General features: G+C 43.1%; 2 long non-coding RNA genes across 2 annotated transcripts; one reads left to right on the forward strand and one right to left on the reverse strand.

The window, feature by feature from the left end:
* Window positions 1–13,327: 13,327 nt before the first annotated feature.
* LOC144326152 (uncharacterized) lies at window positions 13,328–38,305 on the reverse strand. Its single transcript, XR_013391310.1, has 4 exons — window positions 38,024–38,305; window positions 26,133–26,266; window positions 20,126–21,522; window positions 13,328–19,162 (listed from the first exon to the last, which is right to left on the reverse strand). It is a non-coding gene; the product is annotated as an uncharacterized LOC144326152 (long non-coding RNA).
* Window positions 37,669–46,874, forward strand: LOC144326151 (uncharacterized). Its single transcript, XR_013391309.1, has 3 exons — window positions 37,669–37,969; window positions 42,035–42,203; window positions 45,960–46,874. It is a non-coding gene; the product is annotated as an uncharacterized LOC144326151 (long non-coding RNA).
* Window positions 46,875–72,089: the final 25,215 nt, after the last annotated feature.

The following is a 72,089-nucleotide window of genomic DNA, read 5'->3' on the forward strand; positions in this document are numbered from 1 at the left end:
ATATAAATGTGAACCTCCTGCTGCATTGAAGAATTTTGCCTGTTCTGATTGCTTGCTCCTGGGTGGAGATATTTTCTTAATGGGTCATCTGAACATGGGTTCAGAGACTAAGGTGTGCAGGTGGCCCAAAAAACTGTTTTGCAGTTTGTATTTGGCCAGGCAGAGAGAGCAGGGAGTTTGTTAGTAAAATATTTAAATACTGGCTTCTGGGGCCAACATGCTCAATGAGGCAGTTAACAAAACAGGATACTGAGAACAACAGGAGAGCCTTATATATAAAACAGCCAACCAAAACTAATGGCACGATCTTACACAGACTTATCTTGGAATGAGCGACACAAAATGCAGTGGTGCTTACTTCTGAGTAACTAAGCAAGGGGTTGCAATGGAATTAATAAAACAGCAGCAGTACAGAAATCCAAACAAGAGACTAGGAAATAAATGTAGCTGAAGAAACTCAGCCAAACAACAGCCAAATCCCTGCAGAACTCAGCAAAATACAGTAGCCAGGAGGAAGAAAGTCCCCAAAGGTCTTTGAAACACTTCACTGAAATGCCAGAAAAGGAGAGGAACACCAAACTTCTATGGGAGGAAGGTTGGGATCAGGAGTCCCAAAAGAATTTTTTGACCTCCAAGACCACAAACTTTAATCAGTGCCATTCTAAAATTATAATAATTGTCATCATTATCATCCTTCCATGGGTTGCCAGCTGTGATTTCAAGAGGACAAAATGGTTTTGTGCCCCCAACAAAGCGCCCCAATATACTGACTGGTCCCATGGGGATTATAACCATAATGAAACCGTAGTAAAACTTCCTACCAAGTACCTGTACATTTCTACACCACACGGTGGAGCTGGGCGACATCAGTTTTTCAACATTGTGGTGTATCGCCAGACAAACATCGCTGTTTGGTGATATACCATGATGTTGAAAAAACAATATCCATTGGCCTCTGCCAGTGAGACACCAGGTGGAATTGTCCCAGCTCTCACCTCGAGACCTGAGGCATTTTCACCCAGACTCACAGGCTGGGACAACGCAGCTTGTTTGTGCCACTCAGCTGGGGTGAGGGAAGGTCCCCGCCCCCGCGCTGAGACAGCCCTGGTGCTCTCGTGTGAGTAGGTGGAGCATCGGGGCTCCTTTAACTGCTCACTGTGGGGAGCGGCAACCACACTCTCCTTGCCTGAGCAGTTTCACAGAGCATCCATCCCCTTGCCAGCTTGCGGGAGCCAGTGCTGGGCTGGGGGCTCCTTTAACTGCTAGACTGAGGCAAGGGCAGCTGCACAATCCTCGGTCAAGCAATTCAAAGATGCAGAGGGAGGAACAAGCTATATTGGCGCCTCGCTGATACAGCTTGTTTCTCCCTCTCCGTCGTACGAGGGCAGAGTGGGATGGCAGTTTCACTCAGTGATATATCACTGGTGAAACTGCCATTGCTCCTAAATTCCTCTGATAGTAGCGCCCACTGGAGGAAGGAACTCTTGACTCCCTCCAGCAGATGCTGCTAGCAGAGGGACTCAGGAACGGTGGCGGTTTCACCAGCGATATGCCGCTGAGTGAAACCGACATCGCTGTCTGCTCCTCATACCGGTCCTGGGCAATGTATTGCCCAGGCATACTACACAGTGAGGCCAAGGCTGCAAGTTTATGTAAACTTAATGTTAAGTCCTATCAACGTGCCTGCACAAAGGCTAACCCTGGATCTCAGATCACCTTTTCCTTGAGTCATCAGCTATGATGAAGTGACCGTGTGACCAACTAAATCTGGGCCATAAACATGGCATGTTATTTGCAAGTTGGCTTGATATTTCAGCTTATCAAATATTCATGGAGAACAATAGAAGAAACTGTTCAAAAGAGAAAGGTATTAGGTTTACAAAAGAATTTTGCAAACAGTTTTGAACTAAAACACCAAACTCATTCAAGAAAGGTAAAGCAGACTTTCAGCTCATATTTAACTCTATCCAGTTTGACTCTATCTCTCTCTATAGTATGACTCTATATCTCTATAGTATGAGATATCAACAAGGAAGGCTACACAACGCTTTGCTTTACTTTACTTTACTTTTACTCCTCCTCTCTCTCCACACAAAGGCAGGTCTGCCCTCTGGGGAGGAAAAAGAGGTGTCAACAATATGGTGATATTGGCAAGCTCAGAAGCCCTGCCTCACTTCTCTTCCTGAACTACAGGCCACAACTGTTTCCTGGGCCTCTAGTTTTTACAAGTAATCAGTTAATCAACAAGTTATAATGCTAACAGGACAGCGATGGTAGACAGTGCTAATGGTACTGTTTTAAACAATTGATAATGTACTATGCAAAACAAAATTGAATCAGAGCAGATATAGGAGTTTTGTAATAGTTCATTGGGCTTCCTTTTAAGACTACAGCTAGTGTAGAATGTGGCCGCTAGGAACAAGAATGTGTGCTAAACAAAATCACACCTGTGCTTATTATGTTTTCACACAAGCACTGCCCTTTGCAGGATCGGTTGTTTGTCCTGCCTACAACAGGATCTACCTTCTCGAAACAGGCTCGACTTGTATGTTGCAAATAAAATATTTTCGTTGTTGTTGTTGTTGCTGCTGTTCTTTTCAGTGCATTATCTCACTATGAGGAAACAAACAATGTAAATTAACCAGCCTCAGATCTTCCTACCACCCAGAAAAGTGTAATGAGTCAACTCCCTTTGAACTAATATGTCCAGGCCATAAGGGGCAGTTTAAACCCACCCAGCCCAACCTAGTGATTTATTATGGACTAAGAACATGCATCAGTAATCAATGTGCAATCCAATTTCCATATGTGTAGGTGGGTGGGGTTGCTAACTTCAGCAGCAACACCAGTTAATTTATTTAATAGAACGCCCACAGGAACTTAAGTGACACCTACACAGACATTCAATACGTCTCTGATCCTTACCAGCATAATGCGGGATCCCTAATTATGAGGACACCTAAAATTATATTAAAGCTTGAGTAATTATGATATTCTGACTATGCTAACTGCAAGATGCACAGATGGTTCAAGGAACGATATATGGGCTCATGCAGGGCATGCTGAGATAACAAGATGAATGTCTTAGATGGATTAAAACAAATCTTTGTGCTGCCATACATGTGATTTTTGTCTCATCCATAATGATGGAAGACCCCTGATGCTCAAAAACAAATTTTGGCCCATTCAACGGCTGTGTTTGAAATATGTAGCCTAGCCCAATTAGATGTGAGAAAACAGCCCACAGAGCTGCCTGTGAAATATCGAAGGAGAACATTTCAGTATTTACTTTTGGATGTGGTAGTGCGGAGTTAGCAGGCAGGACAAGATTCTCAGCATCCATGACGTATATTAGAAGCCTTCCCATTTCCCCAGGAAATTGATCCCTTGATCTCCCTCCCTCCCCCCCCCTCACACACACAATTATTTTTTAAAATCAGCTGGCTGAAGACCAACAAAAAGGCTTCCTCAAATTGGTTCACGTAATTATTGTTGTTATTATTATTATTATTATTATTTTCAATTTATATCAAAGGATGCTGGTGTACAACATAAAAAAGCAAAACATAAAAATGCAAAATAACAGACAGAATAATAAATCGTAATAAGAACCCCACCCACCCCCTCCCAGCTTTAACAGACCATATACTAGTAAATGGCCTGGGCAAAGAGGAATGTTTTGCCTGGCACCTAAAGAATACTCAGTGTCAATGATGGCAAGACTCTCTATGGAGAACATTCCACAGCCAGGAGGTTAGAAGCTAAGGCTACTGCTTTAACAGTTGCACTCCATAATCAGAAATAGAGATGGAGGGTGCAATTCAATTCAGAGCATATTTAAAGGTGAACTTAAGCAAACTCACTCTTCTTGAAACAATAGAAGCACCAAAACGGATCCGTTCAAATTCATGCTTTTCATAATTTAGCAATCCGCCAGCCAAGCGATGCCCAAGTGATGCCTGCAAAAATGCACATATTAGGGTAAAGTCTGCATGTATATGCTTAGATTAGTGAAAATAACATACAAAGATGCTTTCAGGAGATAACATGGGAAATTGCTTGCAAAAATGTTTATATTTGTGAAAACTGCATGCAAAGATGTCTTTGTTTGGAGTAAGTCACACCAGAATACAGTGGTACCTCGGGTTAAGAACTTAATTCATTCTGGAGGTCCAATCTTAACCTGAAACTGTTCTTAAGCTGAGGTACCACTTTAGCTAATGGGGCCTCCCACTGCCACCGCGCTGCTGGAGCACAATTTCTGTTCTCATCCTGAAGCAAAGTTCTTAACCTGAGGTACTATTTCTGGGCTAGCGGAGTCTGTAACCTGAAGCGTCTGTAACCCGAGTTATCACTGTACAAACGTTGGTTGTTGAAAGTAATCCATTCTGGAAGACTGTTCAGCTTCCGAAACGTTCGACAACCGAGGTGTGGCTTCCAGTTGGTTGCAACAGCTTCCTGCACTCAAGCAGAAGCTGTGTTGGACATTTGACTTCTGAAAAATGTTTGAAAACTGGAGCATTTACTTCTGGGTTTTCGGCATTCGGGAGCCAAAATGTTCCAAAACAAAGCCACTGGGCAACCGAGGTTTGACTGTACTGAAAAAAAACACAGGGTTTTATTTTTATTTTTTTTAAATATTTTTTATTGCTTTGTTTTCCAGGGTCAAAGTACAACATCGATACATCGTCAATAACACAACAAAAGCTTTTTTTTTTTTTTTAACAAAGTAAATAAACAAGAAAAGAAAATTCACTTTTTCAAACCTTTTTTCAACATCAACTGGACTTCCCCACATCCTCCATCCCTGCATTCTTTACAATAAAATCAACAGCAAATTAAAACCTTGTTTCATGTGTTTTTGTATTTTCATCTAATTATTTACTCTAAAAGTTAAACTTTTCTCAGACGTAACTTAGTTTCAATCATTTCCGAATCTCAATACTGAAGCATGTTTTTCTCAAAGCTTAGCAAATTCTCAACATTCATATAACTTAAAATGTTTTTGTAAATAGTCCTTAAATTTTTTCCAGTCCTCTTCCACTGCCTCTTCTCCCAGGTCTCGGATTCTGCCGGTCATTTCAGCTAGTTCCATGTAGTCCATCAGTTGCGTATGCCATTCTTCCAGTGTGGGTAACTCCTGTGCCTTCCAGTATTTGGCTATAAGAATTCTTGCTGCTGTAGTTGCATATAAAAAGAAAGTTCTATCCTTCTTTAGCACTCTCTGGCCCACAATGCCCAGGAGGAAGGCTTCTGGTTTCTTATGAAAGGTATACTTAAATACCTTTTTCAACTCGTTATAAATCATTTCCCAAAAAGCCTTCACCCTCGGGCATGTCCACCAGAGGTGAAAGAATGTTCCTTCAGCCTCCTTACATTTCCAACATTTATTATCAGACAAATGATATATCTTTGCAAGTTTGACTGGGGTCATGTACCACCTGTACATCATTTTCATAATATTTTCTTTTAAGGCACTACATGCCGTAAATTTCATGCCGGTGGTCCATAACCTTTCCCAGTCTTCAAACATAATGTTGTGTCCAATATCTTGTGCCCATTTTATCATGGCTGATTTGACTGTCTCATCTTGGGTATTCCATTTAAGCAACAAGTTATACATTCTTGAAAGCACTTTCGTCTTAGGTTCAAGTAGTTCTGACTCTAATTTTGATTTTTCCACCTGGAAACCAATTTTTTTGTCCTTTTTAAAAATCTCTAAAATTTGGGCGTAATGAAACCAGTCTCGCACCTTTCCTTTCAATTTTTCAAAGCTCTGCAACCCTGAAAAAAAACAACACACAGGGTTTTAAAAAAATTGTAAATTGCTGCAGAAATGTGAATAATTGAATTTAAGAGTGGGGAAAGGAGGGGAAAAGGAGACCTCCAGAACGAAAGGGGAAAAGGAGACTGAAAAGCAACAGATTCATCCATTCCTAAGCAGGATTGACATTTTGCAACATCACAAAATGTGCTCATTTACAACTTACCCTCTTCCATGTACCTACACTCAGCACTTTTCTTCTGGGAAAATTTCACCATGAAGTTATTACAATAAGTGCCACACTTTTCATTAGAAAAAAGCACTGCCCATACTAAATGGAGAGGATGAAGACGGACCCCATTTTCCTAGTTTTCTACTGTCTTTTGAAGCATCTGGGCCTTATTCTACTCCTTCTGTGAGTTAAGTTTGCGCCTGTTTGCTGCTTACATCCGTAGCTGGCAGGATGAGTTAAACAGTGGGATATCGGGGTGCCTCTTCTATTGCAAGAGGGGCAAGAGTAGAACTGCTGCAAATCACTTGGGATGTGGTACACACAGGTGTGTTGCCAAGTTTTGTACCACCACATTGCACCCAATGATTTCAAAAGCGCTAGGCTTAATTGCTCTTCACATTTCACATTTCACAACTGCACCCCTTTGAAAAAGCGTCCTTCATGTTTTCTATATTCTTTCGCAGAACTGAGACTGTCTTTTATTTGTTGTGGAATCAGTTGCTGCAGATTCTGCTTCTGAAGGCAAGGTTTGGATTTCAGGCATTGAAAGGAGTTTATATTCTCCACAAGAAAATGAAGCAATATAGTATAGAAAAGGTCAATGAGCACAATATTTCTGTCTTCTGGTCTGAAACATTTAAGGGTCTCTGTAAAAGAAAATATAGATGACAAAGCGGAGCCTTTTATCTATCAACACTGTGCATAAGGCATTGGGGAATTCTAGCATATCTTTGGGTTTTGCAAGAATGAACTGAAAAAGGGTTTGACATTTGTGGATCCTCTGTTGAAAATAACTGGATGCTGTAAATGTCTTTGAGAGCTAAGCTGAAACTCAGGTATCCTGATATTTTTCTTGATTAAGCTAGGCCTAACTTGTTTAAAATCACGAACAGAAAATATCGTTCTTAGATGTCCAGATAAACGTAAGTGTTTAAAAAATATATATCTGCTGGTTTGAAATCAGGGATAGGTTATTCCCAGTTGGTTCAAGCTTCACAAAACTCCAGGAAACTGGGAGGTAAAGCTAATACACAACACACATTGCTTAATGTAGTATCGCAGCCTTACTGCATTGCATTAGTGATGTTGCCTCAGTGAGGGGCAGGGTGCGTGCAGGGTTGCAAGTGACTCTCTGAATAGTTGCAGGGTTTGTTCATACAACACAGTTTCTCAGGTTTCCAGATGTGGCCATAGGCCCCAAGAAGGTCAAATCACTTTATTGCAATGTCATATTCCATAACTAAAGGAATGAACATTGCGCATAGCACCCAGCAGGTGGCTCCTTCTGCAAACATTGAAGTCCCAGCAAATTTTCACATCCAAAATTGAAATGTGCACACACCATAGTTATTTTACCAGTGAAAGCTGCCATAGGGTGTGATGGGGTGGGAAAGCCTTAATAACTTTTGAAGCACTGTTCAGAACTTCACCAAGCCAATGAGCCATGTTTTTTCCTTGACAAGTCTGAATAATGTGCATCAGTAGTTTCCTCCCAAAATCGGAAAGTAATATATGATATGCCTGTATTTTAAAAAACACATTAAAAGGTTTCAATGGGCCAATTTTCAGCACTATTTAACTTGCTGTGCCTGTGGCAATTTTTACTGGAAATTTGAAATTCGGCACATTTTTATCCTTATCAGGAAGACAGTATATGCCAGGATTTTAGTTATTAGCTCTAACTAGAGGGACACCGTTGCGCCCCTTTAAAAACAATTTTAAACAAGTTAAGTATTAGTGTAGATAACCCAGTTAGAACACCTAAGTACTGCCATTAATATGCCATTTATTCACAGCAGTCTTTGAGATGTCTACTAGGACTTGAGAAGATCGGGACAATGGCCCACGTAGTCCAACATTCTGTTATCAGAGTGGCCACTCAGATGCCTATGGGAAACTTGCAAGCAGTTGCAGATCTTAACATGTAAATGAGAGGTGTTGGAGATCAGAAGCTTTATGGTCCTAGGGCCTGGGTGCAAGGGCTAAAATGTGGTACTTGGTAGAAGGAACATAAAACAATCCTCTGTATAACTCCATCGGATCTTTTAAAATGTACTACTCCTTAGAGGGGATGCGGGTGGCGCTGTGGGTAAAAGCCTCAGCGCCTAGGACTTGCCGATCGAAAGGTCGGCGGTTCGAATCCCCGTGGCGGGGTGCGCTCCCGTTGCTCGGTCCCAGCGCCTGCCAACCTAGCAGTTCGAAAGCACCCCCGGGTGCAAGTAGATAAATAGCGGGAAGGTAAACGCGGGTTTCCGTGTGCAGCTCTGGCTCACCAGAGCAGCAATGTCCCGCTGGCCACGTGACCCGGAAGTGTCTCCGGACAGCGCTGGCCCCTGGCCTCTTGAGTGAGATGGGCGCACAACCCTAGAGTCTGTCAAGACTGGCCCGTACGGGCAGGGGTACCTTTACCTTTTTACTCCTTAGAGAGGAGCAGCAAAAAGCACTGGAAAGTCAAGCTTTTTATTTTGTTAACACCCCTCCCCCCAGAAAAAAAACACTGTGACTGGAGTGTCCTGGTAACATCCTAAGTCACCAAAGATATCTCAACCCACCCTGTCCCCACCCTGCTGTTTCCTTAGAAGGTAAGCATGGAGACATAGTTTTGCTTTTAGCAGTCACAATGCCCTCAGTGACTTATTTATTTTTAAATGTCCATGATGAATGACTTTCAAAGCGCGTTTTTCATTCCCCTCCCCCATTGACTTTGCAGCCAGCCCTTTGATCCTCAGTTTTCAGATGTTTCAGAAGTTGAACGGTCTTGCGGAATGGATTACGTTCGAAAACCGAGCTTCCACTGCAACTGATGATGTACCTAGTAAGCAACTACTATTATTTTTTGAAATCAGGTTTCATTGTAAATGTTTTACAATGACCCAAGTGGTATGTTTCTATTGTGTATTGCAATAATTGCCTTGAATTGTAATGCTGCTTTTGGAATACAGTCATACCTCGGGTTACAGATGCTTCAGGTTGCACGTTTTCGGGTTGCGCACTGCGCCGAACCCGGAAGTACTGGAACAGGTTACTTCCGGGTTTCGGCGCTCACGCTTGTGCAAAAGCACTAATTTGCACTTTGAGCATGCACAGAAGCACCGAATCGCAATCCGCACGTGCACAGACACGGCGCTGCGGGTTGCGAACGTGCCTCGCAACCCGAGCATCCACTGTACTACTGCTCCCTCCAGCCTTCTCATATATTTCCTTTCTTTGATTTTCCAGTCTTGCTTTGATCTTTGATCTTTTTCTTCATTGTTGTTGCTATTGCATTTTGTGTATTCAAAATGAAAATGAAAAAACCAATAATTTGCAACATCTTAAATGATTCATCCCTACCTTTAACCTCCATTTAATTACATGAAGGTTATGCGTCCAAATGGTATTAACTTGGTGTCCATGCAAACAAACATCTATATTCATTATTCCTTTTTTTTAAAAAAAGGCCTGGATTATTCTCCACTTGGAAATCATTTGCACTGGAATTCCTATATACATTTCTGAAGCTGGGCTTGGGGACTTCTGGGGCTTAGTACCAGTTAAAATGTTTCAGTTTCCGCTGACCTGAACAGGAAAGGTAATGAAGCAAATGCTGGGAGCATTTGGAAATTTCCACGTCCTTTTCCTTTGATATGAAAGTTTAAGTGAGTTCTCTTGATCCATTTCTACTCTAATGAGCTTAGGACGGAGCATTTCAAATAACTCCAAACTAAACAAGGTAACAAAATCAATAGACTTTTCAAGGATTCGCATCTCCAAAGCATTTATTAAAGAAATATAGGCTCAAATTCCAAGGCGTCTCATTTGAAGTTAATGAGACTACTCTGGAGTTAGTATCTCCAAGACTCCAGATCAGTGGGAGTTTTGCTATTGATGTTTGGAAGAGATAGGTAATAAGCCCCAGGTATTTTGTAAGAAGAAAACAAAACTGGCTACTTCTTTTTTCCCCCCTCTAATGAGTAACAGTTCAAAGAAATTGAGATATCCAATGACTGATTCATAAATGCATGTTGATCCCTTTCGGAATGCAACAAACACATATGGAATTCTATATGTGTGAATTGGGGTCAGACTAGACATGAGATGGGATACCCCCATTGAATTTATTGATCTGTTTCTTTTTTGCTTAGAGCAGTTGTGGGAGCTAGAGGCCAAAACATTTGGAAAATAAGCCCCTGGCCACAGTGCTATTTCCCTGATTGAAAGTGCTCTTCTCCAAAAAGATGGTTTTGTTTTGTTGTTGTTTTTAAAAAGGAAGAACAGACAAGTGCCCCCTCTCCTAGGAATGTATTGTTATGAATCTTGGAGTCAAGACACCCTAAATTCCAGATTAAGCTAGTGGTAGAATTTAATTTTGGTTTGGAGTATTAAAGCCAGGAATTTAAAGCCAGACTCATGTGTATTTAGGATAGACCCAAGTGTGTATTTGAGCTGTGCTAGACCCTGCTAATCCTTTAATTAAGCCAAGTGTCACAGCTAATTAAGTCAGGACTGGCCTGCTGCATGAGGTGTTAGCCTGGGGTAATGGGTTGTTAGCAGTATCATAGGATCATAGAGTTGAACTATCTGGTAATCAAAGAAACTCGCCATGGAGGGCAAAGAAGTTGGGTCCCAATAGCTTAGATAAGGGGAGGAGAGCAGAAGCTCAGTGCAGAGTGTTAGGAGTGAAGCAATAGAGTTAGGAAGCAGTGGGCTAGAGAGGGAAAGGCAAAGAGCAACATTTGAGAACAATGGTTGGGGTCTGCTTAAGTCTTAAGTCTGCCGTGGTTCTGAAAGAATGGGGTATCAATGCTGTGGACCCCTCCTCAGATTCTATATATGTGTAAATAAACCATATATCATAAGGACACCACAGTTTCCGCTTTGCCCCCTCTTCCCAAAGAAATATAGGCCCTGGTGGGTAAAGCACTCCTGGAACTACTGGAACCTCACACTGCTGTGGAGATGGGGACAGCATGTGACAGTACCAACAACTTTGGGCTGGAGTGATTTAACTCAGCAAAATAGTACATTGAAAGGGCCAGCCATGTCAAAACCTTGATCAAAATTGGACCAAATCTTACCTAAGTGATAGGATGGGAACTTGTATGAGCCTCTCTGAAAGTAACTACAAGTAGATCACATCTTAATTAACTTAGGTGATTAAATTCTACAGGGTTGCACAGAACCTCCCCCCCCCAAAAAAAAAAAAACCTAAAGAGTGAGAGAGTGGGGACAATACACCTGGAATGACCACCTGAGATCTTGCAAGATTTCTTGGGAGCCCTCATGTGACCTTCCCAGAGCCTAGTAAACAAGGTGCAGGCTTTTAAAAGCTGTTCGCCTTGTGTGCAGGGACATGACCCACTCAGTGCCAGCTCTGGATAGGTAGAGATGGCCATGCAATGCTGCTCTGGGGGCATTCCAGCTTTGCACAATTTTGCTTATACATGCAGTATCTAGTAAGGTAATCCCCACCACACACACGCAGAAGGTGAGATATACCTGTATTTTCTTCCACAATCCGGGAAGCAGTTTATTCATTCATAAGAACTGCACAGTGTATTTGTTTATTTAAAGATTTCCAACATGCCTTTCAAAGTGCACTGGCCTCACATGACAACACAACACAACAAATCAACTCCACCATCATTCAAGTAGCAGATTATTTTTTTAAAAAAAAATCAATTAATTAATTGACAGCTTGCCACTAAGCCCCCTAAAGTGATTTACACAGTGCCATAAAAATATAGAGAGAACAATTGCATATATATAAAACAGTTTTTAAAATCCATATATAAAAACAATTTAAAACAGAAATAGAGCCAGCAACGTAAATACAGTGGTACCTCAGGTTACATATGCTTCAGGTTACAGACTCCGCTAACCCAGAAATATTACCTTGGGTTAAGAACTTTGCTTCAGGATGAGAACAGAAATCGTGCTCCGGCGGCACAGCAGCAGCAGGAGGCCCCATTAGCTAAAGTGGTGCTTCAGGTTAAGAACAGTTTCAGGTTAAGTACAGACCTCCAGAACGAATTAAGTACTTAACCTGAGGTACCACTGTATATAAAATCAGTTCAAGTCCAATTCAGATATTAACTAGGATAAACACATTACAGCAGGGCAGAGCACATTAAAGCCTAGCAAGTTATTAATCCAATGCAGACTGGAATACAAATATCTTACAGGTCCTCTTAAAGACCAGCAATGAAGAGGTCATGTTTCCCTACGATGGGAGTTTCCTGAGGTTTGCCTTTCCTGCAAGTGATGATTGCATGCAGGGACGGTGTGGGGATTTTACCTATGGGGATTCCATTGCTACACACTCGCATGCCTCTTGGGGGAATGTGCAGATTGTGATTCAGTCCACCAACTCTCTTCATGCTTTACAACATGTTCCAATGTTGATCTTGGTTGAAATGTGTACTAAGATGTGTTTAAAAACTTGCATATTGAGAGAAAAATGTATCACAGGGATATAATTCCCAAAGTGGTTTAACAGGGAACTCTGGGAACTTTCCAGGGTGAATATGTGTCTCCTAACAACTCTCAGCACCCTTAGCAAACTATACTTCCCAGGGTTCTTTGTTAGAAACCATGACTGTTCAATGATGCTGCTTTAGTGCAGACAGAACCACAGTTGCTGGAGAAGATAAGCAGGAAGGTACTAACATGCTCATGTCCTGTTCGTGGGCTTCCCTGTGATATATGGTTGGCCACAATGGAAACAGAAATGTTTTCTGTCTGAATCAGCAAGGCTCTCCTTATGCTTTATTGTGGGGAAGGGCTCGCTAGACATTTAGAAAGCTAACATATTCAACCTAGTATGTTGGGAAGAAATCTATTTCTTGTTATCTCCATTCACTTGAAAGATGGGTTAGTATTTTGAATTTGGATGTGCAGTGAATGAGTGCAGTGTTGGTTCTGCAGATAACTGTCCAGGCCCGCAGTATGGATTTGATTCTTACACCCTGGTCACAGGAGATTTTCTAAGCTGGAATTGAGTGCCCAGCAACCTTTGCAAATAAAGCTACACTGGCCCATTACAGCCAATGGCAGGGGCGGCTCATCCCATTTCACTGCCTGAAGCAAAATGGGAAGGTGCCCCGCTGCCACCATTCCATCCCTGCAGAAGCATCACTTACCGGGATCATGTAGCAGCCACTTCTTCCAGCAAGATATCACTGCAGGATTCCGCCACTTCATGGGGGGGCTGGCCCCGGCAAATGGGGTGCTGCCCCCCAACTCAGCCAGGCTTCACATGCACACCTTCTTCCTTATAGCTAGACAAGCCTGTGGGCATCCTCTTGCTTATTCTCAGTGTTGCCTTTCTACACCTCAGAAAGTGGGGGCAGGGACAACACTATAATGAGTGGGTTCTACCTGCTGTTTTGGACCTCTGGCTCCTCCTTCTATTGGGCTCCTTGCCTTCCAACCCAGCATTCCCAAAGAGCATGAACTGCCATTCTACAACATTGCAGATTCAACAACAAGAAGATATACTCCTTTCTAGGGGAATTCAGCAACCTTGCAAAAGACATAATCTGGGTTTCTCCCACACCCTCGAATGAAGCTCAAACTAGGCATTACAGTAAATATATGTCCCTCTTTCAAAATGGGCACCATGTCTCTTCCCCTTCCCCACTATAATGGCTAATGGGACTTGCCTTATGCCCTGATTTTCCATATTAGATGCCAACAGTGGTGGTGGTGAGAAATAAAGAACATCATGGATGAATTATTGGCCAGGGTTGGCTCACCTATGAGCCCAAGTGAGGTGACCACCTCAAGCAGCAGGATCCACCAGGACAGCAGATCCCAATGTCAATCTTCTCCCCTTGTTCTTGATGTAGATCTTCCCTGACTCCTTCTTCCCTAGTGGGGGTGCAATTTTGGGGGTCCACCTCAGGTGCTGAAATGTCTTGGACTGGCCTTGTTATTGGCCAGACTTAATTAATGCTATGCAGTTATTGTAATATCTCTTATGCCCCCATCCCCAAGAACTTTGGAGGGTGGCAACATGAGAACAGGCCTTTTCTGTGGTGGCTCCCCATCTGAGGGCCACATGCCAGCAGTGAGCGTGACCAAAAGTAATAAGGAGCAAAGGAGCAATAAATGTGAATTTTACCATGGCCTCTTGAGAATTCCAGGGGCCAAGTAGAGTGAACTGGAGGGCCACATTTGGCCCCTGGACTTGAAGTTCCCACCCCTGTTGTAGCCCCTCTCAATTAGAACTTCCAGAAAGTGCTCATGTTCCTCCTCCTCCCCCAGTAAAATGATTTTAAACACCACACCATGCTTTGCCAGTATAGTTCTTTTAAAAGGTCTTTTAAAAGGTCTATTTCCTGGCATTTATTCACACCACACATTCACTTCAGCTCAGGGGTATTTTATCCAGATGATAAATAAGACAAAGTACTGGGAGGGGGGGTGGAAAGAAAATTCTAAATATCCCTCTTCCTTTTCAGACTAGGCGATGAGTGATTAAATGGCTAAGCATGGAATGTAATTATTGACAAACTGATAAAAGAAAGCAGAGACTGGCTTATTTGCTTTGATTTTTCCCACATCATAAAGAACTGGCAGTTACATTTAATTTGGCAGACGTTTACCTGACTATTATGGATGGAGGGAATCAAACAGGAATTCCGAGAGTTAGCAGAAGCAGACTAATCATGCACATTTGGATTGGCTATTTGTAGCAATAAAGTTAAGTAGTTTAGCTCTGTGTCCCTTACATGCTGCAACTCCTACGCAAAATAATTGAGAAACGATCGTGCAGCTGAGATATCTGCACAGTTAACTTTCAGGGGGTGTTCTACCAGCAGAGGAAGGTTTCCTGCATGAAGCCAGACCATGGAGACCAGCATAGTTTCCCCTTTTTAAAGGGAAATTCCCTTATTCTGAATAGGACTCCTCGCAAGAAAAGGGAAAAGTTGACAGCTATGGAGACTAGGTTCAAATCTCCTCTCAGCCATGAAGCTCACTGGGGTGACCATACAATAGCGATCTCTCAGCCTAACCCACCATGTAGGATAGATAGCTGTGTGGATAAACTGAAGGAGTAGAGTACCATGTATGACACCTCAAGAATATAAGAAGAGCCTTGCTGGATCATGTCAATGGCCCATCTAGTCCAACACGCTGTTCTCACAGGGGGCAGCCAGTATGTCCATAACAAGCCCGGAAAAAAGTCCTGAGTGCAATGGCACCCTCCCCACATGTGGTTCCAAGCAACTGCTATTCAATAGCGGAAGTAGAACACAGCCATCATGACTGGTAGCTGTTGATAGCCTTATTCTCCATGAATCTTGAGCTCCTGTGAAGAAATTTGGGATATAAATAACCAATAAATAATTGTAACTATTGCCTGTTTGATATTATTCGTTGTTGCACTGATAGCCCTCCAAGGGTTTTTCTGTTTGTTATTGTTTCATAAGTGTAGAGGTTGCTGTTGTGCTAAATTCCACGGTCACATCCTAAACCAGCTGGATTGAGATGACTGTTTTACAATATGTCTGCAGACAGTTCCTTTGGTAATTACAGGAACACCGAGCCATGTTGTCAATTGAGATGGCCAGCTGTGTTTACTTCCAGGCTGGGAGGAAGAATGGCCAATAGTTGAGACCATGCTGATCTTTCTCACGCTGAGAATTGCTGAGAGTGAGAGGGGTAACCTTCTATTTGTCTTTCATTCTCTGGCCAGCAATTGTAACCAAGTGATCCTACTTTACCTTTCATTTCTGAGACCATCGTTCCACAGAACAATAGGGAATGAATTCCAACAATAGTGATTGTGGGCTCATCCTTTTGTGCCATGTTTCTAGGCGCAGGTCTGGAATTTCCAGGTCTGTGTCTGGGTGGTGTTTGTGTTGTTGTTTTTCATTCTGCTGTTTTCCCTGGGAAATCAGAACAAACAGCAATCATGTTTTTCATGGCTTACCATTTGCTCCAATTCAGTGATAGAATGTGGGTTTTCCCAGGCAAAACAAAAACCGCTCAGACACGAACCTGGAAATCCCATACCTGTGCCTAGAAAGTGCAGCACAAAAGGAAGTGTTGTCGAGCCCTGAATTTCATGCTGAAGACTTATTTGTCAAGAGGTGACCTGTAAATCACTGAACACTTGGACAAACACACTTTCTGATGCTGCACTCGATTCAAATGTTTACACCTCCTTCTGTTCAGAGCAGGGGTAGCCTTGTGCATGGCTTATAGTTAGGAGTGACTGGAGCTGTAGTCTAATAACATATGGAGGACACTGCAATGGCTACCTCTGGTGCAGAATATTTCTAGGGAAATTAAAACTGACCCAACGTGTTTCAGTAACCACAGCAATCCACCTCAACAAGCATGTTGACTTGAGCTGCTTGTATGAGCAGCGTAACACTGAAGTGAAAAAGGGAGCAATCCTGCAGACAAAGAGCTGGTGTAGAACAAACAAGTGCAGGTTCAAGCTGGTGTAAAATTACACCAGATCCAAAAGTGGTTCAGCAGTAGGGCTGCTGCTGCTGCTGCTGCTTTGTCTAAGGGCTCATCCTGTATCAGGAAGTTTTAAATGTTTGACATTTTGTTATGTTTTGATATGTGCTGGAAACCACCCAGAGTGGCGAGGGAAACCCAGGCACATGAGCAGGGTATAAATAATAAAACTATTGTTACAAATTATTATATCTGCCCTGTGACTTGTAGGCAGGGGTCCATGATTTGCAAACACTGGTCTGAGTGTTTTTGCATTCTGTTTCATTTTTGACCTGCCACTTTCCCAGGGAAAACTCGCTGTTTACCACTGAATCAGAATGAGCAGTGATCTGTGGAAAGCCCTATTGCCATTTGTTCCGATTATGTGGTAACAGGACCTCCCCCACACAAAAGAAAACCTGGTCGGACATGTGCCTACAAATTGTGGCACAGATGGAAGTCTAGATAAGCCCTAAATTTTGCAGAGAGAAAACATCTTAGAAAATGGTATTCTGTGCTGGGTTTCCAGGTTACATAAGAAGAGTTTGGATTTGATATCCTGCTTTATTACTACCCAAAGGAGTCTCAAAGTGGCTAACATTCTCCTTTCCCTTCCTCCCCCACAACAAACACTTTGTTAAGTCTCTCAGCCCCGCTCACCTCAAAGAAGTGTGACTAGCCCAAGGTCACCCAGCAGCTGCATGTGGAGGAGTGGGGAAGCGAACTCGGTTCACCAGATTACGAGTCTGCCGCTCTTAACCGCTACACCACACTGGCTCTCATAACCTGAGCTTAATATGCAACCTAAGTCAACCCTCTCTGTTCCTGCCCATGCAAGCCCCCTTTTCGGAGACTTACATCAGTCTTGGCTCAGCTAACTTCAGAAAGAGTGAGAGTTATCGCGGGGCGCAGGCAGAGGATGGGGCGGTGCCGGAAGGAGGAGTTTGAGAAAGAGAGTTTTTCTTTGGGCAGGTGATGGGTTGCATAATGCAAGAGGGGGGATTTGCAGTGTACGGGTCTTCTAGAGTAGAGTCTCGGGTTTTGCGCTGGCAGGGGGGCAGGGGGGTCAGAACTGGAGAGTGAGAGAAGGGGTTTGCACAGTCCTGGTGGAGAGTGGGGCAAATAGAGGTGAGTGGGTTGGAGACAGAGACTTAGAGTCAGAGAGTGAGAGAGATGGAGTTTGCATGGGCAAAGTTGGGTGGGTCTTAGTGCTTTCACTGTCATTTTCGTTAAATATACCAGTGTAAACCCTGTGTGCCTTTGTAATGGATTGCTTTGATGTCATTTCTGCACCAAGGAAGTTAATTTCAGCCCCCCAGTTCCTCCCTTGACTTGTCCCATATTTTGTCCAACCTGTCCCTACCCTACCAAAGGCAGCAAAGGGGAAGGGGCAAATGCATGGCTTCCCGCAACAAACTTAAAATAAGATTCAACAACTGGATCAACAGTTGTTTCCAAAATTCATCGATGGTCAAATTATGAGGGCCATTTCATCCATTATTCTCTGGAGGGAGGAAGCTTGTGTTCTGTGAAATGGGAAACTGCAACGTTCAGACTTCTTCCTTTTATTTTTAAAATTCAGGTAGCTGGGGGAGGTAATTTATATCCTAAGTACATGCAAATCTATTCTCAGTATCCATTGGAAAAGCTCTGGCCAGTGTGAACTGTAGAAGGCTTAGTTAAGACAAACTTTGAGAACCCCATTACTAAAATAGACTTTGAGAATTAAAAAAAAAAAAGCCCTGTCCTTAAGAAAAGGCTTGCATCGTTGCATAAAAACTCAGAAGCATCAAATATGCATTCTTCAGCAGGTGTTGTATTGTGTGTTTGTGTGTGTGTGTGGTGGAGGAAAGCCTTTACAATGGCCACTATTTTAATTAAGATCTGCTTATGCTACGTGAGTCTATAGATTATATTTCTAAAGCGCTTACGCTCCAGCTGTGTTCTTCTTTTCTCAACCCTATTATTACATATTATTTTCTCCTTTAAGCTGCTATTACCATTTTAAGAAGTTTTCATCATTTTCTCCCAATTCCAAGACAAAAATCAGATTATGTCTGGCACTAAGGGGAAGTAAGGGGGGGTTGCCTTCTCCCCACCCCACCCGGCGCTAACCTTGAAGGAAAGCAAAGGAAAGCTGGTTTTGTCTGTAAATAAATAAATAACTTTGCTGGTTAAGGATAGGGAAAAACCTGTAATGAAGGATACCTGTTTTTCAGATTGTCCATTATTCTGGAAAGTGTGGATTAGATAAGATCACGTTTAAAAGCAAAGTTAATTTAATTCCTCTCCCATCTCCATCATTAGGGAGAGTAAGGCTGCCTCTATCAGATGAAGATGACCAGCATGATAAGTCAACAAATTCATCTAATGTATTATGGGGAGGGGGGATTATTGCCTGTGGGAGGGCAAGGTGCTTGTAGGATTGGACATGGTGGTCAACAAATGTTTGAACCTTGACTCAGAGAGGTGGGGGCACCACTTGCAGCATGTCAGTCAAACAGCAACATGACTTGGGACAACACTACTTCCAGTTTGTACTGCCTGGTGCACTTGAGACTGTCTAATACTGTCAGGCCCCCTGTCTTCTATTCCGCTAGTCCCAATGGGCTCCAGTCACCACTGTTCTCCTTGAATCTCCTAATCATGCTGTCCTTCTGTCCTTGGGCATGATGAAGAATGCTGCCACTTCACCAGCTTGAATCTGTGGGTACCATCTTGTCTTCTCCCTTTGGCAGTAAAAACAGTTTGGGTTGTCCATATGGGTTAGGGGTTTTTTAAAAAAATAAAACAAAACCTCCCAGATGTTTTAAATTTCTGTATAAACAAAAACAGCAGCAATGCATAGTTTAAAATATATTGTGTCGTGGCTTGTGTCTCTGGAAACAGAATATAATAATTTAACTAAACTATCGTAAGTGCCTTCAACTTTCAATATCTTAAGTAATTGCTGCACACCACCAGCTAACAAGATAACAGTGAATATTCTAGAAGCTTCCACACAGGGACAGACAGTGTCAAAAAAGCCGGTAGTTTAGAATTCAGTCCACTCAATCTCCTCAGCTACAAACCTTCCCATTATTTAGAACTTCTGTTGCTGCTGCTCTAGCTATCGATCTCTTCTGCATTTGCTGAAGTAAGATCAGATTTACCTCAGTGGAAAAATCTGCCTGCTGCAGAAATATAAGATTTTATTTTTATTTTCAAGAACTGCATCTGAGCCCAAGAAGGTCTCTCTTTTTGGAGGGGAAAGAAGTTTATTCGTCTGAAATCTTACATCCCATATGATATTAGCATCATAAGGGTGGCCATTGAGATGATTAAATTGACTGAAACACATTTTTAAAAAGTGCTGGCAGCTGATCTAATCTGAGCACTGTATGCCATTTAAAAAATTTCCATTGTAATAATTGGCTTTATTAATTCATTGTTAATCATAAATGTTTTTAAGCGATGGCACTTAATCTCACTTGAGGGTGCCTTTCCTGTGGCAACACCGCCATCTATGGGTAGATTTTGTTTTAGTGTCTCTGGGATTCTATATCATTTTAATTTCATACTGGGAGAAAAGGGATACTATTTTTTTGTAGCTGAAGAAATGCTGTGGCAACGTAGAATTGGTTTGTGGTAAGTGAACAACTGGTTGCTTTTCTAAATACAAGAAGTTTGGTATTATGGGTTGGGCGACTTACATGCTGATCAGCCCTTGTGCTTTCCTTCAGAGGACTATAGTGGAAGCTTTGTCCTGGCAGAAAGACTGACCTCCATTATGGGTGGAATGAGTCCTCCTTCTATACCTAAATAACAACAAAATGGAAGGCCAACTGGGAAGGCAGGGCATGCAGCATGAATAACCCTGTCAGTATAGGGGCATTTCTTTGCTCTTGTATTTATTGCAGGAAATTTTTGTCCGTTGCTTTGAGCACCTCTTAGGGTTACGAAGCAGGATATAAACATTCTAAATAAATAATTGATGTTGAACACAAACTATGGGACTCACTCTCCATGAGGCAATGATGGCCACCAAGCTGGATGGCTTAAAAGAGGATTGGACAGATTCACGGAGGAGAGAACTATCAGTGTCTACTACAGGGGTTGGCAAACTACGGCCCACGGGCTGGATCCAGCCCAATTCCCCTCTGGATTCTGCCCGCAAACGCTTCTGAATTGGCGCAATCACCATGTGTTTTTTTCCAAGTTTTTGGGGGGCGCCATTTTTTTGTGATCTTCCCCCTGGACTACATCTCCCAGCATGCTATGAGGTTGCTCAGACTTCCATGATGCTGGCCAATCCGAAGCCTTGGCAACCTCAGGCCTCCCCTCCATTGGCAGGTTTAACACGAGCCGGCGGCCAATGGCTACCCTTCCCGAGACTCACTGCTCCAACTGGGATGAGGCGCAGGGCAGGGCGCCTTGTTCATGTCTAGCTCCGAGAAGGGAGGAGGACAAGTGAAGGGGTGGGAAGAAGTAGGAGCAGAAAGCCTGCGAGGAGGTAGGAGGAGGACTCTTCTGTGCTGCTCGGCGGTGGCACATTAGCAGCATGATCATGGACAACCCAGGGTAGGGTCCCTTCCCAGCAGGAAGGTGAGTGGAGGTATCTCAGCCACTCTGTCTCCGAAGGAAGGAGGGATGGAGGGAGGGAAGGCATATGGGCACACGCGGTCCGGCCCACCACAAGTTCTGAGGGACAGTGAAGTGGCTCCCCGCATAAAAAGTTTGCTGACCCCTGGTCTACTAGCCATGATAGCTGTGCTCTGGCTCCATAGTCAGAGGCAGTAATGCTTCTGGATAATCGATGCTGGAAACCATGGAGTGGGGAGGATGGTCTTGTGTTTGGGTCCTGCTCGAAGGTTTCCTGCGCACATTTGGCCAGCCTCTGTGAGAACAGGATGCTGGACTAGAGGAATCCTTGGCCTGATCCAGCAGGCTCTTCTCATGTTCTTTAGGCAATGTATACAGATTTCAAAATGTGGCAAGTCAGCCCTCATATGTTCAGGAGTCAACCTGCTACTTCCACTGATTAGGGTCTTGGTCATCTGCCCCAAAGTCCTTGAATAGTGGCACCACTGATTTCAAATTCAACAGACCCCTGATAATGGAAGGGGAAGTATCACAAAGTATGTTATCCAAGAAAAATGCTATACAGTAGAAGCCACTGAACAACACATATCTAGAATATGAATACAGTGGTACCTCGGGTTAAGAACTTAATTCGTTTCGGAGGTCCGTTCTTAACCTGAAACTGTTCTTAACCTGAAGCAGCACTTTAGCGAATGGGGCCTCCCGCTGCCACCAGAGCACGATTTCTGTTCTCATCCTGAAGCAAAGTTCTTAACCCGAGGTACTATTTCTGGGTTAGCGGAGTCGGTAACCTGAAGCGTATGTAACCTGAAGTGTATGTAACCTGAAGCGTATGTAACCCGAGGTACCACTGTACCAACAGTTCCTGTTTAGTTCTTTGTCTTCTTTATTGTGTGTATGGTTGCTAATCCTAATTTATCCCATTGCTTACTTTGTCCATGATGGTCTCATTTTCCCCCATTTGTGAGCCTTTTCTCCTCTCTTAAATTTATCACTGGGTTCCATGAGAGCATATATAGTGCCTCCCTCCCAAAGAATAAGATCAACATATTAAATCTCCTGAATTATCTTTTAACATTTCGAGGGGTGTTTTAATGTCTTCAGGCCTGGAGTACACTGTGGGGTTTTTAGACCCTGACAATATATGTTGCTTAAAAATAAATAAATCTGAAGCTGTAAGCACATTTTTCATTTGTTTCTGAAAGAAATGGATCTGTGAACCCAGCTGGTTCTTATAATTCATCTTGACTTGCTGCAAGATTTTGCAATATGCCAGCTGACAATTGATTTTGATAATCTATTCTCTTCTAAAGCTACAATGATGCACAAATGCGAGTGTTTCCCTGCTTAAGCATAACATGCAATGTTGCTTTGAGAATTTACCCCTGCTGCTCTGGACCTAGGGCTGAGATAGTACAGTGGTACCTCGGGTTACAGACGCTTCAGGTTACAGACGCTTCAGGTTACAGACTCCGCTAACCCAGAAATAGTACCTCGGGTTAAGAACTTTGCTTCAGGATGAGAACACAAATCATGCGGCGGTGGCACGGCGGCAGCAAGAGGCCCCACTAGCTAAAGTGGTACCTCAGGTTAAGAACAATTTCAGGTTAAGAACAGACCTCCAGAACAAATTAAGTTCTTAACCCGAGGTACCACTATACAATGATCTGAAAGACTGGACTAAGACAGAAAATGACAGAGGTATGGTGGGATTGGTGCTCATGGTGAGTTCCATTGATGATGATAGTGATTAATACCTGTTGGGCTCTTCGGCATTCAGATTGTGTTACAGTGGTACCCCGCAAGATGAACGCCTCGGAAGACGAAAAACTCGCTAGACGAAGGAGTTTTTCATTTTCTTAGCCGCTTCGCAAGACTCATTTCCCTATGGGCTTGCTTCGCAAAACGAAGCTTGCCCCGCAAGCTCCGGGGATAGCGGGGAAGCGCAGCGCGTCTTCCCCGCTGTCCCCGGACCTCTTTTGAAGCAAGGGGCGGTGGGGAGAAGATCGCGTGCGCCTTCCCCTCTCTCCCCGGACCCCTTTTGAACCAAGGGGCGGCAACGGAGAGAAGTGATTCTCCCCGCTGCCCCTTCCCTTGCTTTAAAACAGGTCCGGGGACAGTCCTCAGAGATTGTGGGGCAGGCAACGGGGAGAAGCAATCTTCTCCCCGCCGCCCCTTGCTTTAAAACAGGTCCGGGGACAGAGGGGAAGGCGCGCAGCGCTTCCCCTCTGTCCCCAGACGGTCTCCATAGGAACGCATTGATTGATTTTCAATGCATTCCTATGGGAAACCGTGCTGCGCAAGACGAAAAACTCGCAAGAAGAAAAAACTTGCGGAACGAATTAATTTCGTCTTGCGAGGCACCACTGTATAATTAACAGGACTGCAGTTAATGGGGAGGGGAAGCTTAACCTCTTTCTCTTCTGCTTGAGTTCTGATGAAAATGCCTCTTCTGAAGCTGCTGTTTGCATTGGGAGAAAATCCCCTGTAAGGGGGGGGGGGGGGAGACCCTCTCTTGTGTCAACTGTAAAGGTTACATGCATGTGGCATCACTGCTAAATCAGTTCCTCTTTGTCCCATCTACAGATTATCTAAGGAACCAAAGAAGCATCAATGAGGGAAAGCTGTCTATCTGATTTCCAAGTCTGATATTGTTCATTTGTTTTGATTGATTGATTTTTGCCATCAAGAAAAGCCGCTATGCATTTGAGTCAGCTGTAATTAAGAAGCATGCATTCTTAATGAATCCGTTAATGACAGCTGTTTCAGAAATCAATGCTCACTCCTAAAGGATGTGTTCCATTTTTCATTCAATGCAGATAAAATGTGTGTTCATCAGATAGTCTCCTGAGGAATTTTTTTTTTTTACCGGGTGTGCTCTGTTAGCTTTATCATAAATCTTTCAGTTGTAAAATACCATTATCACATTTACTGTTTTTGTCACCTTTGAAGTGAACAAGATGACGCAGTGTTGGCAGATGCAGGCATGCAAGTCTTTCAGAAAGCTCAGTACTGTATATTGTCAACCCAGGTTTTGGAGAGGCCTGTTTCCTCTGAGGTGTGAGATCTAGGACATGTAATGATTTGGGAGGCACTTCTATAAGCTACACATATGAGTTACTATATCACAGGTGTGGAGAATGTTTGGTCCTTCAGATGCTGGTGAACTACAACTCCCATCAACCGCAGCAAACGTGGTCATGTATTGTAATTCAACAACATCTGAAGGGCCAAAAGTTCTGAGTTGATGGTAGGGCAGTGGTTGTGCTATCCCTCAAACTATTTTTATGGTATGTTTGTGAATCACCTTGAGTCTCATGTAAGAAGTGGTTAATAAATTATTGTTTACAATAATATAGACATTTCTTCATTGCTTCCTACAAAAAAAATGTTTCAAAGTGACTTACAAATATATAAAGTACCAAACAGCTTGTCATTCATTTAAACCATTTAAAACCAATCGCATAGAAAAAAACATGAAACACAACAAATATTCTCTAAGGTGTTCATCTAACAACGAGAATAAAAATGACAAATCTTTCCTCGCCTCACTAAAGATGAGCACCTGCAAAAGGGCTCTATTACTGTGGTTTTGCCCACCTAGCCACTAATGGCCTAAGAAAAAGAGATCAATGGTCCTTAATGATGCACATCCCAACTGGTCACACTACGCTTTTATACAGCTAGATTGAGGTGAAAGACTTGCTGCACAATCGTAGTGGGCAATGAAGCTGACAATGAGCCTGGCAAAACAAGAAGCAGTGACCCAGTTGCTTGAGTGATGCAGCTTCTCTTCCCTCTCTGCCTTGGTGAAAGCAATGGTAGAGCTGTGTTTGATTTCAGCCATGTTGTCATGGAGCCAAATCTGATTGGCTCCGTGACAGTGCCTGTGACGTCATCAAGTTTATAAAGTGAATGCCTAAGGAGTCTTTTGAAGGGGGAAAAACCTCACTGAAGCAGCATTAAATTATGGAATCTAATGGTGGGTGAACTAACTACAGAAAAGAGTGCAAATAAGGATTTTTGACAGGTCCTTTCTTACGCCCTCCTCCCACACACACACACACACACAGAGGAAGAAATTATTTGCACTGAAAATCAAAGTTCACCAAAACTGTAGCATAGCATGAATTTTTGCTACACTTGATAGGGAGAACTAGATAATGTTTCAGGTACCAGATCTATTAAAGCAATAGAAATCTATATATGTGTGAGTGGCTTGAGTCACTACCAAATATCACCCAAAGCAAAATACATTGTAAATGAATGTTGATGGTTCAACTGATGCAAAATGTGAAGAGAATGCAAGTAAAGGCAACAAGAATTTCTATTTAGTTAGCTTAAAGTGACAGGTGGATGGAGAGTGTTTCTGTCCTTACTCTACATTTATATAAACATGGGTGCAAGGTGGCTTACAATAAGTTGAGAAAAATAATTGCCAGTAAGCAGCAAGAGGACAGACTGAAACAATAATAAAGCAGCAGCACATAATAAACCATAAAAGTACATAAAAGCCATTGTCGTTAATTAAAAGCTCATGCAAAAAGTCACACTTAGCCTAGACCCTAAATGAAAATGGAACTACCACCAGGTCATACTCAGACTGGTCCCATTAACATTAATGGACTTAATAATTACTTACGTAAGTCCACTGATTTAAAATTAGTCTAGTCTGTGAAAACCTAGCCATGGTTACTTAGAACTACAGTTTTGTTGTTGTTTAGTCGATTAGTCGTGTCCGACTCTTCGTGACCCCATGGACCAGAGCACGCCAGGCACTCCTGTCCTCCACTACCTCCCGCAGTTTGGTCAATCTCATGCTGGTAACCTCGAAACTACGGTAAGTCCTACTAAATTCAATTGGGCTTACTCCCAAATCACTGGAAATCTTGGTTGGCAACAATGCAACATCTCATGGATCACATATCTCAAACCTGGAATTTCACCATGGCAATGGGCCTTTCCCCAATAGCCACTCAGGGAAATAAGACTCATTAGGTCTTACTTGTGTGATTGGCAGACCATAAACCTGATGGTTTTGTGGGAGGATCGTGTGAAAAATCCATCCAAATGGAAAACAAGCACTTCAAGCAACCATACAAACTCCCCCTATGATACCTGCTTAACCCAGAAGCAACAGAACAGAGATTGGGAGTCTTCTCCAGATGTTGCAGGATTCCAGTGTCCATTATCTCTGACCATTGGTCATGCTAGATGTGACTGATGGGAGCTGGAGTCCAACAGCTTCACCCCTACAATAAAGAATGTGTACACAGCTGCTATATCTACAGCACTCAGGATTTTATTCACCCTGTCATTTATAAATAAGCTTAAAGACTTTATCATGGGAAAATGCAGGAGTGGAACATGTTTCTCTTTTTCTTAGCAAATATTCCAGTGACTGAAAAGCATGAGCTACATAATACATTACTCTGAGTCAAATGTTGTCTACAGAATGATCTTTGAAACTGTGTGATTTTTATATGCAGCTGTAAATTTAGTTGTTACCACTCTGGTATTAAGTAATAAGAAAGTTTATTGTTACACCACTGTAAATTACTGTAATGGATGACTTCTAAGATAAATACAGTAATTTCAGTATTCTTACCAAAGTAGTATTTACCACAGTTGTACTCAAAAGACTGTAATTTTAGCATAGTCATTTTTACCTAGTTTGTCTTTAACTTGGAAATTAATATAAATTCGGAGATGGTTCACATAATCCAGACATCTATGTGCAAACCCTCCTATTCATACTTTGGTATAGTGGCCTTGCAAAAAGTAGACTGATTAAACTGGTGTGTTGTGCCTGCATGCCTATGATTCCTGTAATTATGGTCAATTTAAATGGTTGCCTTTGCAGCCACAATAGACTTCTCTGCCTGAAAACATGTAGGAGGGTAGAGTATGGATGTAGAACCTTTGGGCTTTTCAGAGGTTGTTGGATTCCAGATTCCATAATCCCTGACCATTGGTTGTGCTGGCTGGGGGTGAGGGGTGTTGCAGCCCATCAACTGGGAGGTGGGGGGGGGACAGGTTCCCCATCTCTGTTTTATAGAAATGCAAAGTGGTACCAAAGCAGGTCAAATTATCTCCCTCGACCAGAAGCAGAAATGTAAAAACAAAGCAATTTTCAATGTGTTTGTTTTAAGACAATGTTCACCTCCTACATGCCATCCAACCATAACATGAGATATTGTGGATAAACCATTCACGATGTGTCATGTGATTGTGACAGTCCATGGCAGGTGGTGAGGAACCTGTGATTCTCCAGATGTTTAAGTTCTACTCCCATCCACCTCAGCCAGCAGAGCCAATGGTCAGAGTTCTAGTCCAACAATGTCTAGAAGTCTGCAGGTTTACCCAGTCCTGGGATGTCAGGGCCCATTCACTTTTGCAGGCATTGGCTCAAGGGGTCCTGACATTCATGTAAAAATCAGCTGATTGCATTAAAACACACACACACAACAATCCACATTGCAGTCCTCCAGTTTCTAGCCCTCAATGTTCATTTTCTTACTCATTCCCTTTATGCCAACTATGCATCATTTCTCAGTGCAGATGTCTCTGCGAGCGCCCATAAAAGGCAGAAATTTCACCACCTCTGTCCTCCTTGGGTGCAAAATTAGAATCGCAGCACTGTTGAAACAGTGCCCTCCCTCCCCAGTCTCAGGATTCCTGCAATGGCCGTGGAAACTACACTGTGTCAATATTCTACTGCTCACACCTTCTGCAGTAAGCAGTGAAAATGCCTCTGGACATTCTGTGCCATCACTGCAGCTCAGAGGACAACTTAGTGAGAAAGGTGGCACAGGGGTCAAGTGACAGACAGCTTCTTTGCCTCTTATAGGTATATGTAGATGCAAAACAACACTGTATAACATGTGCATGCCTTTTATGAAGACGGAAGTTGTTGTTTTTTAATAGAAACTGATGCATTTCTGTCATGGAAAAAAATGGGCTAATGATCTTCAGGATATCCAACACCCCTCTTTCTTCCTGTGATGGGCAATTTGAAAGAAAGAAAGAAAGAAAGAAAGAAAGAAAGAAAGAAAGAAAGAAAGAAAGAAGGAAGGAAGGAAGGAAGGAAGGAAGGAAGGAAGGAAGGAAGGAAGGAAGGAAGGAAGGAAGGAAACAAAGACACTATCATTGACAGCCACAATTATCAGCATTGCACATTAAGAGTTGTGTGGTATCTGAGTTGTACACTATGTGCCAGAATGCGGGAGTTTGATAACTGAGCCTGTCAGGAACATACTGAAGGTCAGCAGATCTGTGCCTAAGACTGAGAGTTAATAGTAAACATTTTATTGTATGATTCAGCAACACTCCTCAAGTAATCTTGTCATTCATCATTGTTAGAACAACTGCAAGGCATAAATGTGATTAATTTGTTTCTACTCTTTGGAAGATTTCAAGGCATATATCATTCTTGCCAATCAGACAACTCACTTAAAGAACCAGGCAGAAAGCAGAAACATCTGTTTGTTCAATGGCAATGCATATCTTTGTGTGTTTGCTTCAATGCAGAATTCCCAGTGTAATCCTGGTATTGTGTTTTTTTAATAATGAAAGGGGCAGCTCTCTGTGTGCCTAGGGATGTATGCACATAGCTGTGTTCTCCACTGAAGCGAACAGGGGAAACAACACATGCATGGATGCATGTGCTAAACTTAGTACACACAGAGTTCAAGACTGGGGTGTATGCATACAATGACTTTTTGTTTAGCTTCCTCTCTCTGAGGTTATTTTTTAGCAAGCCCATGCATGTAAAAAAGCAACATCCTATCAGTGGCATTTACATGTTTCTGATAGCCCCAATTTAATCCCTTTCCTTTGCATATCAGTCTTGCAGTGGTTTCTATATGGTCGAAACTGGAATCAAAATACGAATCTATATGCATGAGAAAAACACTAAATTCATGATCGCTCTTGCAAAAAATGTTTGTGTGTACATGTGTGTCCTGAAAAATAAAAATCCTAGTAATTGTTCCCACAACATTCCTGAAGATCCTTCTGAAGATGCCTTATACTCCATTAGATTATTGATCTATAGCTCAGTGTTGTCAACTGAGCTATAATCCTTCTCCCTAGTTGGCACTGTCAGGCTAGCTCTTCTGGTCAGAATGTGATGCTATTTTCACCACCAAGTCTATGGGTTTCATGCTCGTGCTGGTCTCACAATGTTTACAGACTCCTAAAGGTTTTCCATCCTTTGCAATCAATCGACAGCATTGTATGTTAAAACGAACAGGTCACATGTGATGGGGAAGACTTCTGACAAGGCTGTCAGGCTGGGTTGGCAAACAATCTGACCAGCTGATACAAGGCAGCTTCCAACGTACTATTTTATTTTATGTTAATTATGTATTTATTTAATGTTGTATATATATATCTCCAATTTCCTCCAATAATTTCAAGGTGGCGTGCATGATTCTCCTAAGTTTATTCTCACAAGAGCCCTGTGAGGTGGATTAGGCTGAGAGTCATTCAGCGAGCTTCATGGCTGAGTGGGAATCTGAACCCTGGTGTTGCAGGTCCTAGTCCAGCACTCTAATCATCACCCCACACTGGCCTTCTCTTTAGTGTCATTAAAGAAAAAAACATCCTTCAACCAACCCATAACCTTGATGTGCTTCAGTACAGCACAAATGGCATCATATACTTCACAAGCCTTCATAAACTGCATTAGATGAATCATACCAATATTAGGAGATGGGACAAGGACTGGCAATGAGTACCAAGGACAGTAAGTACTTGTGTCATCTTGCTGTCATCCAGATGTTGTTGGATTACAGCTCTTATCATCCCTGACTACTGGTCATGCTGCCTTGGACTGATGGGAACTATTGTTTGAAGGAACTGGAAAAAAACAAAGTGGGAGGATGCTGAGACAAGATATCACTAAGGAGGAATGAGGAGAACCAGAGAGGCATACTTAGGTGGTTCAGAAAACAATTGACTGAAAAAGAAGGACTAAAAGAGGAGATGAAGGCAGCCAGATTAGCTGAGAGAGGGGAGATGTTTCAGGGTCAAGGAGCAAAACCACAGGGGAGGGGGGGTATAAGGAGGAAGTGACTGAATGAGACCACAGTCTTTGTTAAGCTTAAACATGAACTGCAAATCAGATACAGCGAGTCTGTGTTCTGTCTGCAGAACACAGACTTAAGTGGCTGTGTGATTAGACTCACAATAGCAAATGTTACTTCATTGATTGCACAATTTAATTCCAGCAGGGTGGGTAAGTTAGTATGTAGTAGCGAAGAGAGGAAAGTGTTGTGACATCTGCAATTGGTCTATAGCCTGCATTTAGTCCAAACAGCACACTTAGGTGCCTTTCCTGCAACTGTGGGCAGATTTCCAGCTACTGAGATCTTATTTATTTATTTGTTTCTTAATAGATCCCCTGACTTCACCAGCTGGAGCCAGGGGCAATAAAGTGTCTTAGGAGTGAAGCCAGATGCAAAATGGTATGTCAGGGGGTGGAGCCAATTACTAACTGTACTCCATGAGTCTGAATAGCCTGGGATAAAACAATCAACATCTGATTTAATAATGATCAGGGTTTCTAACATTTTCGGGAACAAAACTGAAAATGGGGTGGGGGGGTGGAGTTAATTCATCATGGTCCATCTACCTAATCTGCAGTTTCTGAAACAACGTATGACTCAAAAACACAGCCATCCATTTTTGCAGTGCAATTCTTTAGTCAAGCAATGTGCATATACTCAGGTAAAGCGTGCATAAAAATAACATGTGCTAGTGAAAATAACATACAAAAATGCATTATGTCTTTGCAGACATGTACGTGACATGAAATTACATACTAAATGTGTATCTTTAGAGAAATTCACCCTAAACAGCTGTTGAATTTTCATGAGGACTTTTTTTAAAAGTGATGTAGAAATGTGGAGAACTGAATTCAAAGGCTGGAAAAATGAGAAACCCAAAATTGCTCTTCCCTGTTTCACAATCATTTCCCACAAAAATTTGCTCCTTCCCCCCACCACACCCTCACAAGCTTTCACCATTTTATCAGCCTGACTTTGCAGGGGGTGGGCAAATACCTTTGTTGTTGTCATTGATGTACAACTGAGTAAATCCTTTTCAATCTCCTGAAAAGGACACAATCTGCCTCCCCTTGTCTGCTGGCTGTCATGTGATGGCCTTAGCTAATATCTCGCCACATCCTGGAGAGATAAGGAGAGCGCTGAGGAAAAACAATGAAAAATTATGGTAGATCGGGAAATGGTTGGTTCATGTGGTGGCTGGTGGCCCATTGGTAATGGTAGGATGGAAAGCAGGGAAAGGGCAATATTAGGAGGCACCAGAGGCAGGTAAAGCCACCCTCGAATGAACTGAGAAGGCAGGCAGGCAGATGGGAGCTGACTTATGGCCTATTGAGGCTGGTAGAGCAGTGCCCCATTTCCCCCAATGGACCGAAAGCATCCATTGAGTATTTCCATGTGTGTGGCCAGCTTCCCTTTCCATTTCCTCCAAATGAATGGGGAAGCTCACCATGTTTTCAGGAATCCTGAGACAATACTGTGGAAGGAAAGCCAACCACGCCATGATGGATCTATGTATGAGCTGACGGGTAAAGGGCAGGATGGAAAAGAAAAGTGTTTCTCTTTGTGTTGTTCAGTTCCTTTTTTTCTTTTTTTTCTTTTTCAGCTGGTCAATGTTAGATTTTCTTCCATAATGCAATAGTGGACAAACAAAGCTAAAACAACTCTGTATTTAGCTCCTCCCTTTAAAGCCTTCCTTATCTGAGGGCATGGGGCAGTAGCCACCCATGTGTGTGTTTTGCCAAGAACAGTCATTTGAATTTTTCCGTGTGTGAAAAAAGATAGACAGTTGCATGCTGGGGGAGGATGGGGATTGTATCCATTTTAAGCAAAGTCCCAGCAAAGATCTCCATATGACATTTCCACATGCAGCTGATAGACAGGTCTTGTCACACCAGCTATCGCAGTATCTCTACGTGTTGTCAGGCACCCTTCCTGGTTAATTTGAGGCTTTCCTCCCATTCTCAGCTGTTGCTCCCAGTTTGGCTTGCTGTGTAAAATTACAATTTGTCTATGTTGCAACAACAAAAATAACAACCAAAGAGAACAGCAAAAATCTATGGCAATCAGACATCCAAATTATAATTATTAAGTTTGTAGCATTTCCTCTGTCCTTTTTGACAACCTGGGTTGGGGAGAGGATAAAAAGTTTGGGCGCTCTTCAGAATTCTTGGATCTCAAAAGCAGGAAAGTCATAACAGGGATATAACCAATGTATTCTGTCACTGAAGAAACTCACAGAGACATGCAAACACCTTGGAGGGAGTAGCCAATTCACCTGGCTTCAAGGTCATCAGTTGCCTGTGATAAATCTAATAGGGCATTTATACACCTAAGTGATGTAGTCTAATGTCCTGGGGTGGTCCTGGGGAGACTGGCAAGCCCTCCACATAGGTGAGCTTAGGCATTTAACCAAGTTGCTAGGCAAAACTGTGAGCTGGGAACTTAAGGTTCCTAAATCAGAGATTTAGGAATGCAGATAAGAACAAAGAAATGTGGCATTTTGGTACCTAAAGGATCACCTCCAGCCATATGTGTCCTCCCATGCATTCCATTCAGCGGAAGCCATGCTCTGTGTGCCCCTGCCAAATTATGTGTGGCAGATGTGTACAAGAAGCAGGGTCTTCTCAGTAGTGGCACCAACCATCTTGAATGCTATCCTTAAAGAGGCTCCAACACTCCGTGTTTCTAGGCATTTTCCACCCCTGTCCTAAAGGTTATCAAGTACCTATCAGGTGACATTCAAAGACAGATGAGTAACAAATCATGCAGTCCTGGTCCTCACTACAGATTCACTCACCAGCACATTTTGTATTTTTTGATTCTGTCTGTAATAATAAATAAATTAGGATATATGTTGCTTAGCTACACATTGCTTGGTTTCCGCACCTTTCCCCTCTTGGTTAGAACTCAGTGAAATCAAAGGAAGCATTTCTGTTGTCATGATTAGAATGTGTAAGAACAGGACACATTGTTGTAAATAGGGAGGCAATAAATCTAGAATTTGTGCTCAAAGTGGGGTTGGGAAGGGTGGTGCACTCACTGGTTGAGCATGTGTTTTCCCAGGTTCGATTCCCAGCATCTCCAGGTCTGGCTGGAAATGTCGCCTGTCTTAAACCCTGGAGATCTGCTTGTAGTTATTATAGACAGTACAGAGCAGGGTGGGTCAATAGTATAAGGCAGCTTCCTGAGTTCCTATGATCAATGTCAATAAGGTTAGACGGAAACAGCTTGAACAGGTTCAGCAACGAGTTATAACATTAGAAGTAAATAATAGGCTTGAAGACTGTGGTGAAGCTGCATGTTTATTAGCAGTTAAAAGGGCTGTAGGTTAGGGGTTGAGCATCTGCATTGTATACAGGTCTCAGGAGCAATCCCTGACATCTCCAGAAAGGGCTAGGAATGTCCTTTTCCTGAAAACCTTGGACAGCCACTGCCAATCAGTGTAGACATTGCTGAGCTTGATGGACCAATGGTCTGATTTTGTATAAGGCAGATTTCAATATGAGGTGTTGTCCCACTTCTTTTCAGGGGGACATTCTCTACTCAAGTCTAACCATCCCCCCTTCCATTTTTCTTCTCACTTTAAAAACTATTCCATTTTTCCCTCTCACACACATGTTGGGTCCTGACTAGAATCCAAAACTGTCCAAAAGGTAATTTCACAATTAAGCTTCAGGGAAGATTAAATACTAGAGCCGCATTAGGAGCTGACAATTTAGCAATCAGTTTTGATACACCAAATTCATGATCTGAATCTAAAGTTTCCATTTTAATTCTTTGTACTGGCTTCAGGTCATGAATTCTGTATATCAGATCTGCAGCCAGATTGTCAGCTCTTGTCCTAAACGGTGCATGGATAAACATTGCCTGTCGAAAGAAAGAAAGAAAGAAAGAAAGAAAGAAAGAAAGAAAGAAAGAAAGAAAGACAGACAGACATTCAGATTTCACTCTTTCTATGGGAGCAAAAAATGAAAAAACCTTTCAGCAATGGTGCATGGATAAACATTGCCTGTCTGAACTGAAAGAAAGAAAGAAAGAAAGAAAGAAAGAAAGAAAGAAAGAAAGAAAGACATTCAGATTTCACTCTTTCTATGGGAGCAAAAAATGAAAAAACCTTTCAGCAATTTCTTGCTGAAGAATAAAATCAAATTTGAATCTAATGAGTCCAGGTATACTTATGAGTCAATGATAAGGTAGTCTTAGGTGTAAAACATTCAGAAACATTCAACAAATATATATCCAGACCTTTGTAGCCCAACCAGCAATTTAAGAAAAAAGAAGAGTCCTGCTGGAATAAAACAAGCATGCGCCTCCTCAGACTTCACAAGTTCTGCTTCTGAATTTTTGGCACCAAAGGTTCTCCAACTCAGCTGATTCCAACACCTGCAGGACCAATAACCTCCTGAGTAAAATTATAGCTAGAAACCCTGTTTAAGTCCTCCATTAGGTCCAATTGCAGGTTCCCATGCCTCTTGCTCTCAGATACATGAATCAAGTCTGACTCCTGCTCAGTTTCACTTGGAGCTCTCCCTAGCCATGTTAATTTGCCTGTACTCTCGTCGCCCTTTCCCAATCTATCTATCATTTCTGCTTGGGGGGGGCACCATAGGCCTCTCTCTTCCTCAACATTGTTTTCAGAGGCTGTAGTAGCTATCCACAGATCTCCACTCTCACTTTAATTGGAGTATCTCCCAATTGTGAGGTCCTTGGACCAGCAGCATCAGAAACACTCTCATGAACATGTTTCATGTTCCTTCTTTTCCTTCTTTTCTGTGTCCTCCAATGCACAGAGGAGGTGCCAGTGTGGCAGATCTTCTTCCTAACCTCTAACAGCTACACCTCCGCCACCCACCAAGCCATTAGCACTCAAAGCTCTAATTGAGATAACTTTTTTTCTCAAGGTCATCATTACATGTTCAGTCATGTTGAGTAAAAAGCTGTAAAAAGAAGAAGAAGAACGAACGAACGAATGCACCTGGCTGCTTCCGTAATGGTTTGTGTATCAGAAAATGGGAAGCGTCAGGCAGATTGGTTACAGATTATTTCGCAGGATTAGTTACACCTTCTGGAGATGCTTTTCTCGGGACAATATACTCTGGGTTCTGAATCATCCACCATAAACTACTAATTTTGCATCAGGCACAAGCCCATCAATTTGAGTCTAATTATATTCTTCCGTGTGAGATATAAAATACCTCAGGGTTTTCTATAATAAGCCTCATTAATGTGGATGAGAAATAATTCTGAAATTCCTTCTGCCAGGGCTAATGTTAATACTGATTCTAATTGTTCTTAAAGGGCATTAAAGTGCAGATTTATATATATATATATTAAAAGAAACAACTTTAAACTAATCATTTAACAAAGCCATTCTTATAACCCCATAGTTTAGAATAGTGGGTCTTAATTTCCTGGATACTTTGCATCATTAGCTGTCATGTGTGTCTGGAGACTGAAGGAAATAATAGGTATTCAAGGGAATATTCCAAAGTCAAGAGTGGGTGGATAAAATGCTAGAACTCTTCTGGTAAGAGTCAAAAGTATCTCATTTGTTCCAGGTAAGAGAAAGGTGCATTTATGTTTGAGTTTGTGTGTTTGTGTAAGGCAAAGATATGTCTTGTGCAATGCCACATTCTCAAATAGTGACAAATCCCTATTCTACAGGAGTACATAGTAGGCAGTGTTCAGGGTAGCTGTTTGATCAGCCTTCCTGGTGATTATATAAGGTTTACTGTTGATACTGTTGCATTTTTGAAAATCCCTTGAATGCATTGTTAACAATATCCCCAGTTGTATCAACCCTGGCTGCTGTCCAATGTACAGGTAAGCCGGTTTGAGGGCCATTGAAACCAATATGACTTGGCAGCATTGCTGCCCTGGATTATAGCCACTGTGAACAGATGTAGTAATCAGAATTATGACAAGATTGTTCTATGATGCTGAAAGGCACTGGGGTAGAAATTTGATGACAGAAACATGAAGAACACACTTCTTTTTTTAAAAAAAAAGATACAAAATGGCTGCACCATGTTTACATTGAGAAAAGAAAAATTAAGTGTACATTACCACCTGCTGGTTGTCTGCTGGTATTGTTTGTATATCAGACTTTTGAGTTGTCATGAAATAATGTAAAACTATCCCCCCCCCACACACACACACACTTTAAAAAAATGTGGGGGGGGGGATAGTTTTACATTATTTCATGACAACTCAAAAGTCTGATATACAAACAATACCAGCAGACAACCAGCAAATGTTTGGCACAACCCTCCGATTGCATGGTTCACGCATCATATGAATTGGCTGTATGTTTTGATTTATTTTCAGAGCAAGCTTCAGAATAGGAATCCAGTGGAATATACATCACCTTAAATTAAGCTGGCTAAATTACCCTTATTCCAAACTCTGTTCAGGAATGGAGCTACTGCCAGCTGAGCCCAGCTTGAATGAAGACAAACCTTTAAAATAGAGTTTGACTTAAGACCAGCATACATTTTCCCAGGTTGCCAGGTCACATGACTGAGCAGAAAGACATTTGGAATAAGTGTCTCTCCTTGTTCCATCCTGACCACATCACATGCCCTGAACACCCCATAAATTGTGCCAGCTTAAGTTCTACCAGCTGAATCTGGCTGAGGTGGGGTAACGGACTTGTGCCTGCATATCTCCAGCTCAGCTAGGTTGAAAGAGTTTCACCAGTGTAGTCCTGGCATAACACCAGCTCAGCAAGGATGGCCCAAGACCCACATATTCCAAACTTACTTATCCTAACAGATCTTGGATTTGCACTGTTAGTTCTGTTTTTAAAATACTTTGAAGAAGTTCACACTCCAGAACAGAGAACTTCCTGTTGGCTTCAGTGCTCTCACAAAGTCCCAGCTCCTGCTCCATTTCTGAAGTGAATGAGAAGCTCCCTTAGCTTGGGAGAACTAGATCAGACCCAAAGGTCTTTTATTATTATTATTATTACCCTTTTTGACAAGTAATACACATTCCTAGACGTACAACTTGACAAACACCATGGATTCATTGCATGGTCACAGCAAACCACAGTGACCCACAACTCGTCAGGTTGCCATTGGCTTAAGGGTACTGCTATCATTCCTAAAAGTGACAGGTTGCATTTGTCACCAAGCGTGCTGCACAGCAAAAGAAATATGTTATGGAGGGGGGAACTTCTATGTCAGAGAAAGGAAACAGAGCTTCATGTTAAGCTACGTGTTGAACTGACATCTCCCCTTCCATTTCTTTTTTCATATCCTGCTATGTAAAAGACCAGCTCATCCAAAGACATGTACATGTAACACTAAAATGTACTCTTGAAAACCACACTAAGTAATGCAAACATGACAATTCATCAGCCAGTAGAGGTTAGAGTGTAAGACTTGAGCCTGGGAGACCAGGATTTAAATCCTTCCTCAGGATGACCGTGGTCCAGCTATGATCAGTATAACGTACCTTGCAGGGTTCCTTTGGAAATAAAATGAGGAAGGGGGAAGCCGTGTGCCAGGGATCTGTTTGCAGGGGAGGGGGAGAGACAGGAACGTACAGAGAGCCGCCTCCTCTGTTGAGCAGCTGCACTTCGTCAAGAGTCTGGGGAGGGGCAGTTTTCAGGAGACACAGAAGACGAGAGAGAGCGGAGCCAAAAGACTGCTACCAGGGAAGGGAATGAGCAGCTTCCATCGCATAGTTTTCCACGTAAGGAAAAAAGACGGAGAGGGGGTCTTCCCAGTTTACTTTGCTGGAGGGGAAATAGGAAGAAGGCACTTCCGGATTCTGCTAGCGATTGAGGCAGACATGGTTTTGAAACTTCTGCACTGTACATAAGTTTTGCACTCAAAACCTGAAAAGACAGGCTGGAGTCCTTCACAAGCATCCACACAGGTAGGATTGAAATGTAGTAAATAAAATAATGTGATAAATAAACAAAACACAAACCTTTCCACAAGGGGAATGTTGTGGTAGGAGGCCCTATGGCAAAGAGTCTGGCCTTGCCATAGCAGATTCTGTTCCCCTCTTCGCCTGCCTCCCTTACTCTTCTCAAATCCTTAGTCCTACAATGGGTGGTGAAGGGAAGTTTGCTTCACTATTTTGGGCAGTTTGGAGGGTGGGCAAAGCTCATTGGTGCTCCCCTACCACCTCATTGCTGCTGACTGCCATTGTTAGCTGCCCATAAGGCCCACAGAACTGTCTGCCCTCATCAAATTTGCAAATTTGCGGAGCTTGGAAGGTGTTAAAAGGAAGAGGCATATACATGTATAGTACCAGACTTTCCATACAGAGATAATAATAATAATAATAATAATAATAATAATAATAATAATAATAATAATAATAACAACAACAACAACAACAACAACAACAACACACCAACAACAACTCCATTCAGGTTCATGTAAAGTCTTGCATATGGGTTCAGCAATGCAGGAGGGAATAATGTGGGTAGCTGTTTGGAATTTACCCTTGAGTGCCCAAATAGCACAATATGTTTCTGAAATATTGAACTCCCTGTGTGTTTGAGCTGCTGTGTGCAGAGGGGCGGGGGTATGATTTTTACAGCAGAGCAGGGTAGCTATGAAAAATTCATAGAGAAGAGCATAACTGTGAGGAAACTGCTTTAGAGTTAGATAAATATGTACAGTTCCATCTTACAGTTTAGGGTATAAGGCTTGAAGAGTCCAGTGTGAATGTGTCAGTGTGGCGTTAAGGGTCGTGAGGTAGGAAACTACTGGGGATGAGAAGGCTGAAGTACGCTCTGGCAATAATGGAAACAAAAATCCCTTACCTACAAAACATCTCATCCACAAATATCGATGTCAAATAGACACCCAGATATTCTCTGAATATTTCCCAAGAAATCAGTATTTGACAGCCTGTGGTAATTGCTGTCGTTTTTTGTGTTGTTGTTTTGACAACTGACCATTTTTTAGACTTAGATGTACAGCAGCATTTAGTGTGGTGATACAAGGACTGGCATGCAGTGGTATATGGTATTAAGTGGCATTCAATGGCATTCCTATTTGGTTGCATTCAATCATGACACACCATGGTATTTTAGACTGCAAAGTCCTTGAAACAGAGGCCTGTCCTCTTTCCATTTTGTAAAGGCACAGTGATGGCATTTCTTCACAACAGCTTCAGTAAACAGCTTACAGAGTTTCATATTTGATACCTAGAAAAATCAAAACAGCCAACAAGTGTAAAGCATTGGAATTAAAATGCCATCCACAAAATTAACATCCTGAATTTTATATTGTTCTGTTTCCAACCTTGGTTTTTTTTTAATTTAGAAAACAAATGATGCAATATTTCAGTTTTCTTGCAGAATTCTGTTTCCACTCTAATTAATGAGTTTATGAATGGAGCAACCAACATGGTGAGCACAGTATCCCAAATGCAGCCAGCTACAGCCTTCCTGACTTTAAACTCCAGATTCAGGAAAGGCAGTTTTGCAGATGTCCTTTTGGAGTATAAAAGCTCCACTCGTAGCACTCTCAATGAACTCCATCTCTTTACCAGACACCTGTAGGGAGCTGAGAATAATTAAATGAGATCATTTTCCCTTTCCCTTTTAAATGAAGTAGACCTGGTTGACTGTACTGCTTATTGAAGAGGGAGTTTCCCTAAAGCCTTCAGGTTGTTTTTGTTTGGAAAGAGCAAAGAAGCAAGCATACTGTGAGGACATGATATCACTGTTGGGGGTACAGTACCAATTTCAAGGGAGGAAGAGCTACTGTTTTCTGCATTCGGTCGTAAAAATGCCATTAAGTTAACAAAATGAAACAAAAAAGGCATATTACTTTTGGAAAGCCTTGGAACAGCAAGATGTGACTTGTAATTCAGGTATGTTATGACACCTCCAGCCTCATAGATTTCAGACCTGAACGGAAAGGATTTTAAATTCAGATCGCCTAACCTTGATGGTCTACAGTAGCAAATATATCCATCTATAGACAGATCTTTCTTTCTCCTCCCCCACCCCAGGTTGTAGAAGCAAACTGTTTTCATTAGCTGTGTCTTTTTCTTAGCAGGCCATCCCCTCAAAAACTTTTAACTGGATGTGTCAAACAAATATAGCAGGAAGGAGTGGCTTCATGCATGACTTATGTAAGCTCATTTGACAGTTTGTGAGCAAGGGTAACCAACATGGTGCCCTGTAAATAATGTTGTACTCCAGCTTCCATGATCCCTAACATTTGACTACACTGGCTGGGGTTGATGGGAGTTAGAGTTCAACAACAGTTGGAAGGCATGCAAGTTTGAATTGGTGTGAACTGGAAATTTAAAGTAAATAAGGAGGGGCATAGAAACAGACATTGGCCAGGAATGATGGAAGTTGGCATACCATAACATGTGGAGTACACCAGGTTGGCTACCCCTTTTGTAGAGAAACCCTTCCATATTAGCACTCTTCAGGCTTTCTGCTTGTGTGCCACAGTATGTAGAGGGCAGAATGTGTGTGTACCAGCTGATGGACACTGGGCACTCCTGCGGACAAACACTGGCACCTTTGGTCTGACGTAAGATGAGCACCCCACCCCATAATCACCTTTGACTGGACTTAACTGTCCAGGGGTCCTTTACCTTTACATTGAATGAGGAGATCTGAAAGGGGACATCTAAGCGCATTCAGATGAACACACTTGCAAGGCTCCCCATTCCCGATTGTGGGGAGACTTCTAAGATCATACAGACCCTCCTGGTAAAGATATGAAGTTCAGAAATGGATAGGGTAAGGCAGCATGCACAAGCACATTTGAGCAGGGTTCACTTGTAGCTCCCTGCTCATGTTTTGCCCATGTGCTTAGGCCAAATGCCTGAAGGGGTCTATTGCTTTCTTGGCATGACTGGGAAACCTGCTTTTGCTGATGTCACAGGAAAAATCTCTGTGGTTTATGTGTGGATCACATTTGGCCCATGTGTGGTCTAAGTATGGAATGGGAGTCTGCAATATCCTATGATCCTTGGGACACCTTTCCAAGTCCCTATGGAGAGAGGAAGATTGCAATACCCCATGATGCCTTGGAAATCTTTCCAATGCACATATGTAGAGTGGGAGTCCACAATATACTGTGATCCCTGAAACACTCATTCCAGGACCATCAGATTGAGCCCTAAGAACTCAGGTAAAACAATCCGTATGATGTTTACCCTGTAAGCACTGACTGAATAGCTGAATGACATAAAGTAAGAATGTTTTAATAGGAATAAATTCATCTTCAGCATTGCATGTGCCATTAGCACATTGGTTTTGCAATGAGCTGACCTGACAATGGAACTGTTAACCTAATTAGCACCATTGGAAGAGTCGCAGGGAAAATATGGAAGGCAAAAATAGATCCCCCCCCTTTCCTGTGCTTTCATTTCATGGGTGAATGAATTTCACTGGTACACCCCCAAGGCAGGTTGACATTTGTGACCGGAAATGAAACTATTGATCATTGAATTAAAGTTTATATAAGGTCCAAATATCTTAAGTCAAGCTGGGAAGCCAATATTATGAATTCAAGTCAAGCATGTCATTTGTAAATGCCACTGAATATTTACTTCTTGAATAAATCATCATTTAAAAGAAGAAGGAAAAGAAACAAAAGCTTTTTCAGGTCATTCTTCCATTATACAAAGAAAGATTGTCATTGTTCGACAGGCTGTTGGTTCATATAGCTCATTATTGTGTACATTGATTGGCAGCGGCTGTTCGGGTTTTCAGACAGGAGTCTGAAAATCTCCCTACCTAGAGATTTCGGGGATTGAACCTAGGACCTTCCAAGCACAGGGAAGTCCAAGCTCTGTCACTGAGCTTTCTCCATAGATGATGATGATGATGATGATGATGATTATAGATGCTGTACATTTTTTGCTGAGAGGAGAGAAAAAAGAGTGTGCACAACATAAATTAGAATCAAACTGCACATGATTTTAACTACATGATTTTGCCCTTGCATGCAGGGATTTTCTGTTTTCCAATCAAATTGCTGACCCACCAGTTCAGATCTCGATCCTACTATGGAGGTGTATAGAGAACCTCTAGCCCTTCTTCTTCCTCTCTTCCCACCACCAGAAGTCTAGCTCACTACCACCAGCTCACTGCCATCACCACCTGTAATCTGCATTGCAGGTAGGAAGTCCACTTAAAATGAATAGGACCATTTTTGCCATGAAAATTGCAGGCATGAGGCAGGAGAGATGATGATGATATGAAATAATAATAATAATAATAATAATAATAATAATAATAATAATAATACCCCACCCACTCTGGGCAGCTTCCAACAAAAGATTAAAAATACCTTAAAACATCAGCTATTAAAAAATTCCCTAAACAGGTGTCTTCTAAACGTCAGATAGTTGTTTATTTCTTTGACATCTGATGGGAAGGCCACTACCGAGAAGGCCCTCTGCCTGGTTACCTGTAACCTCACTTCTTGCAATAAGGGAACCGCCAGAAGGCCCTCGGTGCTGGACCTCAATGTCCAGGCTGAATGATTGGGGTGGAGACGCTCCTTCGGGTATACTGGGCCAAGGCCGTTTAGGGCTTTAAAGGTCAGCACCAACACGTTGAATTGTGCTCGGAAACATACTGGGAGCCAATGTAGCTCTTTCAAGACTGGTGTTATGTGGTCTCAGTGGCCGCTCCCAGTCACCAGTTTAGCTGCCACATTCCGGATTAGTTGTAGTTTCCAGGTCACTTTCAAAGGTAGCACCACGTAGAGCGTGTTGCAGTAGTCCAAGATAACTAGAACATGCACCACTCTGGCGAGACAGTCCGTGGGCAGGTAGGGTCTCAGCCTGCATACCAGATGGAGTTGGTAGACAGCTGCCCTGGACACAGAATTGACCTGCGCCTCCATGGACAGCTGTGAGTCCAAAATGACTCCCAGGCTGCACAGCTGCTCCTTCAGGGGCACAGTTGCCCCATTCAGGACCAAGGAGTCCCCCACACCCACCTGTCTCCTGTCCCTCCAAAACAGTACTTCTATCTTGTCAGGATTCAGCCTCAATCCATTAGCCGCCATCCATCCTCCAACTGCCTCCAGGCACTCACACAGGACATTCACCACCTTCGCTGGTTCCGATTTGAAAGAAAGGTAGAGCTGGGTATCATCCGCATGCCTTTTCTGCATGCCTGCACACAGAGCACATGCTGTGTTTTTACTCTGCTACAAGTCCAGCAAGCTGAGTCACAGTGAAAGCGCACCAGACTGCCTCATTACCCCACAGGTTATGGCTTGTTAGCATAACCCCACAGAACAGCCAGCCCAAACCCCCTGATGATCTCTCCCAGTGGCTTCATGTAGATGTTGAAAAGCATGGGGGAGAGGACAGAACCCTGAGGCACCCCACAAGTGAGGGCCCAGGGGTCTGAACACTCATCCCTCACCACCACTTTCTGGACATGGCCCAGGAGGAAGAAGTGGAACCACCGTATAACAGTGCCCCCAGCTCCCAGCTCCTCTAGATGGTCCAGAAGGATGTTATGGTCAATGGTATCAAAGGCCGCTGAGAGATCCAGCAGATCTGGATTGGGAATACTGCATTGTCTAACAAGTGTATAAAACTCCTACCATCCCATTATAGTGTCACAATCTGAAATGAACCCCCTGCATGAACATGTACATTGGCCTTCAGTGGGAAGGGATGGGGCAGGGAATGTACCAGGAAACATATATGTTTAGATTGGATCCAAAGGTTCCTTCCTCCAAAGGTTCCAGCTGGGTGAAGCTGGGGCTGACGAGAGTGTAGTCCAACAATTTCTGGAGGGCAGCATGTCTGTATTTGAGGACATTCTCATCTGCACAGAAGTTAACAATTTACCCAAATTTCAGCTACTCTGCATTTACAGTATTATTTCCACATATGAAAAGCAGGTGTAGATAGATGATAGATAGATGATAGATAGATAGATAGATAGATAGATGATAGATAGATAGATAGATGATAGATAGATGATAGATAGATAGATAGATGATAGATAGATATAGATAGATTAGATAGATGATAGATAGATGATAGATAGATAGATGATGATAGATAGATAGATAGATAGATAGATAGATAGATAGATAGATGATAGATAGATGATAGATAGATAGATAGATAGATGATAGATAGATAGATGATAGATAGATAGATAGATGATAGATAGATAGATAGATGATAGATAGATAGATAGATAGATAGATAGATAGATAGATAGATGATAGATAGATAGATAGATAGATGATAGATAGATAGATGATAGATAGATAGATAGATGATAGATAGATAGATGATAGATAGATAGATAGATGATAGATAGATAGATAGATAGATAGATAGATAGATAGATAGATAGATGATAGATGATAGATGATAGATGATAGATAGATGATAGATAGATAGATGATAGATAGATGATAGATAGATAGATAGATAGATAGATAGATAGATGATAGATAGATGATAGATAGATAGATAGATAGATAGATAGATGATAGATAGATAGATAGATAGATAGATAGATAGATAGATGATAGATAGATAGAGATAGATAGATAGATAGATAGATAGATAGATATGTATCACAAAACTATATTTATTTTTGGTATGTAACACCCACCAGATTGGCAAAAATGTCTAAAAAAAGAGAAAGGCATATGTTGGAAGTGTAGTGAAAATGAGGAATCTCTTTTATCACATGTGGTGGTCCTGTAAAATAATTAAGGAATATTGGGAAATTATATGCAGTGGTACCTCAGGTTACATAAGCTTCAGGTTACAGACTCCGCTAACCCAGAAATAGTGCTTCAGGTTAAGAACTTTGCTTCAGGATGAGAACAGAAATCGTGCTCCGGCGGCGCGGCAGCAGCAGGAGGCCCCATTAGCTAAAGTGGTGCTTCAGGTTAAGAACAGTTTCAGGTTAAGAACGGACCTCCGGAACGAATTAAGTACTTAACCCAAGGTACAACTGTATAATGAATTTAAAAAGATACTTTAAAAAGCTTTCCCCCCCCCAAAAAAAAAACCCACACACCTGAGATTTTCATCTTAGGGATGGTAACAACAGAGGTAAAAAAAACACCAAAAGAATTCATTACTATACACCACCACCGCAGCTAGAATCTTATTGGCACAAAGGTGGAGAACAAGTCTAGTACCCACTAAAGAAGAATGACACCGTAAAATGTTTGAATATGCTGAACTGGTTGGTCTGACGAACCGGATAAGAGAAAATGAAGATAAGGAATACAAGGAGGAATGGATAATGTTTATTGAATATTTTAAGAACCAGTATAAACAAATACATAGCTTAGCAGGTCTCAAGTAAATCCAGCAGAGTTGAAATAGAGTTTTTAATAGATAACAAATTGGATGATTAAAAAGATATGGATTACGTGGAGTAGTAGAAAAGCAAAGGAACCAGGAAAAGTGTGGAAGGGAAGTCATATGGTATACGTATACATGCTGTATTTGGTACGAAGTTGTAAGTGGGACAGGGGGAGGGGAGGGGGTTAAGCATGCTCTCTGTTTTTGAAATGCAAATGAAAAAATAAATGAAAAAAACCACTATATTTATTTTTGTCATTGGTTTGTACATTTGTTTTGTCCTAGCCAGTGTAACTTTTTGGATTTTAAAAAATCCAAATACAACTGTTCCAATGATACAGATTAAAATGTCCACATGGAGTTTTCTCTTTAACAACCAAGAAGTGTCTGCAACAAAAAGTATTCCAAGGAATATATTGATTTTTGCCATGGGAATGCTTTTTAAATATAAAAAATACCCAGCCAAAGTTAACATATTGGGATAAAACATGTCCTAATACATTTTTCAAACAAAACTGATCCACAGAAGCAGATTTCTTCAAACTCCACATCCTTCATTTGTTTTAAGGGTTCTAACCAGTCTGAGATACACTGGGATGCAGCTCGGGGTAGAAAAACATCTGCAAAATCTATTTGTATAAGTAATTAATGGGTCTAGGTGAAGGTAAAAGACACTTTGAGAAAAGGTAATCTGTGCTCAGAGTTTTGTATCCCCCCCCCTTTATTGTTAATTAAAAATCAATAAAATACTTTTTTTAAAAGAAAAAAGGTGATAGCAGAAGAGCCCTCCCAGCGAAGAAGGTAGCAATCCTAACCTCCCATTATCTCTTCCTGCCCATTTCCATTACCACTTTTTATAAACTGTTTTATAAAAGGTGCTGTTTTAGGTGCTATGTCAGTGACAGAAATGCCACAGTTCCATCCCCGGAGGGAATACCTTCTACTGTACTTAGCAAGTGAGGACTCATTCCAGTCAATATAATCAAGATAGTGGAGAGACAGCCCTTAAAACTTTGCAAGCTTTCTGAAGGAAAACGCCATGCAAATAATTACATCAAAATTGTGTCAAAGGTTCCCCTAAGCAAGTCAGGCTGAAAATGTGACTTTTCAATTAACATGACAATGGTGTCAGTGCTAATAATTTCCAACTGGAACATCCTGGGGCGTTGTGAAAACAAAATGTCTGTCTGCATAATAACTCAAAATGTGCCCAATACAACTGAAATAGAAGGATTTCTCCCACGCATCCAATGTGTAGAACGGATGCCATTGCCCCCAACATCTCCTGGAGTTTTATTTGGAACACTGCTCTTTGAAGGGATTTTTTTCACAATTTTATGGCAGTTGTAAATTGGTTGTCTTCTTAAGACTGAAAACCTGTATACCAGAAATGGGGAAAGTTCTTCATCTCAGGGGACATGTTCCCTTCTGGGCAACCTTCTGAAGCGCCATATGCCAGTGGTGGGTGTGGCCAGAGGCAAAAGTGGATGGAACGTTCAATATAATTTTTCATGTTGTATTGTAGGTTCGTTTCTACATGCACTGCTCTCCACCTTCCATCGAGGCAAGCAAGAAGCAGTAGCAGTACAAGGACACTTTGCAACCAGGCTGAAACACTCATGGGATATCTGAAGCAAGCATGGTGAGGAGTGTAGCCAGTTAAGCAGAATTCACACTGAAATGGGGAGTGCCTGTTGTGTATTGCTGAAAGGGTTTCACTGGAAGATTCCACTGAAGATAAAGAACAGCAATAAGAGCTCTCTAAGCACCTAGATGCATTGATAATTAACTGTTACTGTTCTCTACTCTAACACATTAGTGTTTAACCTTAGATCAGGTGATTAGGGTATTGAATTGCAAATCGCCAATTTGAAGGCAGCTTCCTATGTATAGCACATCCTTGGGGATCCTGCCATCTTCTATTCTGTGGACATGACCAAGCCAGTGTAGATGTCGCTGAGAGGGGAGTGCGAACATGCTGGGAGTGTGGGCCAGTTTGAGGTTCTGTCCTGCCATGTGGTGTCCATAATCTTCCTGATGCAGCACATGTGGAAAGCAATGAGGCATTGCTCATGGTGGGAAGGAAAATAGGCTTGGCTGCTCCCACAGGGCATGATAAAGCAACAGTGCAAGGTGCATGCCAGATACCAAAGATGGAAGAAGTGAGCAGGAAAAAATGGTGTGGAAATATGGTTGGCTGGTCACCAGGAAGGCTGTCCAGCCACTGTTAAGCACCATGTGCACATGCTCTTGTGAGGAAAATGCTTGCCAGTGACTCATCACACAGTTGAGTTCAAACCCTCAAACTAGCTCCCTGAAAAGGAGCTAGGCTGCTACCACTACTGGAGTTCCCACTCCTCTGCCATTAACTGCCCTCCTCCTGCCCTGCCTCTGCTATCACCATTGTTGCCTCTATGGGCTCTTCTCTGAAGTGTCCCCCCACAGATGCTATGAAGAACCGAAGGCCAGCAGAGGGGTGGAGAGGGCTTAACTATTCCCTTGCTTAGCTCTGTGCTCCAGGTGCTGACATAATGTGCAATAGCATGATACGTGGTTGAAGCCATTCCAGGACTCCTTGCTGGTGTGACCCCAAAGGCTGTCATAGTGCTGCAAACCAATGGCTGAGTGTGACTAAGCTAGTCAGCACACCTGGGGTTATGTAGGAATATTTTGTCCTCTCTTGTGATTGGCTGATAATGTGGATTTTTTTCACCCACGCCATACTACAGTGCCAGATAATGGTGGGAGCCAAATAATTACTTTGATTGATTAACAAACTGGTTTATAAAGTGACTCCATACCTTGTGTCTTGCCTCTTTATTTTCGGTTTCCTAACACAAGTGCACTTTGCCCTGTTGGGGTAACTATTTCCCCGTCATACATAGAGAGATTTGGGTTGAACTAGGAAATTCTGACATTTATACAGTGGTACCTCTGGTTAAGAACTTAATTCATTCAGGAGGTCCGTTCTTAACCTGAAACTGTTCTTAACCTGAAGCACCAGTTTAGCTAATGGGGCCTCCGGCTGCCGCTGTGCCGCCGGAGCACAATTTCTGTTCTCATCCTGAAGGAAAGTTCTTAACCCGAGGCACTATTTCTGGGTTAGCGGAGTCTGTAACCTGAAGCATATGTAACCTGAAGCATATGTAATCCGAGGTACCACTGTATATCAATGATATACATGTCTACTCAGAAGTAAGCTCCTTTGACTTCAGTACAAGTTAACCCCTATGTGTGTAACATGGCAGTCTTAATTCATAAAGCAAACCGAACAGCATTGTAGCCTTCCTAATAGGGTTATAAAATAGACAAATGCACACTGATTGTTAGATTATTGTTTGTTGCTACAAGCAAGTGAATGTAAAGCAGCTTGTCGTTGCTTGAGGGATGCATAAAATTTCTTCATTTTTTGTATCACTGTGAAGACTTTTTAAAAAATCAGATAAATACTTTAAACCATTTAGACTGTGCCTGTTTCTTATTCTATGTGACTGTGTGATTGTTAACAAGATCAAAGGAAGGAGTTCTTTCATTTCCCTCCTCCCCTCCCCACTTACTATGGTTATCACGGGGCTGTAAAGGGCTTTTTTCCCCAGTTAGCCTGAACACAGTGAGAATCTTCTATCAGAAAGAGAATAAATCCAGGCCTTCTCTTCCGTCTAAGTCTTTGGAAAGTGCTGCATTTAGATCAGGGAGCTTGTGTTTTCAGCCCACAGCTGAGTCTTTCAAAGTCTCTCCATAAAATCCGCATGACTTCACCAAGGAATCCCCTGGAGTTAGTCAAATGCTCGTGGGGGAAGTGGAAATCTTACGGCATGGCTTTTAATATTCAGATCCACCTGTTTCAAGTTTCAAAGGCAAAACTTCTGAAAATGGGACAGTCTTTGCATCGGTTGTGTTCCGTGATGTATATGGACACAACTTCCATTAATGTTTCACAAATGAAAACAGGGACATTCTGAAGTTATGTAAAAAAAGATGAGCAGTCGTGATACCCAATTCTGGGGGAGAGAGATCACATCAGGGCAATATTAGGAGAAACAAAACTGAAAGAAAACAAGTGTGCAAGTTTTCCAAGTTCTCCAGAACCCTTCAGAGAATCATAGAATTGTAAAGTTGGAAGGAGTCCAGAGGGTCATCTAATCCAACACTTTGCAATGCAGGAATCTCAGCTAAAGCATCCATGACAGATGGCCATCCAACCTCTGCTTAAAAACCTCCAAGGAAGGAGAGTCCACCACCTTCTGTTGAAAAACTCTTACAGTCAGAAAGTTCTTCCTGGTGTTTAGTCAGAATCTCCTTTCTTGTAACTTGAAGCCATTGGTTTGGGTCCTAAACTCCAGAGCAGGAGAAAACAAGATTGCTCCAACTTCCATGTTGACAGCCCTTGAGATATTTGAAGATGGCTATCATGTTCTCGAAGCTACCAGCATGAGTTTGACCAAACTGCAGGAGGCAGTGGAAGACAGGAGTGCCTGGCATGCTCTGGTCCATGGGGTCACGAAGAGTCGGACACGACTAAACAACAACAACAATCATATCAGTCTCCTCTTTCCTAGGTTAAACATACCCAACTCTCTCCACTGTTCCTCATAAGGCTTGGTTTCCAGACCCTTGATCATATTTGTCCCCCTCCTCTACGCACATTCCAGCCAGGTGAGAGAGTGGGACCCATCCAATTGCACAAAGCCACTTCCTTTGTTATACTAAGGACCATGCTTAGGCCCATTAGCTCATCAAGAAGTTAGCCTAGCTAGTTCAACAATTGAATCCTCCTTTAAATTTTAACCCTCCCTGGATCCAGAACCCCAGGAATTACAACGGACTTAGGCATAACACAGGCTGACACTCAAACTCACAAGACTGTTTTCCCCATATCTAGTCATAAGGGAATGCTTTTGCCTCAACTGAGAGTCCTGCAGGTATGAAACACAACCAGATCTATTTCTGAGTGAATATGCATGATAATGGTTTGAAATTTCTGTCAATCTCCAGACCAGTTCAATGGGTTTGGTGTGAAGTTGGAGCTGTTTTTACTGGTGCTTTTCCAGATATTTCTGCAACCTTTCTGAATGGATGGTGCCTGGGTGTCTTTTCTTCTTTCTTATGAGCTATAGTTTCAGCAATAAAAATGTGATGGATTGGTTTGGTTTGCATCATGAAAGCCAGTCCTCAGCCTTCTGCTCTGATCACTTGGTGGTTCTTTTTCTTTTTCAGAAATGGGGGGGGGGGGAGCTTGCAATAAAGCAGAGCTATTTTCGCATATAAATTCTGCAGGACTTCCTATTAGCTTCCCATTAGCAGTGTGACATTCAATAATATTGAAAATAACACCAACATCAATATTATTTATAAGGTCAGCCATGTCAAAATGATATTGAGGTTTAAAAGGCCTCACTGTAGTTCTGCTCTAGGCAAACCTGAGGCAGAGTTGCTGCCAGAGGATGATTTGAATATGACTTTACATATAAGACCAGCGCTACACCATATAACTTTCCCTAATTACTTCTCCTTTAGCAAAGGTGCGCCTGATTACCATGGAAAGAAAGATATAGATCGGGGGGGGGGGTATTTTTCAAAAACAAACAAAAAAAACACAGTAACAGATTAACAGAATTAGAGTATATGTACAAAATAAACAATAAAAACCTATACAGCATAGGCAATAAAATGAAGCTCATATATATAGATAAAGCAAGATACAGTGGTACCTCGGGTTTCATACGCTTCAGGTAACATACGCTTCAGGTTACAGACTCCGCTAACCCAGAAATAGTACCTCGGGTTAAGAACTTTGCTTCAGGATGAGAACAGAAATTGTGCAGCAGCAGCGCAGCGGCAGCAGGAGGCCCCATCAGCTAAAGTGGTGCTTCAGGCTAAGAACAGTTTCAGGTTAAGAACACACCTGCAGAACAAATTAAGTTCTTAACCCGAGGTACCACTGTATGGACTAGGAATGGGTGGCTCAGTGTTTCCTGGTCTGTCAGATCTGCATGTGTTCATTCATAGATCTGTTTCTGCATCCATCTCTGATTTATTCATTTATTTATTTAAAATTTACATTGCTTTTGAACTTTTTTCACCGAATACGCATTTTTGTCTGCATTTTATCTCAAAATGTGTGTCTTTTTTTGCAATTCCAGGTAAGGCTGGGAAAGAGCTATGCCTGAAATAATTATCCACACATACATACATTTTGCCTTGCATTTTCTGGGCATAGGTCTGCATTTTCCTCATCCATGTCCAAGTGCTTTGTTTTTTTGTTTTTGGTTTTTGCCCTGCCACTTTCCCCAAGAAAACGCACTCCTTACTGCTGAATTGGAGCTAATTGGAAATGCAGATTTTCCTTGGGTTGCAGCTTGCTCTGATTCAGTGGTAAATAACTGGTTTTTGCAGGGGAAGCTCCCCCCCACCCCCCGGGCAGGGGATGCTCAGACCTGGACCTGTGGACGAACCCTCACTGCAGACAACACTGAACTAGATGGACCACCAGTCTGACTTAGAACAGGTAGATATGAAAGTTGATATGAAACCAGGGTGAATGGTGATTTAGGTATTGCCCTATTTCCAAAAGTGGCAAACTATAGGCTAGATCCAAAGGAGGTGTGATACCTGTGGGAAACTCACAAGCAGAACCCAACCATGGAGGCAGAACACAGCTTTCATCAGTCGTAGGCTTCAAAAAGCCCCTCTTCCATGTACTTGTCCAATCCTCGTTTAAAGCCACCCAAGTAAGTGGCCCTCACTGCTTCTTTGGGGAGAGAGTTCCATTGTTTACCTTTGATCTGTCCTGAATTTTTGAGTGTTCGGCTTCATTGGATGTCCATGAGTTCTAGACAGGGGGGGGGGATGGAAACATTTCTCAATCTACTCTCTCCCTGCTGTGCACAATTTTACATGCTTCTATTATGTTGCTTAGGGACGCAGGTGGCGCTGTGGGTTAAACCACAGAGCCTAGGACTTGCCGATCAGAAGGTCAGCGGTTCAAGTCCCCGCGACGGGAGAGCTCCCGTTGCTCGGTCCGAGCTCCTGCCAACCTAGCAGCTCGAAAGCATGTCAAAGTGCAAGTAGATAAATAGGTACCGCTCTGGAGGGAAGGTAAACAGCGTTTCCGTACGCTGCTCTGGTTCACCAGAAGCGGCTTAGTCATGCTGGCCACATGACCCAGAAGCTGAACGCCGGCTCCCTCAGCCAGTAAAGCGAGATGAGCGCCGCAACTCCAGAGTTGGTCACGACTGGACCTAATGGTCAGGGGTTCCTTTATCTTTACCTTTATCATGTTGCTTCTTACTCACCTTTTATCTAAACTTAAAAACTCCCATTGGGCAGTTGCTCCAACTCAATGGGGAGTTGTTCCACCCCCTCAATCATTTTGCTCACTCTTTCCTGAACCTCAAACTGTCCATGGAAATTATGAGGATGGGCAAAGGGAGCATATGCAATAGTGTGTTTGGAAGAGTGATGCATATTTGGTTCCACGAAAAACCATGAACAGGAGCCCTGTCTTAAAATGCCTTCCACCTGACTTCTATATTTATCCAAGTTGACTTTTTGAACACTAGACTCCCTTGCCACTGCTCCCCACACCTTTGCAGCATCTGATTTAATATTTGGGCAAAGTTGCTCTCCAAGATTGGAATTACAGTCTTGAACTAAGGAAGATAAAATCAATACTTGTAACAGTTATTGCTAGCTATGTAGTGTTTATAGATTTAAATATAGAAACAGTTTATTCTGTGGTATTTATCAGTGTCAGAGCCGAGAGACTTCCAAGAGCAGGAAAAACAGTGGGTAACTGACAATAAAACTGCAGGTTATCTGATATCGTGTAATTGCTGATGTGGTTGAACAAGCTGTTTAATTCTGGCGGGGAGGGGGGGGAGGATGCATATGCCTACCTAATGTTCCTGCTCTTTGTTCCCTAATGGGACATTAAAATATAAATGCTTGGAAGCATCACTTGAGCTGTATGCTCTTGAACTTGTGTGGAGATGCTGAACATCCAGCTTTTCAGAAAATTCCATCCATAGCCTCTGATTCATGCAGCCCCATATGCCCTGTACATTTAAAGCATTCAACAGTCATTACTTCCCCAAAAGAATCCTAGGAACTGTAGTTTGTTAAGGGTGCTGAGAGTTGCTAGAAGACCCCTATTCCCTTAACAGAGATAAAAATTCCCAGAGTTCCACGTCAAGAAAGATTTATTTTTAAACCACTCTGGGAATTGTAACTCTGCAAGGAGAATTGGGGCCTCCTAACAATTCTCAGCATCCATAACAAACTACAGTTCCCAAGATTCTTTGTCGAAAGCCATAACTGCATAATAGTGCTTTAAATGCTTGGTGCAGGTGTGGTCCTACACAAGTATTTGTTCACATAGCACATAGTTAAGATATGGGATTTGCTCCCACAAGAGGTAGCAATGGCCACCAAGTTGGATGGGTTTAAAAGAGCATTATACAACTTCATGGAGGACAAGGCAAAGGATAACTAGGTTCCACCTCCACTGTCAGAGGAAATGCATCTCTGAATATCACCTACTGGGATTCAGAAGTGGGGAGAGTGCTTTTGCACTCTAGTCTTGCATGTGGGCTTCCCATAGGCATCTAGTAGGCCACTGTGAGAGTGCTAGAAACTTCTCTATATAGACCAGGGGTAGTCAACCTTTTTATACCTACTGCCCACTAATGCATCTTTCTTATGGTAAAATTTCCTTACCGCCCACCAGTGCTCGATGGAAGGAGGATTCAGCTTGTGTCGTACAACCCCCTACCACCAACCTAGAATCCTAAAATGCCCACTAGTGGGCGGTAGGGAGCAGGCTGCCAACCCCGATATAGGCTTTTGACTAGATGGGCCATTGACTTTCTTAAGTTCTTAAGTAGAGCAGGCTTCACTGCCACAGATGGTTTCCCTTCAGTTTGGAAAGGATGATCAGAACAGTGATGTAGTGGCAAGTGCACTCAGAAGAAGAGCATCCTGTTCTCACAGCGGAAAGCCAGATGCTTATGGGAAACCTGCAAGCAGGAACTGAGCACAACGGTGCATTACCCTCACCCAGCTCACCCTCCATCAGGCAAACATGATGCATTTTCATGGCTCAAAGACACATTCCAGCCAGTAAAAAGTACTGGAGTATGGTCTGAGGAAGGCGTATGGCCTAGGGAAGAGTCCCAAGGTCCAGTTAAAAAGATTTGACCCTCCTTTTAAGGTTCCCCACCCTTGCTCTGTGGGACGCAGGTGGCGCTGTGGGTTAAACCACAGAGCCTAAGACTTACTGATCAGAAGGTCGGCGGATTGAATCCCCACGACGGGGTGAGCTCCCATTGCTCAGTCCCAGCTCCTGCCCACCTAGCAGTTCGAAAGTATGTCAAAGTGCAAGTAGATAAATAGGTACCGCTCCGGGAGCTGGGACAGAGCAACGGGAGCTCACCACTGTCAAGTGGATTCGAACCACCAACCTTCTGATCGGCAAGCCCAAGGAGCTCAGTGGTTTAAACCACAATGCCACCCGCATCCTAGAAGTGAAACCTGAAAGCCAAAGTCTTTTAAAGCACCTGCTGCTTGGGCCACCTGATCATTTTGGTCATAGGGAAAGTTCCACATCCCACAGAACTCCAGGGTACTCACTAGGCCCCAGCATGTCCATTGGGTACAATCTCACTGTATAGCTGGCCTCCAATGAAGCCCTCTGTGAGGGAGCCATGATAAAATGAAGCCATATCAAAGCTGAAGATCAGAATGGGTTCAGATGTCAGTGCACCACAGATAAGGCAAAAGGCAATATCTAAAACAAACTGATAAGTTTTCTTTAACCAATACTGGTAAGCGTCTAAGCCGCTAGATCCTAAGCATGGACATAAGCTGTCTGACATCTTGCAGGTCCTGTATCCTTCTGAGGAGACTACAGCCATAGCTATTCTTTTATCTTCCTTTTGACAGTTTTGCCCCAGAGCCATCTTTAAAAAGTTTACAGAATGCTGTTGAACTTTCCAATCTGTGTTAATCCTTTTGAAGGCCATGATGCCTGCATTTGATATTTCTTACTGTATTTCTCCTTTAATCACACCGTGAATAATCCCTTTGCCAATATCACCCCCCTCCCTGGCCAACCATTGTTCTTCTATGTTTGGAATAAGAAGCAGAAATGATGGACTGTTCTAAAATGCAACCCGTCTTATCAGTATATATTACTGCAGTAATAATAACTGACCTTGACTAGTATATTAAGATTGATGGATGTTGTACGCTGGGCTGCACTACTGTGAAGATAAAATAGTGATGGCAATCTAGCCCCTCTATTTTTCTGATTTGGTTTGTTTTTGAACCACACTTCAAGGATGCTGAAATAAAGAACAGCTTCGAGAAATTAGGAAGTCTGTCTCAGAGTCTCACAACATATCTACACTACAAACATTCATTGGCTTGATAACACTTCCAGCATCATGGCTTCTTCCAAATAACCCATTTTGATCTGCTGCAGGGACATAGGAATTTTGAGCAGATGAGTGTGCTGTGCTGGAGACCACTGTTTCTCCCAACAGTCCCGTTGTTCCCAGAGGAAATGAGTGTTAAATCAGTTTAACTCTGGTGTGGACCATCACTCAGTGGTAGCACACAAGGGTTGCATGTGGAAGATTCCCCCCTCCCCATGAAAACAGAGTTCCAGATGAACAATTAATGGATGGTGACATTTAGGCATCCTCCTTACACAAGGTATAAGGTGTTCAGACTAAGCTCTGAAGCTAAGGCTTTATAGGCTACATAGGCTCTGGTAAATAGAGAGGCCATAACTCTGTGGCAGAGCACATAAGTTCCATATAGAAAGCCCCAGGTTCAAATCCTGCCATCTTTAGCTAAGGGTGATAAAGGTCCATGTCTAAAACCCTGGAGAGTAGCTGGCAGTCAGTGCAGACCAGGGTTTGTGTCAAACTATTTGTCTATCCCATTCTACACAGTTGAAATAGGTGTGGGAGTAGCCCTCCAGATGTTGTCGAGTGCAGCTCCCGCAATCCCTGCTTGGGGCTGATGGGTGTCCAAAATCATCTGGATGAAAACAAGAAACACCCCATGCACACGCACATTCTCACTTGTGTAAATGATACAAAACTGAATGGACAAGTCATCTGACTCATCCAGCTTCTTATGCTGAGACAGAACTAAGCACATTCCTTAAAATTTGTAAAGTGAAAGGCACTCAAACTTAGAAGTCCAGTTTATTTTTAATTTGTTGCTGTGCTTTTCTCAGTCTTTCTCAAATCCACTATCAGCTATCATCTGTCCTTTCCTCCAAGTTTGGCTCAAGACATTTGGCTGCCTGAGGTGAAAGACAAGTTGGTGCCCCTTCTCTATTTCAGGTCAACTGAACTAGCAATTGAATCTTACTTCAACACTGGTGATGGGATACCGTCCACTGCTCCTGAGGCAGCAAACCAGATTAGAAGAGTCAGGAGTGCCAGAAGGGAATGGTTGGATAGATGGTGAGCAATATCTGGTTAATGTTGTTGCTGTCCCCAGAATCTGCCACCTTAGGCAGTAACCCTCAGAGTGGTGGTGGGAGTGTTCCCCACCTCTGCAGTAATATCACTTGTCAGGTTTCGGTGATTTCACAGTTTTCTGATAATTTCATTCAAAATAATTTGTATAAGTTCAATAAAACTGAACTGAAGAGAGATGAGGCAGCCAAGGTCTATCAGTGTTGATCTTAAACTCATCTTTTCTTTTGTTAACAAACTGTGGGGGCAGGGAGTCCTATGAGCCACTGGGAAGCAACAAACTCCAAGAAGCACGTAGGTTATTAATTTCATTTGGGAGGGATGAGTGGGGAAAGATATTAGGGACAATTAGCAATGAAGATTTTCATCCATATAAATGCACCAAGATTGCCTCTAAAGCTATTTAGTTAATTGAGCTATATATAAAAAAGGGTTGATTCATGATCAGCAGATAGACAAATTAATCTTCATTTGAAGCTTGAAAACAAGTCCGAACAATGAGCTTGGACTACAGAAACACTTATTTAATTTGATAAGCAAGCCCCCTGTCCTGAACAGCTGTGTAAACTTTTTTCTTCTTGACTTTACAAGCACTTTTACTTTGCTTCACGAGTTGGCCCTGCAGGAGGCTAACTCTGGTAGTGGATTAGGCATTGGTTTGGATCCTTAGACTATTGGGTACCCTGTTAAATGGCTCCAGGAAGGTGTGTCTCTGTTTGGAAGCTCACACAGGGGCCAATGAGCCACAGCACCCCTCCAAACAGCAGTTCTGGTGGGTTACCCCAATTGGATGTATGGCATAGGGGGACCCACAACCCAGAACCAACCCAGCCAGAGTATCAATCTGTGGGCAGGCTGGTTGATCCCAGATTACACCCAGTGCCCTCACCAAAGCCTACTTACATCTGTAATCAATAGAAGTTGTGGCCTATTTTCACCCAACACCAGCAACCTGTGTCTTTAACTGTGCTTGGGACTGCATTGGCTGCTTACCAGTTTTAGGCTGGGGAACAGCTGTTTGAGGCACAGCTGTGGACTTCTCAGTTGTCCTGCACAGCCAGGTGAGCATCAGGAACTATTCGTTCAAAACAGACCAATGGAGAATGGGCTGGGAGGCACAGCCCTGGCAGATGGACACAGTTTCCACTTGGGTTTGTCAATTAGCAATATAGAGAAGCTATACCAGGGCCTTCCAGCTCAGACCATTATGGGATTTCCCTTCCCACCTGTCTGTTCTTGCCTGGAGGTGAGCAGATGGGACCCTGTGAACCTTGCTATGGAATACTTGGTCACCATATTCAGGGCCAGGAAGGAGTTTTTCCTGTCAACATATTGGCTGATCTGTGGGTTCTCGCTTACCTCACAGCAATCATCACAACTTTGGGCAGATTAGGCATTGGGTTGGGTTCTCCTTAGACTATTGGGTGCCCCACTAAAGGGTTCCAGCAGGGAGAACCCACACAGTAACTGATGGGTCATAGAACCCCTCTACACAACAGTTCTGGTCTTTTGCTTGATTTGATGTATGTCATAGGGGAACCGTCAACACAGAACCGACCCAGCCAGCGTACCAATCAGCAGGCAAGCTGGTTGATCCCAGATTACACCCAGTGCCCTCACCAAAGCCTACTTACATCTGTGATCAATAAAAGTTGTGGCCTGTTTTCCCCTAACACCAGTGCCCTGTGTCTTTATTTCCTGGTGTTGACCTTGCCTGGCCACGACCATACTGCACTTGGGACCACAAGCAAGCTGTGTAAACTTTTTTTCTGCTTGACTTTACAAGCACTTTCACTTTGCTTGAAGAAGCTCAGGATTCTTTTTTTAAAAAAAAAATCTTACCTCGCTTTTCTAAGTAGTGTGGTGTGAATAGTTAAGAGTGTCAGAAAGGTACTGGGGACAGGCAGTTTTGAATGCTCATTCAGCCGTAAACGGCTGGCTTGCTGCCTGAGGCCATTTCATGTACAAAATTGACCAGACTGGCAGCTGAATTTTCCTTCAACATCTTCCACTTCACCTGAGGCCAGCAGGCTAACTTGGTACAGGACAGGCGAGTAAGGGCAATAAAAGTTGCCATGATAGTAGTGTATAAATAACGGCTAGTGTGGAGATAGTGGATAGGGAAACATTTCCTTCTCTCTCATAGTAGCAGAATCCTTCAAAAATTTAAAACTAAGCATGACTTCCCATCCATCTCTCACATGGATCGTTTGTCCCAACAAACTCAGCTTCCTAAGATACAGGGTTAGCCGGTGTCTGTATTTAGCCCTGTTTTCTGGACACATCACACTGTGACAGAATGCAGAGAATTGACATCCAATGAAGCTGAATTATGGAAGGTTCAGGAACAACCAAAGGAATTGCTTCTTCATGCAGTGCGCAGCCAAACAAGGGAATTCACTCCCATAGCAGGGGAAGTTGGGCACCAGTTTGGATGGCTTTAAGTGAGGACTAGACAAATTAATGGAGGACAAGTCTATCAGTAGTTATGAGACATGCTCTACTGATGGAGGCATTGTTTGCTGGGAATCACAACTGGGGAGGTTGCCATTGCCCTCGGAACCTGTTTCTGGGCTCCCCATGGACACCTGGTTGGCCACTGTGAGAACAGTATGCTGGACTAGATGGGCAGGGCTCTTCTTATGTTCTAATGCATGAGACCCACCAACCCGGTTTTCCCCCCTCTGCACCACCCAGCATCAGCTTCATTCAGCTTCATGACGCTGTCAGCCCTGGGAACAAAGCTCACTGGGTGATCATGGGCCAGTCGTTCTCTTGCAGCATAGCCTACTTCACACAGGTGGGGATAAATTGGGGGAAAGGGCTGTGTTTGCCACCTTGAGCTAAATGGAGAAAGGTAGGAAATAATGGTCACATTTCTATCTTCCCTTTCCTTTTTTTTAGTTTCAGTTTTTATTATTGTGCAAATTTAGTTCTTTGAATGCAAATTTTCAGATATCAGTGGTGGGTGGGGCTAGAGACAAGAGTAGCTGAGAATGCAGAATGTCCCTTTGTACAGTATGGTAATGTTCACATTGCTGCTTTACAGCAGATCGGACTTACTTTAAATGGCAGCCTCCAAGGGAAGAAATACACCTTTTTTCTGGTAAAGAGGGCATACAGAAGAACCACATACACGTGGAAACAATTTTGTGTGCTTCCAATTGTCACAAGACTACAGATGCATGAGTCCTTTTGTACCCAGAAGAGGGCAGAACAGTGGTGGAACAGGGTGGCATGGGGGAAGGGTGGAGCAGAACAGGGATGTAATGGGGTGAAGGCTTATGCATGCTGTCAGAGCTGCCCGAGGTCCCAGCTCACAAAGGACCAACGCCAGTTCGTTGTTATATACAAAAGTCTTTATTGAAGTTCAGTTTCGCTTTCACAGCCGCGGCGCGCAGCTCTACGTCTCAAACTCTAGACCGCCGAAGCTCCGTCTGAATCTCCTCCCCCCAGACACCAGTTTAAGACTCTAGCCTTGCTCCACCTCTTCCTTTGCTCTTTCCTCCTCTGGTTCCGCCTGTTCGCTGGGGTCTTACTCTTCCTAGACTCTTCTGACGCTGAGTCCCCTGAGTCTTCCCCCTGCCTCCGGCGGGCTTTAGGACCTGGTTCCCAATCCGGATTTTCTGCTGTCCCGCGCGCCTGTACATTCGAACTTGGCGTGCGCGCCCAGCCGGCAACCTTCCTCCTGACCGTTACACTGCTCCTGTCACTGCTTCCCCCTTCGGTGAGGCTAGCTGGACCTGACCTCCCCTCCGTTTCCCCACTCTCCGATAGAGAGGGGTGGTCAGCCCTGACTCATCTTCTCTCCCCGCTGGAGGAGACGCTGGCCCTGACACATGGGACTCTTCCGTCCCACTTGCTCTGGTGGGGAAGCTGGTCCTGATCTCCCGCTGCTGCTTTGGGAGTCCCCACTGGCCCCTTGTTTCTGGTGCGTCCCCCCTGGGACCCCCCCTTGCCCTGACCATCGGCGCCCCCTTCTGGGAATCTTCTGATTCGCTGGAGAAGCTCATGGAATCTCTCGGGTCACTGTTATACTCCCCTACGCTGCCCTCAGATTCTTCTCCTTCGCTCTCCATTTCCTCTCTCCCCTGTGCCTCTGCTCCGGAGCCCCTGACACATGCACTGTCAACATGTGGGGGGAGGGCAGGAAAGGAACTCTCACACAAAATGGTCACCATTTCTATTCACAGTGTATTCACTACCTTCGGGTAGTGATAAAGCAGGATATCAAATCCAAACTCTTCTCTTCTTCTTCTGTAGACTTTGCAGTGAGGAACTCTCTTCTTGTTTTTCCTCTGCCATCTTCCAGTCCGGTTAACATCTTGAGTGTTTAGACTCCCACTGACATACAGAAGGACCTATTCAGTGTAAGGCACTAGACCAGGCTGTCAGGAGGGTCCCAGACTACGAATACCTAATACTGCTGAAAGACATCAATGCCAGAGTCGGGGACGATCATCACACATGGGATAACTGCATACGCCACTTTGCTATTGGCAGCATGAATGAGAACATGCATCTTCTCTGCCAAGGCAAAACAGCGAGTGTTCTGGAGACATCCATAGTCAGGCCATTGGCACCAGCTGGAACTTTATTGTCACCAGGGGATGAGTACTTAACTGTGTTCGTGTCGCAAGGAACTACCACCGTGCTAACTGTGACACTCCCTGATGGTAAGCAATATCCTTCTCCAGCCAAAGAGGACCCATAGCACAAAGCAGAAATTGCAACCTCAAATCAACACTATCAGAACAATTGCCATACCTGAATTTTGTGAATGCTTCTCCAATTCCATCAAGCTAGCACTATTGAACTATTGAGACAGCAGCAACGCAAGATGGAACTACATTAAAGAGGCAACCTACAACACAGCTATGTCCTCTTTTGGCAAAAGAGAGCAGCAGGTCCCAAACTGGTTTGAGGTTGGCATTAAGGACATGGGTCCTGTTATTACTGCAAAGTGTGAGGTTCTTGCGAACTACAAGTGTGTGCCCTGAAAAAAGACATTTGCTACACTGAGAAGAGCAAGGAATGGTGCCCAGCAGATTGCCAGACGATGCACCAGTGACTACTGGCTAAAGTTGTGCCTGAGCACCCAACTTGCTGCTGACAGTGGCAACACTTGCATGAAGAAAGACATTCAACTAACAGTCAGGAAAACTACACCAGTGAAAACATTATGTGGAGAGATCATCACAGACCACATCAAGCAGATGAAGTGATGGGCAGAGCACTATCAAAAACCAAACTCGTGGGAGGACATGGTCTCCGATTGACAGTATCCAGACTCTGTCTGTCTTGGAGAAGCTGTATGTCCCTCCCTCCCTTGGTGACCTGGAGAATGCCATCAGCTCCCAGGCTTGTGGTAAAGCTTTTCTGCTAAAAGAATATTTTGTACTTGTTCAGATGTAAATCATAAATGATGGCTTATCTTTTTAGGGATGAGACATTCAGCTCCATCCGGTAAAATAAGCCCCTTGCCTGAAGGCATGAGGTCCAATGAGGCAGTCACTTCAGGACAGCAGACTCCAGACAGCTGGGAGGGGCACCACTGCTACATGACTGCCATGTGCCTCCTCTGCATGCCCACCCGCTGCCACCACATGCTTGCCACTCACTTCCCACCCCCATGTGCTTGCATGCCTGCACTGCCACCCACTCCTCTCTGACCTCCTTTTACTCCCAGGGCTGCCTCCAAGTGATGGAAAAGGAGAAGGAACTGGCAGGAAGGGGTGGCATTTTCAGTTTTGCCCAGAGTGGGCAAAACATCTGAGGGCCGCCCCTGTTTGCTAGGATCTGGGGTTTCATGTGCACTTATGCATTGAGTTCAATGGAGGGACCTGACCCATGCAAAGGAATGCATGTGTAGCTCCACTCCCTCCATGCATACACAGGAACACTGACAGTATCAGCTCCAAGCTTCAGTAGGAGAGTGGGGAACGGGGCCAGGGCCATCTTACCCATAGGTGCTAGGGGTGTGGGCTCTGGGCTCTCAGGGGCACCAGGCCCAAGAGTTGAGTCCAGGGAAGAGCCTGCCCATCGCTCAGAGTACTGCAGCGGGCTCTTCTGCTGTGGGCGGCTCTGCACTGCGAGTTCGGGGGCAACTGAACCAGAGAGACACTGAGGCAGCCAGACAGCTCTGCCCTCCTGTGCGCCTGGGACTGGGCAACCAGGGGGGAGCAACAGACGGATCTCCCCCCCCCCCCGCACCACATATGCTTAACACAGCTCTGAATGGGGCTTGAGCTAAATGCCCTCGGTGAGCCCCTCCTCTAGCTCTCTCTTGCTGCTGTCACCACTACCTATTCACTGCCTTTTAATTTGGTTCCAAATAGGATGAAGAGTGAAAGGTAAACAGGAGCTGCTGCTCCTCATCTTTGCTCCTGTTGCTTGCTTAGAAGGGGCAAGTGAAGTGAAAGGAGGAGGAGAAGGAGAAAAGCAAGGAGAAGGGAAAGGAGGACTAGGAGACCCCAAGGGTTGTTAGTGGGCTTGTGCTTTGAAGCTCTTGAGCAGGGAACTCGGACCTGGGCTTCACAGCTTCCCCAGCTGTGTCCCCAATTGGCCTTGCACCCTCCATGAGCATTTTTGACTGAATGGAATGTGTCCTTGAACCTGGATATTGCCTTTTGCCTCTACAGAGGGCAGAGAAAGGTGTGTGTGTGTGTGTGTGTGTGTGTGTGTGTGTGTGGAAACTAGCCTATTGCACACACATGCATGCAAACACACACAATTTGCATTCATTGCTCTGCCCATGCTTTCCTCTGGTTCCAACATGCCCCCCCCCAAAGGTTTCCAAGAAAGGAGTGTGGCATTCGGGGTGCAAAAGGTTCTCCTCCCCCCCTTACTCTTGTGCCTTTGGAAAACATCACTAGCATTGAGTTAAATTATGGATCTAATGATGGCCCCAAATGTGCTGAAAGGAAACAAGCAACTTCTGGCTCCATCCTAGAAAACAACCTGGGCAGAGCCCAAGAGGTGATCAAAGTGAATGTAGGACATGGCTTTTCCTTGTTCCATCCACAGAAGTGCTTAGAAAGACATTAATGTGAAACTGTAGTGAATGTCTGTTGCTATGCTTTGGCATCACCAAACCTGTATAATGAAAACCAATGCAGCTTAATTAAAGTACTTAGATTTAGCAACACATTGAACAACAATGTGTCCTTTTGCAGCATCTAAATCTATTGGAAAGAGTAAATAATGTTGCCCTTGGCATTCAGATGGCCAGCGATCATTTAGTGTCTAGACATGCGCAAGCGATATACTGTGTAGCTTATATTGATTAGCTTTTTAAAGCTGCATGTTGTTGGATGGGCATAGACATACCCATTGCTTTTTAAAAAGTTTATTCCAAATATATTTCTTTCTAATTAAGCAAAATAGCAATAAAAAGTTCAGGTTCTAATGCATTCTATGAAATACCCACAATGTCTCCTGGTCCTTGATACATTTTGCAAGGAGTCTTGTTTTTCACTCAGGCTTCTGGAATTTGCAAAGTGTTTTTGGAAGAACAGCAGCGCCACCTAAGGGTTATCATTCTACATGCTGCTAAAGGGAAAAAATGTTGTTTGTCAAGTTCTGAGCTAGGTAGTTGTGTCTGTGTTGGTTCACTGTTCTTGAGAAGCGCTCTTACCTACATGAACACAGTTGTAAGAAAATATGTTTGCCACTATGACAGGAATGGGAATGGGAAACCTGTGACCATTAAGTGGGTTTGGACTACAGCTTCCATCATACCTGACCATTGATGCCTGGGGTTGATGGCACCTGGAATCCAGCAACAACTAAGGGGACAGTGGACCTGCACTAACACATAGTCATATTTGGGGCATGTGTTTAGCCATTCATCATGTTTCTTTCAAACTTTAAGAATATGCACAGTGATATTTCCCAGAACATCTTCAAAACTGCATGCAAAGTGTTGACCTACCATTTGCATAGCATATGCAAATGTTGCTATCTGACCTATTTTGTCTGTCTTGTTGTCATTAATTTTGCCAGAGGCTTTCGCTGCAGTCTCAGTATTGATGTGTGCTCCTGTTCATGCATAAAACACTTCCCATGGATGAAGCAGAGCCATGCATACATCCCTTTGTAATTGTAGATGAGCTGTGTTTTATCAATCTGCATATGTGTGTCAGTAATGCATGGTGGGAAGACAAATATCAGCTGAAGCAACGGCTTCGGTGAACTGGGTATGCATTGCACTCTGTACAAAATTCAGAAATCATTGTATTTATCTTACCATATTTATTTTGTAGCATTTCTCTCCAGCCCTTCTTCCATCATGGAACCTTAGGTGCTGTGCATTGGGATTCATTATATGTCTTTTCATTTTCAGAAACAATACTTACAATTTTGACCTCAAAAGCTCAAGGAGAAATTAATAAGCTGGGAATTCTGGAAGCAATTGCACTTATTTATCACACTTCTGAAGTAAGGTCCTTAGGTGCTGAGCTTTCAAAGAGTTATTCTTGCATAAGCAAAGTAAAGGCCAGCTCAGCTGCTCTGTTTGGGCCTTGGCATCAACACTCAGCATCTTTAAACTATTGCCAGTTCCCCAGCACGGCACAGATACTTGCCCACGGATCCTTGCAGCAGTTGAGAGTATGAACCTCCATTTTAAGTTTCTGACAATGCTCTGATACCATGAGGAATCTATAGGGAATTTTAAATAGTTGCCACCCCTGTCCCCAGATATGTCTTGCCTCACCAGAGAGCAATTTACTGAATTCCCTAGTACTGCATGAAAGCTTCCTGTAACCAACATGATATGTATTTTCACAACATGCTTGCTACACTGACTCCTGGTGTACTTGATAAACAAGAACATGCACTTGCTTACCTGAGTTTGCTTGGCATTGCTCATGTTTGTCTTGAAAGTGTGTAAAACAGTACATAAGAGCCTACTGTATCAGGATGATGGCCCATCTCGTCCAGCTTCCTTTTCTCGCACTGGCCTATTTGATGTGTGTAGGTAACCTGCAAGCAGCTCACAAGCACAACAGCACTCTGCTCACCTGCAATTTCCAACAACTGGTATTCTGATGCACAATGCCTCTGATAGTGCAGGCAGAACATAGCCTTGATAGCTAGTAGCCACAGATAGCCTTGTTCTCTATGAATTTGTCACTGGGCACCAGCACAGTACTCGGTGCACCACAATAGTCATGTACATACAGTCTATCATTGTAGTGAATGGCTTTTCATACTTTCCCCTGACAAAACTAGCAGAGAAAGCTGCCCCATACCAGTCTAACCAAACTAGCTCCATATTATGTACAGCAGGAATGAGGAAGCAATGTCCTTCCAGTTGTTGGACTACAACTCCCATGAACCCTGGGCATTGGCCAACAAGATCTGTAGGGTCACCACTTCCCAATTTCTGATCTTCATCCTGGTCTACTTGTAGTGGGTCTTTAAGGTTTCTGAAAGGGATCTTGTCCAACTTTACTTGGTGATGCTAAGGATGGAACACGGAAACCTTCACATACTAAGCACATGCTCTACCACAGAGTTATACTCCCTCCCCCAAGTGAGTTGTGTATTCTCTCCTAAGGAGGATTCCAAGCCTGTCTCTGCTGGAATCCTCAGTTCTAATAAGTTTTCCAATTGGCAGAGATGTGCATCATCATCTCTACTACATGATGCCATTCAGCCATTCACCATTTATCCACATCTAACTGGCCAAAGGTCCTGCAGGTCTGATCTAATTACCAGGGTGGGATGTTTTAGGTTTTTAAATATGGTATTCTTACTTTCTTAGGCTCCATGATCACTGCAGATGGTGACAGCAGTCACAAAATTAAGAGACGCCTGCTCCTTGGAAGAAAGCCGATGGCAAACCTAGACAGTATCTTAAAAAGCAGAGACATCACCTTGCCAACAAAGGTCCGTATAGTTAAAGCCATGGTTTTCCCAGTAGTGATGTATGGAAGTGAGAGCTGGACCATAAAGAAGGCTGATCGCCGAAGAATTGATGCTTTTGAATTATGGTGCTGGAGGAGACTCTTGAGAGTCCCATGGACTGCAAGGAGATCAAACGTATCCATTCTTCAGGAAATCAGCCCTGAGTGCTCACTGGAAGGACAGATCCTGAAGCTGAGACTCCAGTACTTTGTCCACCTCATGAGAAGAGAAGACTCCCTGGAAAAGACCCTGATGTTGGGAAAGATGGAGGGCACAAGGAGAAGGGGACCACAGAGGATGAGATGGTTGGACAGTGTTCTCAAAGCTACAAACATGAGTCTGACCAAACTGCGGGAGGCAGTGGAAGACAGTAGTGCCTGGCGTGCTCTGGTCCATGGGGTCACGAAGAGTCGGACACGACTAAACAACTAAATAACAAACAACAAATCCATCCCTTTCTGACCTTTGAGGGATACTTAGGAGAGAGATGGCCTACTGCAGGATTTATTGCCAATTCAAAAGAAGACGCAGCATTCATCATTTTTTATTCCTCAAGATGCCTGGGACCAAAGAATTATAGGAGATTGCAAGGTTGTTGTGGTTGTTTTTTTTAACCCTGCTTGTTAATTTCACCCAAGCCAAGAAGTGAAGGAATTCGTCATATGAAAGGATCCTTGTTTTGCAACTTTTGATTTATTTTTGATGTGGTTCTTTACTCTATAATAAAATATTCCCATCTGGTAAGAGTGCGCTCTAAAGCATATCAGTTTTCATCCACGCTTTTTAACATTATCTCCTATTGATTTTTTTTATTATTGTTTCCATACTGGATAAAAAAAGACAAAGAAGAAGAAGAAACAATAACAGATTGATGTCAGGCAAATGGATTCAAATAACAAGAAGAGAACTACATCAGTGTGGACTTTAGAAAGATAAGCAAACAAGAGAGTTACTGCTGAGTTAACTTCAGGGCAAACAGCATGGCTAGCCTTTAGGTGTTGGCTGGGACAGAGACAAAATTCTCTGGTCTCACAAGTAGGCCTTTCGCTAAACCTTTGCTTATTTGGGGCCACCCGGAATGCCAGTAAGCCTTTGGTTTTGAAGGTTGTTAGCAGAGAATCCTAGCTAAGAGTTTATGGTTGCAATCCTGTGCACACATACCTAGAAGTAATCCCTTTGAACTCAGTAGAACACAGAATACTTGATGGAAACTCTAGTTTGCAACTTAGGGCCCATCTGCACTATATATTTAAAGCAGTATCGTGGCACTTAAAAACAGTCATGGCTTCCGCCAGAGAAACCTGGGAGTTGTAGTTTGCTAAGGATGCTGAGAATTGTTAGGAGACTCCTATTCTCCTCATAGAGTTACAGTTCTCAAAGTGGTTTAACAATAAATTCCTCTTCCCAGAGAGCTCTGTGGTGAGGGAAATGGAGGGGGGCACCTCCTAACAGCTCTCAGCATCCTTAACAAACTACAACTCTCATGGTTCTTTGAAGAAAACCATGACTGCTTAAAGTAGTGTGGTGGTGCTTTAAGTACAGTTGGGGAACTGATATGTGATATAGTAGCAGTTGCAGCAGCGGTACACATGGTGGTGTCGACACACCCTCCAAACACCAGCATCACTGTTCCTTGCTTGGATGGGCCTGCACTGAGGTGGAGGCGAGATTGAGGTTGCATGGGAACACCAGTGGGACCCCAACTACCAATCTTGTGCTCCAGCTGGTGCACCCAAATGGCCCTAACCTCCTCACCTCACTTCCCCAGCCCTGTCCAGGCAAGCAGAGATCTAGTCTTATAAGGGTGGCCTCATGGCTTCCCACCACCACATTCATCACTACTGAGCAGTAGGGCAGATCTGTTTTGGAAGCTAGATCATATCATTTCCCTCCACGGTGATGTTCTAGTCCAGGAAAAGTGAAAGTCTGCTGGCTTGAATTCTTCTCGGAGTGTGAGAATGAGGGTACAATTATCTTAAGAGAAGATGACTCTAGTGAGCTTTATGTATGCATACCATGGAACCATCTCAATGCTAACATTGAAATAAAATACATGTAGTCGCATTAACTATTTCACTGTACTTTAATTATACTTTCTGCCTTTTCATGGCTCCTTTTAGATTTGGCCATTATTCTGTGCAAAAGTGGAGTAAGAAATAACAAAAGGCTGGGAGCATCCAGTGTCATAGCACTGCTGGAGAAGTAAGCAGGTCCGGACCTAATCAGTTGCCTGCATAGGAGACCTCTGAGAGCCCCATATTTTCTATACAGGAAGGACTGGCTTGATATATAATAAATAGATCAACATCATCTTAAAGACGTCAAACTAGCTGTCAACTCTGATGCACATTAATTCCACCTGAAGCTCTTCAGAACAGCAGGGCAGGCAATTTTTGTCAAACTGGTGATTGCCTTGGTAAGTTCTCATAAACAGCAGAGCCGCTCTCCTCATTTAGAAATAGTGATTTAGTTTGAGGAATATGAGCAGTGTCAGTGAGCAATTAAATTTTAATTGAGCATAAAATAAAGTCCACTTGCTAGTGTATATTATCACCAAACTACTTGGAAAGACACCCAAGCCATTGTGTGTGTGTTTTCCTTTCTCTCTCGGAAAGTTACAGAGAGGTCGGAGGCCTCTGAAAGAAAACAGCAGGACATAAAATGATTTCCACATAAGAAAGGTTTATTTCAGAGCCTTATCACTTTATCCCTTGAAATAAACCTTCCTATACAGTCATACATTGGGTTGAAGTAGCTTCAGGATAAGTATTTTCGGGTTGTGCGCTGCGGCAACCCAGAAGTAATGCGCTCCATTACTTCCGGGTTTTGCTGCCCGCGCATGCGCAGACGGTCAAAATGACATCACGCGCATGCGCAGAAGCGGCGAATCGCGACCCGCGCATGTGCAGACGCGCAGATGCGGGTAGTGTTCACTTCTGGATGCGAACGGGGCTCCGGAACGGATCCCATTCACATCCAGAGGTACCACTATATAGGGAACCTATAGGGTTATTTCATATATCAGGGGTAGCCAGAGTGGTGCCCTCCAAATGTTGTGGACTAAACCTCCCATTGGCCCTAGGCTGCATGGTCAATGGCCAAGCAGGATGAGAGTTGTTGTTGCCTACCCCTGCTGCATACTGTAGACATTAATTTAAAATCTATTTAAAACTGAAACTGGTTGTGTCATTTGACTGGCACTTTGTCAGTACAGCATAATTTAATTTACTTCTGTTTACCTGTGCTTCCAGCCCTTCATGTGTTTTGGAGCCTCATTGGTGATCTGTAAAAAACACACACAGAGCTGTCTTGTCCACGGTCTGACTATTGGTCCATTTAACACAGTACTGTCTGTATCAGTGATATTTGCCATGGGGAGAATCATAGAACTGTAGAGATGGAAGAGACCCCAAATTCAACCCCCAGCAATGCAGGAATCTCATCTAAAGCATCCACGACAGATGGCCACTCAACCTCTGCTTAAGAGCTTCCAAGGAAGGAGAGTCTACAGCCTCCTGAGAGAGACCGTTCCATTGTAAAAGAGCTCTTACTAAGTTTTATTCAGTTCACATTTACTATATTTGTACTTTTGAAAACAATGTGCAAACTGAAATGAAATTTGCACTTGTTAAAGAAACAATTTCTCACAAGAGGCCTGCAGTCTTGGGTCCTACAGATGTTTCTGGACCATGTCTCATTGTCCCCAGCTGCTTTAGCTCAGTAGTCGGATATGATAGTATATGATAGGAGTTGTAGTTGAATATTCTGCTGTGGGTGGTGCTTTCCAAACTCCAATGATCAATTGATCCTGAGGGCTTCTGTGCACAGCATTATGTAATTCTCACTGCCCAGCTGATCATGAGTGTTTGAAAAGTGCTGTGCGCTGCATCAAGTAAGTTCTATCAACTGCCCTCAGGGAAACCAGGTAGGGCTGGCCCAGACTGTGTGGAAGGACACATAGTTCAGGGCACATTTACTCCTGCCCCCATTTCCCTCTGCTTTCTTCATCTCCCTTCTCAATGCCATTACAGTATTATTATTATTTTCTTAATTGACTTAATATAGTCACTTACTAATTAAGGGCATCAGGTTGAGGGAAGGCTGATCTAGACTGGAAGCCACTTGGGACTGGCACACGTTCCTACAAAGACCCTTCCCATCATCATTGCCATATTATTACTGCTGTTGCTGTTGTTAATTACAATGGCCAGTAACATTATACAAAAGAAAAGAAGAAAAGGCATTAAAATGCATTAACAAGAGACAAAAAGGACCAAGAAAAAAAACAAAGCACAAGAAAAAAACAAAGCAATGGACAATGCAAAATACATGAAATGTTCCTCCAATAGCATATTGCTAAGGAGAAGTCCTACCCACCCCACTAAAATATGAGCACCACTAGAAGAAACATCTTCGTTACCAAATGCCTGGGTAAAAACAAAAAAAAACAAAATTAGTCTGCAACCTAAAGATTCCCTTAGGCTGCAGAATGTAAAGAGAGCATTCACTGATCAGGGGCCACCACTAAAAAGGCCCTTTTTTCATGTGACAACCCTCTGTCTCTCCCTTGGGTGGGGCACATGGAGAAGAGCCTCTAATGGAGGCTGCAGGGTCAGGATTGGTTCAGACACTCCTTGAACCACATAAGATCTTAAAGGTTTTCTGTGTATAGTGGCAGACTGCCTTACTCTCTCATTCACTGATATTTTGTTGTTCATTTTCATTTGTTAAAGCTGAGTTAATGTTTCCTCCTCTTAAGCCACCAAAGTAAATCATCATCCTCATCAGGGGCCTACCCTGTTGGACAGGCCTTTCCAGACTCTGGCGAATGAACAATGCCCCATAATGACTGTTATACAGCGTATCGATATAAGATTAATCAAGTTTATTTCTCCTGTCAGTGCCCGGTTGTAATAGATGACAGGCTGCAGTAGAGGCAAACCATCCAAGAAATTATTTGCTAGAGGCTTTGTCAGAAATCTGCTGACATTCAGGGTGCTCTTGACTGTGGCTGAGATATGAAATTCCAGCTTTGTGTCATGTATGCATGAGTTCTTTCAGGCTTCTTTTGGCTTTCTCCAGCTGTAAAAAGGTCAGAGGTAATCAGATAAGCCAGGAGGATGCTATCTGTCATTATAATTGACTTGAGCTATGGCATGCAGGAAAGGGGGGGTCCAGAACAGTATCAACAGTGACATATAAAGAGATGGTAAAGATGCCCCATTATTGCTCAAGCAGGCACCCCTGGAACTAACAGACAATCTCAGACTATCTCATGGCAATAAAGAAAT

This window comes from Podarcis muralis, chromosome Z, assembly GCF_964188315.1.
Source record: "Podarcis muralis chromosome Z, rPodMur119.hap1.1, whole genome shotgun sequence".
NCBI lineage: Eukaryota > Metazoa > Chordata > Lepidosauria > Squamata > Lacertidae > Podarcis > Podarcis muralis.